The 60,948-nt window shown below is 40.1% G+C and overlaps 2 long non-coding RNA genes and 1 other non-coding gene across 4 annotated transcripts; 1 reads left to right on the forward strand and 2 right to left on the reverse strand.

Annotated features, from left to right (window-relative positions):
• Positions 1 to 13,775: 13,775 nt before the first annotated feature.
• On the reverse strand, positions 13,776 to 53,712 carry LOC128315489 (uncharacterized). 2 transcript variants are annotated; one of them, XR_008298293.1, is made up of 3 exons: positions 53,579 to 53,712; positions 47,446 to 47,505; positions 13,776 to 18,091 (listed from the first exon to the last, which is right to left on the reverse strand). It is a non-coding gene; the product is annotated as an uncharacterized LOC128315489 (long non-coding RNA). The 2 variants fall into 2 exon arrangements; XR_008298294.1 differs by lacking the exon at positions 13,776 to 18,091 and adding an exon at positions 31,202 to 35,124.
• On the reverse strand, positions 53,576 to 53,657 carry TRNAL-UAA (transfer RNA leucine (anticodon UAA)). The gene has a single exon. It is a non-coding gene; the product is annotated as a tRNA-Leu (tRNA).
• Positions 53,713 to 53,833: 121 nt separating the features above from the next.
• LOC128315490 (uncharacterized) lies at positions 53,834 to 56,870 on the forward strand. Its single transcript, XR_008298295.1, has 2 exons — positions 53,834 to 53,955; positions 56,618 to 56,870. It is a non-coding gene; the product is annotated as an uncharacterized LOC128315490 (long non-coding RNA).
• Positions 56,871 to 60,948: the final 4,078 nt, after the last annotated feature.

A 60,948-nucleotide genomic window follows, 5' to 3' on the forward strand; every position in this document is an offset into this window, starting at 1 on the left:
CGTCAATCAGCTCCCGCCCCGCGCTCCCTCCCCGCCCGCAGCGGCCGGCCCGGCGCTCCGCTGGCCTGGGGCTGCGCGCCCCGCGCGGCTCCCGGAGCGTGCGGCGCGCGGGGAGCTAGGAATGGATGCCTCGCGCAGCACCATCCCCTTTATTCAGATTACCCGAACGCGTGAGTCACGCCCCCACCTCGGGCAAACCGGGTAGTTCTGGAGACCTTGTTCTCTTCCAGAGGTAAATCTCCATTTGCCCCCTCCACTCACCCCACCTCCGTTTGCTGACGTTGCTGATTTGTAGATCCTACTTCCAAGGGTGTGTTTATTTTAGCTTTCTTAGTGTCGCTTTTAGTGGGAAGAGAAACTTGAATTTCGTTTTATATTCGTTCATACCTACAAATAGTGCCTATACTGGCCTTATTTTTCTTATTTTCAAATATACACACACACCAACATAGACCTCGAATAGCCTGTCTCAAGGTTGAGGCGTTGGTAAAGAAAATCTGGGGGAAAATCACCGTGTATTTCCTGTGCATTCCTCTTATTTACATGTTTCACTCCTCGTGTGTTCCTGTGATTCTTTTACATCGTCATCGTGCTTGGGGAGGGGGAGGGGGAGGGGGGAGGACAGCAACCTAAGTTCCTAGTTCCAAAAAAAAGGAAAGGATGACTGATAACTGAGCAGCTCTGGCTCATTCCTGGTTTAATATTTGAAAGTCAATTTACGCGTTAGTAAAGATAAATCACTAGGGGATTTATTAAGTGCTTTTTTTTCCCCCCAGAAAGAATTCCCTAGTTTTTTATTAGCTACAAAGTGAGATTCCCCCATCCCTAAACGGTGTAGGAGGTCCTGAAAGACAGTGTTCTTTATAAGGTCTCTACCGTAGCTTCCTTGCTTTGGGGAATTTCTTCATATAATCCCACAACACATCCAGGTGATTAACTTCAAGTGGATATAATTTATTCATTCACTTCTATCGGTTCATTCATTGAACAAATGTCAATTTATGGCCTGCCAGTTCCAAGGCCCTGTGAATGATGCGAAGAAAAATCAGATAGAGATCTTGCCTTAAAGAATGTCAAATCTAACAAGTGAGATAAGGCATGAAAACAAATAAGGATATGCAAGATCAGCGATGATAAGTGCCATAAGAAAAGGACAGATCAAGTGCTACTTGGGTCTGTCTGTATCAAAGTACAATGAGGTTTACTGATAATTCTACAGACTCTTACAGCTGTTCATCATGCACTGTATCCTCTTGGTTGAGTTTGATGGAAACTCAGATTCCTCCTTTAAAATAAAATTACATTGAAGCATTGAAGGAATTCGTTGCTTGAAATGATGTAAGTGAAAAGCACTTTGTAAATTGCAAAATGCTGGACAAATATTACTTTATCTAACTCAAAATTTTGAAAAACACACTTGCTTGGGGACCTAGAACCTCTGAGTTTCTTAACCACTGAGGGGATGTCTGGCTAAGCTTCCCCAAAGGCCATAAGGAAAGAGTCATAAGAGTACAGTCACCATCTGTACGGGAGTGACTCCACCCACACCTCCAGCTTCAGTGGCTGGTTACCTGGAACCTGCGTGGTATTTGTAGCCCTTCTCCCCTCACGGAAAGACTGATATTCTCTGTAGGCCATGGACAGAGACAAAATAAAGAACTTCCTGCTGTTGGGATGACCAAGAGGTCCCAAGCTGGTCCTGCTCCCTGTTTCCTTTGCATGTGGAGAAACCACTTTTAGTGGAAGATTTCGACCACAGAAGGCCACATTTCCATACAGTATGATCTTCCTTTGCAGCCTGAGAATCAAGTTGTAGGGAAAAGTGGAGACAGACTACCAGGAGGTGGGTAGCAGTTAATGCACCTGCATCCAACATTCCAGCTGTGGTCCATGCACTGGGGGCATTGGCTTGTGAGGACAGAACTCAATGGGTTTTGTCTCCCCACCCAAAAGAGCAATGGAGAGCATTCAGAGAAAGTGATAGGAATGTGGCCCAGAGTCTACCATTAACTCGAACTCTGAATTGCCCCATTGTCACCACAGAACAGTGAAAATTTCAGAAAACTGAACTGATATCACTGGGACAAAGCCCTTGACATAGGAGAAAATATGAGTAGTATATATATAGATTCGGATATAGAAATATATCCATCTTTACATATATATAATGTAGAGAGAGATGATTCTACATAGATACTCTTCATATGTAGGGAACTGTATCCTAATATAAGAGCCAAAAAGAAAATCTTCTTACTAAACTTTGTATATAATGAATATAGTATATGTAGCAAGAGTATATAAATGTGGTTTCTCTTTAAACTATAGACACATAGGGAAACACATAATATATAAAAAGCAAGGCACTCCTTCAGCTTTATCCTTGGTGTTGACTATAAATAAAGCCCTGCATGGAAGCATTTAAGAGAGGAACAAAGGTTAGGGAATTTAACTTTTCTTACCTTTTCCAGGTCAGGAAAGTGGTTTATATATATTAGATACCAGAATACTTGCTGAATGTTGTTACTGTATTCTTCAGTCAAATATCCAGTATTTATTGAGCAAGTTGAAAATAGATATAAATAAAATTATTTGTGATACAATTAAGGAAACTAATAATAATGCATGAAACGTTTAGAGACAAATTAGAATGAAGGCAGAGTTTCTCACACTTTCATGAGCTCAAGAATCACCAGGGAGAATATTTTAAATTCAGATTGCCTACTGACTCCCAGAAATTCTGATTTGCTAGGTCTGGTGAGGCCCAGGAAGCTGCAATTTTAATAAACAATCCATGAAGGTAGAACAAGATGGTTGGGGAATCTTACTTTGAGCCACTGTTCCCTAAGGAGCTGGCCTCAAATAGGCCACTTTGGATGATTGGAGGAGTCTAGAAATTGCCCTATAAGAAAAACATTGCCCACTGGATCGATCATAATTTCAAAATGCCCACAATTAGCTTTATCTCTGTGAGTTCAAGTGTTTTGTTCAGTTGTGGATCACCCTTGAGGTTGTCGAGGGTCATTAACACCTCAGGAGCATTCTGGGAAATTCAGCCTGCCCTGTGGTACAGAGCCTGGCAAGTCCTGACCAAATGCTCTGCAGAAAAAGTCTGCTGGCAGGAGGGGAGGGAGGAGAGGACTGATGAAGGTAGGGGAGTTGAAATGCGGGTCCAAAGAAGCTAAGGACAAAATAAAAAGATCAAGCCGTTGAGGAGAAAAGAGTAATTAATTGATAGAACAAAAGGAGAGAATAAAGGAGGCCCCAAAAGAGAAGCAAGAGGCAAAGAGAGAGTAGAGGATAAAACCAGACCCACCTCTTCACATTGTGCTGCCCCTGAGAACCAGACAGCCCTCTGAGTAAAAGGAGTGCCCTATCAGACTTGTCACTTTTACTTGGTTTCATTTGCATTGCATAATTTGGTGATGTTGGTACTGGAAGGGATTTTACAGTTTCTCCTTCAACCCTCTTAGTCACGTGTGGCTCCAGAAACAAATGACAAAGATGTAAAACAGGCTAAGGGAGTGCATTTAGGTAACATAAAAATCTATTGGGGGGAAATGTCCAAATTACTTAGAAGTAAAGAGAGCATCCCTAGGTTATATAAATTCGAAGGAACAGGAGGAACAGAAGACAGAGTTGCTGAAAGCAATCAAAGCTGGATTTAAGTTGCCTGAGTGCTAACTATTAAATTGACAGTGATTTTGGCACAAAAACAGATACATAGACCAATGGAATAGAATAGAAACCCCAGAACTAGACCCACAAACATATGGCCAACTAATCTTTGACAAAGCAGGAAAGAACATCCAATGGAAAAAAAGACAGTCTCTTTAAAAAATGGTGCTGGGAGAACTGGACAGCAACATGCAGAAGATTGAAACTAGACCATTTTCTCACACCATTCACAAAAATAAACTCAAAATGGATAAAGGACCTGAATGTGAGACAGGAAATCATCAAAACCCTAGAGGAGAAAGCAGGAAAAGACCTCTCTGACCTCAGCCATAGCAATCTCTTACTCGACACATCCCCAAAGGCAAGGGAATTAAAAGCAAAAATGAATTACTGGGAACTTATGAAGCTTCTGCACAGCAAAGGAAACAACCAACAAAACTAAAAGGCAACCAACGGAATGGGAAAAGATATTTGCAAATGACATATCAGACAAAGGGCTAGTATCCAAAATCTATAAAGAGCTCACCAAACTCCACACCCGAAAAACAAATAACCCAGTGAAGAAATGGGCAGAAAACATGAATAGACACTTCTCTAAAGAAGACATCCGGATGGCCAACAGGCACATGAAAAGATGCTCAACGTCGCTCCTCATCAGGGAAATACAAATCCAAACCACACTCAGATATCACCTCATGCCAGTCAGAGTGGCCAAAATGAACAAATCAGGAGACTATAGATGCTGGCGAGGATGTGGAGAAACGGGAACCCTCTTCCACTGTTGGTGGGAATGCAAATTGGTGCAGCCACTCTGGAAAACAGTGTGGAGGTTCCTCAGAAAATTAAAAATAGACCTACCCTATGACCCAGCAATAGCACTGCTAGGAATTGACCCAAGGGATACAGGAGTACTGATGCATAGGGGCACTTGTACCCCAATGTTTATAGCAGCACTCTCAACAATAGCCAAATTATGGAAAGAGCCTAAATGTCCATCCACTGATGAATGGATAAAGAAATTGTGGTTTATATACACAATGGAGTACTACATGGCAATGAGAAAGAACGAAATATGGCCCTTTGTAGCAACGTGGATGGAACTGGAGAGTGTGATGCTAAGTGAAATAAGCCATACAGAGAAAGACAGATACCATATGTTTTCACTCTTATGTGGATCCTGAGAAACTTAACAGAAACCCATGAGGGAGGGGAAGGAAAAAAAAAAAAGAGGTTAAAGTGGGAGAGAGCCAAAGCATAAGAGACTCTTAAAAACTGAGAACAAACTGAGGGTTGATGGGGGGTGGGAAGGAGGGGAGGGTGGGTGATGGGTATTGAGGAGGGCACCTTTTGGGATGAGCACTGGGTGTTGTATGGAAACAAATTTGACAATAAATTTCATATATTGAAAAAAATAAACATTAAAAAACTTAAATAAATAAATAAATAAATAAATTGACAGCGATTAGCTGTATGAGCTTATGGAACTTACTTGATCTTTAGCTTTGTGTCTATGAAATAGAAAGAATGCCTCCCTCAAATGTTGGGAGAATCCAATGCTTGATATGAAGCATTCATCACAGTATCTGAGGTTTTTTACTATTATGTTCCTTCCTCTGTCTTAACTCAAGATGATTTGCTGCCATTTTGTGATTATCTTCATTTATCATTTTATTGAGAACTTTTCTGGATGGAACCCCCATTATCTGCTGAGGGGCTGGGTGTGCCAATGACAATAAGCCACAGTGGTTGTCTTCAAAAAGCTACTGTCTAGTGCAGGAGACCAACACATAATAGACAATTATAAATTATTATGAGTACATCAGTACAGCCAAGATGTAACATGACCCAGAAGAGGGACATGTAACCCAATAGGAGGAGGACAGGGATAGAGGGTATCGACAAGTGACACCTGAGTCAAGTCTTAACAGATAAATAGGAATCATAAAGGACACCTGTTGTCTTGCCTCTGCCTAGCATCTTTCCCCTCTTTTTAAAGGAACATTACCCCTTCCTTTGGGTAATTGTTCCAATCAAACTTTGTGGGGCTGCCAATCACATCTCCACCTAGCCTTGGGGGAGGTTCATGACTCCAGAACAGTCAACCATAGGCCTCAACCCCAGGCATAGTGATTAATCCAAGAGGGATAAAGGGAGATCTAGGCTAAACTCACACGTGTCCTTTCAGAGGAATTTTCCAGAATAACACTGGAAAGGAAACTTCTCTTTTCTCTTTGGAATTAATAAACCGGAGTGACATAAAACTGAGACTAACCCCACAATCCCCCCCATGCCCCTCTCCTCCCCCTTCTACTTGAGTTCTATACCTACAAAAGGAGAAAATGAAACCATCACACAAGGAGCTGAAAAATATGGAGAAAATCTTGAGGACACGGGAGTCCTTGGTTTTCATGCATAGAGGCAGTGCCCTCTTCATAACCCCCTTTTTTATGAATGTTGGCTTGCGTTGGAATTCTATGACTTGCAACTGCCCAAGCCAGTCTAATGTAAAAATTAACCAGGAAAAGAGGAGGCCTAAGTGAAAGCTTGAGGGTAAGAAAGAGCATAGGGTTTATGTGTGTGGTGCTAGGTTGCAAGAGGAACATTTCCTTTTGTTGAAGTCCTGCTTGATCTCCCCAATTCCCTAGAGACCATGCTAGACATGCTAACCCACATTCATCCACTGCTTTAGCCTGGTAAGGTAGGGATCACCATAGAGATTTCTAGGCCATTTTTATGTATTTCATCTACCTAGATTATGCCCCACCCATAGTAGAATTGAAACTCCTCCCTCTGGGCAGCAGCCTCTCTGAACTGTGGAGACATGGCCACCATGACTTTAACCTGAGCCTAACTAAGTGATGATATTAACCAATGGGCCCTCCATTTTTTTTTTTTTTTTTTTTTTGCATCTAGAAAAACACCCCTACTGTTTTCAAGTGGATGCCAAACTCTTCTGTGTACTTACCCTGCTTTTAAAAGACATATTGCCACATAGTTTCCCCATCCAATGTTATGCGTGCCTGGAGGGCAGTGGCCTCCTTCCCCCAGAGAACTAGCAGGGGCTGCAGATGCACTGATGGGTGTTTCCTTGGTGATTATTAGGCATTTCTGGCCATGTGACCCTAAGGAAGAGCCCAAGGATCCAATCACTGTAACAGGGTAAAATATTGGGCAGTTTGGGGCACCCGGGTGGCTCAGTCAGTTAAGCAACAGACCGTTGATCTTGGCTCAGGGCACGATCTCACAGTTCATGAGTTCAAGCCCCCAGTCAGGCTCCGTGCTAATGATGTGGAGCCTGCTTGGGATGGTCTCTCCTTGTCTCCGCCCCTTGCCTGCTTGTGCGCTCTCTCTCTCTCTCTCTCTCTCTCTCTCAAAATAAATAAATAAACTTAAAAAAAATATTTGGGCAGTTTATTGGTATTATGCAGAAAATTTTAAGTACCGGTTATTTTAATAAATGCAACTATTTTGTTTTACAAAGTTAGGGCAAACTGCTTTTCGGCATAGTTACAATCACCACAGATCTCAAACTAGTGGCTGCCTGCCACTGGAAGAAAATCATGTCACAACATCAAGTGTACCCTTCTTCCAATAGGCATCTTCAATCATGTATCTGCTCTTTGCAAAGAAAAGCAAAGAAAAAAGGAGGTTTCATTTCTATAATCTACTTAGGTACACACTGTGCCCCTGCGTTGGCACAGCAGTTACCTCTATCCGGGAGGTGTCCCAGAAAATCTGAGGAACCTAAGGGGTCATCACTCAACTCAAGTGTGCAGCCAGAACCTTCCTCAGAGGACCCCTTTTTTCATGTTTGTTTTGTTTTGTTTTTTGAGGTTGGAAACACAGGTTTTATGTATTTATTTATTTTTATGTAATTTATTCTTTAAATTTACATCCAGGTTAGTTAGCATATAGTGCAACAATGATTTCAGGAGATCCTTAATGTAGATCCTTGATGTAATGATTTCAGTAGATTCCTTAATGCCCCTTACCCATTTAGCCCATCCCCCCTCCCACAACCCCCTCCAGGAACCCTCTGTTTGTTCTCCATACTTAAGAGTCTTCAGAGGATACTTCTAAATTAAAATAAGGGCCAAATTCTTGTTTGTATTTGTTATCATCTTGGCATCACGACGAAGGGTTACTTTATTTGTTACAGTAATATGAGAAGAACACATTAAGGTATCTTCACCTTAATAGGTTGAAGATACATTCTTGCTAAATGATGGTCTTAAGATAACAAATCTTGCTATCTAAAAACAAGGCTTCCCTGTACTTATTTCAAACTCTGAGAGATGGGTAAATTTGTTTTTCATGCAACACATGGAAGCACATGGACAGTGGACTTAAAAGAACCCATGACACAGCAATGAGTGCCATATTTAAATTTAGAGTAGCAGTTTAGTTGCATTAAAGTAACATCTGTCACATTGAATTTATGTTGTTAATTTGAATTAAATATGTGATTTTCTTGTATTAAGTTCATTTTTTGCTTTTGCTTACATAAATCCACAAGAGCTATAAGCATAAATAATCTATACTTACATTTGTACACATTTAGGTAATATTATAATTAATGTAAGTCAGTGCCTGAAGTCCATAGATTTTATTTTTCCTTGAATAGAGTTGGAACATTACTAAAGTTTGCAAAACATTAGCCATGTTAAGACTAATCAGGGGGCACCTGGGTGGCTCAGTCGGTTAAGCGTCCGACTTCAGCTCAGGTCATGATCTCACAGTTCGTGGGTTCAAACCCCGCGTCAGGCTCTGTGCTGACAGCTCAGAGCCTGGAGCCTGCTTCGGATTCTGTGTCTCCCTCTCTCTGTGTTCCTCCCCCGCTCATGCTCTGTCTCTCTCTCTCTCCTTCAAAAATAAATAAAAACATTAAAAAAAATTTTTTTTAAAAGACTGATCAGTATGATCATAGATTTTTATAAAATATTATTAGAAACATCAAAACCGTAAGTCACTGTGTTTGTATAAAAGCTAAATACTTCAAATTCTATATAGTCAAAAACTCAATTGCAGTAAATTTCAGATACAGCTGGAGATTGAAAACATCATCTAATCTTGCTTCTTCCAAACCCCACTGAAATTAACCGAAGAGACATATTTTAAGACATAAGACCACAAGTTGAAAATGGCAGTGGCAACAACACTTTTGAAAGATGCGCGTAGTCAAGTGGAAATTTACTTGCAGTCCTAAAAAGGCTTAACTCTAAGTCAGCAATGGGGACCGCTGAGAGTAAATCTAATTTCCTCTTAACTGTTGGCCCGAGGCCCAGGAACTGAAGGCACCAGGTACCCTGGAAGTGGAGGGTGATGGGGAGATGATAAAAAGGATTGGTTGTAAGAAGCAGTTAGATCTCTCGAGTCACTGGCCTTCCTCACACAGCTGGGCAACTGCCTCTCCTCCTCCCCAGCAGAACATCAGAAATGTATTCTGTGGATCAGAGAAATCAGGGAATCTCTGGAAGGGGAAACCAAGTCAAGGGTAGGGAAACTGTCCCCAGAACCACAGGGAATGAATATGCATATTCAGAGCTGACATCCCCGGCCTCCCCTCCACTATAACTTCCCAGAATAACGGCAATAATGGCGGCTGGGGCGCCTGGGTGGCTCAGTTGGTTGAGAGTCCAACTTCAGCTCAGGTCATGATCTCATGCTTTGTGAGTTTGAGCCCTGCATCAGGCTCTGTGCTGACAGCTCAGAGCCTGGAGCCTGCTTCGGATTCTGTCTTCTCTCTCTGCCCCTCCCCACTTGTGCTCTGTCTCTCTGTCTCTCAAAAATAAATAAATGTAAAAAAAAAAACTTTTTTTTAACAAATAAATAAATAAATAAAAATAATGGCTGTTAAGCATTTATCCTCCACACAGGAGACTGGGAGCCCACTCTGTGGGAATCTAAACAGCCTAAGAAGAAACATTTAAAGGTAGACAATAGAGGTTCTAAGACAAACAGCTGACCCACATCACCTGCATCACAGCTTTTTATTTAAACACCCTTAATTATGCATGCACAATTAAGGATCATTAGACATCTGAGGATATATGCCCTAGCACAAATGTTGGAATAAAATACATAAACAGAAATGGCAATTTGAAGGGAACAATGACTAGGCTGGCAGGGAAAAATCTTTTTTAACTAGTGTCCACGGAAGATGATAGAAGGTTTTCAGTGAATAAAAGAAGAATTGGAAGCTCCAAAAAAACAAAAATACAAAGAGAACAAACAACCAAAAATGTAAGCATTGTTGTAGAAATGAAAGTTCAGTAGATGAATCAGAAGACAAAGTAAAATGAATCTTGCAGAGAGAAAACAAAAGGAAAAAAATCATGAAAAATAGGAGGGAAAGCATAAACAAATTAAAAGAGCAGCACAAGAGAAGTCCCTCAAAAACAGACTAAGGAAAACAATTATTTCCTCAATGAAATAGCTTAAGATTTCTGAGACTTGCAGGATACATATTTCCAGTGTGAAAGGGCTTCCCAAGTAGCAAGTAATGAAAACAGACCTACACTGAGACACATTATGGAGATATTTTATCATTTTTTTAAATGTTTATTTATTTATTTTGAGTGAGAGAGAGAGAACATGAGCAGGGGAGGGGAGGAGGGAGAGAGAGAGAGAGAGAAAGAGAGAGACTGAGAGAATCCCAAGCAAGCTCTGCTCTGCCAGTGCAGAGCTGGGTGTGGGGCTTGATCCCACAAACTGTGAGATCGTGACCTGAGCCGAAATCAAGAGTCAGATACTTAACTGATTAAGCCACTGAGGTGCCCCATAGAGATATTTTAGGATGTAGAAGACAATGAGAAGATTCTGTACGTTTCCAGAAAGGTGGAGGGGAAAATATCACATACAAAGTAACAGGAATCTAAATAACTCGGAACTTCTCAACAACTACACAGGAAGTTAGAAGAAAATGGAGCAATGCATTCAAAATTCTGAAGGGAAACTATTTCTAATGAATATTAAATATCTAACTTAGTGTGAGGGTACAACATTGAAGCTTTCCCTCCACTTCACACACACCACACACCTTTTTTGGGACAGTTTCTGAAAAACACGTACAACCAAAACCATGAGGTGAATCACAAAAAGGAAGCCATGCTTTACAGGATAGAAGAGATCCAACACAGGAAAAATGCAAAGGAATCTTCATATTTACCCAGGATGATGCACCAAGCATGGGGGCAACACAGCTGGACTCATACAGGCCCAAATACTTCAGAGGAGATTAAAAAGATAAAATTGATATAATACCCAACACACATAAATGCATCCAGAAGATATTTAAACATCTGGTAGACATGTGTATATAGAAATAAGGGTGTACATAGAAAACTAGGCAAATGAGAAAACAAGGCAGTTCTTAACTGAGGGAAAACTACAAGTTGAGCAGTAATAGAAGTAATCACGGTTTTCTATATGACTCAACACTGAGTAGCCTACAGAGTCATAAAAATGTAACCCTGAAGATTGAGTCAATCAAAATTACAATAAATCTCAATCAGCAGGATGAACAGCTGAGAAGTGTTTATGACTGGGTTTGGTAAAAGTGGAAGAGACAAGATATCTAGATCCTCATCTTCATGATAGGAAGTCAATAGACAATATCTAAACCTGAAAAAACCAAGAAGTAATGTCATAAGCTTGTTTCTTAGAGATATGCAAGTATTAACAGAAGTATGTAGTACTTTCTCCCTCACCAATACTGTGCCTCTTATTCCTGTGACTTACACATTCCATAACTGGAAGCCTCGATCTCCCACTCCCCTTCACCCATTTTGCCCATCTTCCACCCCCTTCCCTCCTCTGGCAACCATCAGTTTGTTGTCTGTATAATCCGACTCTGCTTTGTGTTTGTTTATTCTTTTTTGGGTTTTTGTTGTTTTTTTTTTTTTTAGATTGCACTTAGGAGTGGAATCATATGGTGTTTGTCTTTCTCAGTCTGACTTATTTCACTTAGCACAATACCCTCTAGGTCCATCCATGTTGTCTCAAATGGCATGATCTCATTCTTTTTTGTTACAGTGTAATATCTCAGCATATACACACCACATTTTCCCTATCCATTGACCTAAGTGTCCACCAAGAGAAGTGTCTTTAAAAGATCAAGGTAGATGCTTCTTGAAAAGGGGATATGGAGAAAAAAGGTTGGAAACAATTTGTCTTTGCAAACTTTGTAAAACTAGCCAATTCTTTAAATTTTGTGCACATTTAACTTTAATAAAAGTAACAAGCTCACAGAATTCATAAGGTCATTCAAAATCATACAAAGAGCAGTGGTTTATGGTTAGAACCAGAGATCCAGATCTAAGTACAGGATGCAGAATATATTACAAGAGAAACTTTAATACTGGTTTACATTAAGCTGCTGGGTTGAAGCATTTCAACATGATGTTATTGCTATGAAATAGTTGAGAAAAATCAAGAGAAAACATTGTGTGAAATGTTTTTGCATTAAAGGTATTGGGAGCAGAGCAAATGAAGTTTTATTTTTTATAAAGTCACTTAATTTGCCAGTATATCCAACAAATTTAATACTGCTTTACATTAAGTAACAAAGCTCTCTTTGAAGGTGATCAAACTTTCTAGGTCAAAATAATAGCACTTTGTTACCAAAGATGCAAGTGAGAACTAAGAGAATTGCTTTAAAGAATCTTTTCTTTTTTAAAATTTTTTAAATTTTATATTTTTACTTAAAAATTTTTTAATTTTATTTATTTTTGAGAAAGAGAGAGACAGAGTGTGAACAGGGGAGGGGCAGAGAGAGAGGGAGACACAGAATCTGAAACAGGCTCCAGGCTCTGAGCTGTCAGCACAGAGCCTAACACGAGCCTTGAACTTGTGAACCACCAGATCATGACCTCAGCCAAAGTTAGACGCTCAATGGACACTTAACCAACTGAACCACCCAGGCACCCCTAAAAAATCTTTCCAATAATCACCTCCCAGTTGTGCAGCTTTATACATTTCTCTGAGTATTTTCTCTTTTCTACTTGCATGTCTTTCTATCATTTCCATTTCAGCATATCTACACTGGAACATCCCTTCAGTATCTTCTCCCTCTCTACTCAATCCATTCAATTGGCACAATTCTGGTCACTGTAGCTTGATCCTAGCTTGAACCTAGTGTTCTTTTTCTTTTCTTTTTCTTTTTTTTTTTTTCTTTTGTTGTTGTTGTTGAACCTAGGATTCTTGCTCCTCCTCCCACTCTCAATATCTAAGGGATTAATAAATTCTACTGAGTCTTCCTTGTTTCATACAAGCTGTGTTACCCATTCCCAAACCTATCACCCCTTCTCTGTACCTGAACTTTTGTCACGTCCTTCCAATTGGGCTCGCTCATCCAACTCTTCTTCTTTCAATCCATCCTACACTTTTCCATCACATCAACTCATTAGCATGGTAATCAGACTGTTCCAAGAGTCTTCAACAGCTCACGTTAGCCTGCAGGATAAAATTGGCCTCTTGAATGTAGTAGCAAACTAGTCTTGCTATTTATTCTCAGACTTCTTTATCCACTTTTTGTCAAGAAGTCTTTTGCAGAGCACTCCCATGCCTTTGGTCACTCTGTTCTTTCTTCTGGAATGTCCTCTCATGGCTTCTTCCTTTTTATTAATGTGGCTCAAGTCCGACTTCTCTTGGAAGATCTGCCTTAGCACTCATCCCATTATCATTGTGTCCTTTGGATTCTAAACATTTTGCTGTCAGTACACTCATTTAAAACATATCATATACTGCTTTTGTATGGTTAGTTATAGCCTCTTATTTATGTATCCTGTTGCCTGAACAAATTAAAAGCTCCTTGAGCATCCAGAGTCTGTCTAATCCTGACATAGTGTTGGTCGCCATAGTATATGTCCATTCAATAATTGGTTGATAAGGGGAAAATTTTTTTGGCTGACTTCTTCCATTTCCATTTTGATACAGGGCATTGTAAAAATGTGAATGTACTTGGGGTGCCTGGGTGGCTCAGTCGGTTGAGTGTCCGACTTCGGCTCAGGTCATGATCTCACAGTTCATGAGTTTGAGCCCCGCCTCAGGCTCTGTGCTGACAGTTCAGAGCCTGGAGCCTGCTTCAGATTCTGTGTCTCCCCCTCTCTCTCTCTCTCTGCCCCTACCCCACTCATGCTCTGTCTTAAAAATAAAACATTAAAAAATTTTTTAAAAATGTGAATGTACTTAATACCACTCAACTGCACACTTAAAAATGGTTAAGATGTAAATTTCATGTTATGGGTATTTTACTAAAATTAAAAGTGTATATATGTATATATATACCCACCAAAGTTCGTGTTTTATATATCTTCAAATTATATCTGAAAAATGTAATGTACTATCTACTCAGTTTATCAAATGTGAATGAGTTGGAAGAAAACACTGGGTTCAAGTGCTAGCTCTATCAGAGGCCAACTATGTAATGAGCTTGGGCAAGTTATTAACTTTTTCTGTCTCCACTGCCTGGTGTGTAACATTAGCAGATGGATTCACTAGATGATCTCCAAAGGTCCAGTTCTATGAGTCTGTGACTTTATATCTCTCTGAAGAGCACACATCATCTCCAGAATTATGGGAGAAAACGGTCTGTCTGGCTCTCTTCCCAGATTTGCAAACCAAACCATCCTAAGTGAGCATAACCCATTCCACTCCCAGCCCCTGAGGATTCTAAAAACAGTTTGGGAAACTGATAGCAGCTGTGGATTTGCAGGACTGTGCTTCTGCTCGACCCTGGCCTTGCCTGTTTTCTGAGAATTCCAGCCAGGCTTGTACTCAACCTGTCCTAGTGGGACTCACTGTACCCAGGCTCTCAGGGAAAGGATAAGCCCCTCTCTTAGGTGGCCCCTTACCAAGCCTCCAGTTTCTAGCTCTTCAGGGTGGGGGAGGGGTGGGAAAAGGAGCTTTTTCTTTCCTCAACCACAACATGTCAGGGATGGCTTGGGGAAACAGGTCTCATTAATTAATTAGCTTTGCAAACTTTCTGAACAGTTTGTTAACTTCAAATTTTAAGTGGGGGGAGTTTAAAATTTAAGTGTCTGTTTTACAGCTGCAAAATCCTTTAAAATACATATTTTTAAAATTTTCCTGCTTTTGGGGAAAGACTACTGTTTTGATGGTTGTCCTTTGAAATTAATCATGGAAGTGGAGTTATTTCATTTGTTTGTTTTTTGTTTTTCAAAATAATACTAGTAGGTTTTGTTTGAATTTGCAAAAATTGCTAGTTCATCTTTTGGCTCAGGTTAGTTACAATAATTACAAATCTGTTAACCAAAAAGGCAATAATATTAATAGTCTTTAAGACTGCTAGCACCTTGTAAACCCCAAAGGCTCAATTTATATATGCAAAGCATGGAGCAAAGGAGGAGGGAGGAGGGACTGTCATCTTAATCATAGATCACCAGGCCACCCCTGCTCACCAGGAGTCCCGAACAAAGGGGAAAGCCAAATACTTTAGGCCTGAGATCACCAGATTCTCAACCGATCTTTGCTTAAAAAAAGAGAGCAGAGAGAAAAAAGAGAATTTCTTCCTGTTACTGTCTTAATACGTATTTAATTATTTAGCGACCTACCAATTTCTCTATGGGACTTAAGATTATTTATATAATAATTAAGTAAAATTGAAACTAAGCAGATGATGAAAACTGGATCAAATTAAAATTATAGGTTGGAAAGACAAGGTCAGCAAGATTAAAACACAAAAACATATGAATAAATGTTGGCTTTGCTTGGTGTTGTGCCACAATTCTTCTGAATAATCATCCTTGTTTAATTATCACAAAGTGTTTTATTTTTTACCAGGCCATTACTACTAGAACCTTCTCTGAGAGCTATTCCCCAAAGTGGCCCAATCCAGCTGTGCCAGAACCCTATATATTTTGTTTATCTTTCTTCAGCTAATGGTATGGTTTGTTCCATATTAACTCGAGGAGCCACTGCATCAACAGGGCCAAGATTCCTAGCATCAACTTCTTTAAATTCTAGAAAAAATTTCATTGTTAATTTTTCTGTCTTTGTGATTGATTAACTGTCTTAAGTTGGCTGGATGAATAGTGTGGTTACTCTGGCATTTCCCTGGACTTGACCTCCAGCCTCTCCAGTGGTTACCTTGAGTAGCCAAGTGTTTGGATCCTGCCAAACAGAGATTCAGTGGTTATATTCATTTTTCAGTTATGTTGGAAAAGAGGCTTTTCTGTCAGGGCCTTTGTTTCTAATACCAGTTGTGTGGTTTTGTGATTACACGGCAGTTTCTCAAAAAATTTCAATACTACTATATATTTTTTCCAAGAATTTCATAACCAACACATTTTTTTAATATTAAAACTAATACTGATTTTTTAAAGTTTTTTTTTTAACATATATTTTTGAGAGACAGAGAGAGACAGAGTGCAAGTGGGAGGGGGCAGAGAAAGAGGGAGACAGAATCTGAAGCAGGCTCCAGGATCTGATCTGTCAGCACAGAGCCCGATGAGGGGCTCGAACCTACTGACTGGACCGTGAGATCATGACCCACGCTGGGATGTTTAACCACTTAACCAACTGAGCCATCCAGGCATTACACCCCCAATACACACACCCCTGATTTTTTCTTTTTAAAGGAAACTCAATCCCACTTTGTTTATTGGTTTCTATAAAAATTAAGTTTTTCTGTCTTTAACCAACATGTTCAGCCTGCAGGCTGGGCTGGAGGTGGAAAAGGTCATAGAAGAATTCTTCCAAAGGAGAGAGTATAAATGTTTCTACACCCCTTTGATGAGTCAGAAACAGAAAACTTGAGGCTGGGTGACAGCACACACACTAAAGAATTCTAGAGCTAGAAAAGAACGTTGCCCTCAGGCTAAATGATTTCAGAGCTATATTTCTCCCCTTGAAGTTGGCCTTGGGTAATAGATGTCAAGAGTGGAGGGTGGGAGGAGAGGGGTAAAACAGACACCAGGGCTACTGTGTTCTGTTTCGACCATTTTGTCCCATTAGAAGATCATGTATCTTGATTTTTTTTTTTTTTTGAGGTGTGCTTAACATACCAAAACAGCTATACATATTTGATGTATACATCTTGGTGAGTTTGAAGTATACACCCATGAAACTGTCACCATAAACAATACAAAGCTACAACCATCACCTCTGAAAGTTCCCTCCCTCCCTCTTTTTTTTAAAGAAAATTTAATATAAGATCTACTCTCTTAACCAATTTTTCAGTATACAAGACAGTATTGTTAATTATATGTGCTATGCTGTGCAGTGAATCTCTAGGATACAGTCATCTTGTGTAACTGAAACTACATGCCCTTTGACTAATATCTTGCCAATTCCCCCCTCCCTGTGTATTCTAATTTTTAGGCAGCAAATAAAGTTATCATTAAGATGAAAGAATTGAATTCTCTCTTTATGAGGCTCATAGTAAACATTTCCTGTAACCTCAGAACTCTCAGGTAAAAATATTCATTTATATTTATTTCATGACAGTTTTAAATAATGAATTTCATAGATTCCCGTGTAAACAGAAGAGGCAATATATCCTAGCACTCAGAGCACACGATGTGTTTTCATTCCTGGTTCTGCTGGTCATCAGTTGTGACTTTAGGAAAATAGTTAACCTCTCAGCTTCCCCCTTTATAAAATAGTGATAGTAATACCTAATAATAATACTCTTAGGGCATTATGAAGGATTCAGTGAATAAAATGCATTAATGCATTTAGCATAGTTCAGAAAACATGGTATTCCATAAATCGTAATTCTTCTTTGGATTTTCTTCAACAGTACCTAATACATAGTAAATTTTTAATATTTTACTTTGTTTTCATTATGAGACTGAGCTAAGGCCTTATAAAAATCTCATTTCATTGTTAAACTTTACAAATAGGTGTGATACAGGGGCGCCTGGATGGCTCAATCAGTTTAGCATCTGACTCTTGGTTTTGCCTCAGGTTCATAAGTTCAAGCCCTGCATCTGGCTGTGTGCTGACCGTGTAGAGCCTGCTTTGGATTCTCTCTCTCTCTCTCTCTCTCTCTCTGACCCTCCCCTGCTCACATGCTCTCTCTCAAAATAAATAAATAAAAATTTAAAAAAATAGGTGCGGTATATATGTTGCAGATAAAGAAATTGAAGCTTGGTGCTATGGACTGAATGTTTATGTCCTACCCAAATTTCACACATTGAAGCCCTAACTCCCTATGTGATGGTAGTTGAAAGTGGAACCTCTGAATGTTAATTAGATTTAGAAGAAGCCATGAGGATGAAGCCCCCATGATGGGATTAGGGCCTTTGTAAGAAGAGAGGGAGACCGGAGCCCCGCCCCCTCTGTCTGCCTTGTGAAGGTACAGCAAGATGATGTCTTTCTGAAAACAAGGAAGAAGCCTCACCAGGAACCGAACTTGCTGGCAACTTGATCTTGGATTTCCCAGTCTCCAGATCTGTGAAAAATAAATGTTTGTTGTTGAAGCCACCCAGTGTATGGCATTTTGTTACAGCAGTCTGAGCTAACTAAGACACTTAGCAAGGCTAAATAAGGTCACTCAAGATCACACAGCTAGTATGTAGCTACACCAGAATTTGGCTAAGTGTTTGATGGGCTTTTTCCACAGAACCCCACTGCCTCCCAATGTAAGACGGACACTACTTAGGTTTCTCCACACAGAAAGTTCCCCTGAGCCAGCCTAAATTCGGTCAGTACACTTTGCTATCCGTGTTGCCACACGTGAGTTACTCGACTTTTCTGTGCCTTGGTTTCTTCATCTGCAAAATGTGGGTAATAGTAATAGTCTATCTCACAGCGTTGTTGAGAAAATTTTATGGAGACATACGAAATGTTTAGGACAATGGCTGGCATGTGGTAAATTTTATACATATATTTTTTATTATTACTATTTATAACCCTGGCATCGAGCAGATTAGTCTCGAGAGGAAAAAACAACAAATACTATCCTTTTCAGCGGACTGTGAGACTTTATATGGTACAATGCTAGTGTGTTACTCGTGGAATATTAACTTCGTGGTTTCCGGAAATCGTCCCTGAGAATTTTAGAGCAGAACTGGACTAGTCACCCTCAGAATCGCCAGCAGAGCTTTTAGAAAACCGGTCACAACCCACACTCCCACCCCTCACCGCACCCCTCCTCCCCACCTCCCTCCAAGTCAGACCCCTAATCAGAGTCTGCAGAGGTGGGCCGGAAACGCCCACTTTTAACAAGTATCCCACATGCGCAGCCGTGCAGCCTTCTAACGGAGCCCATTTTAAAATGAGGAGGAAAAAAAAAAAAGAGAGACCCGGAGAGAGCGCATGCTTTTCCCAAGGCTCAGGGCTCTTCCTCCTACAAGGTGCTGCCACCATTCCCACAGATGTGCGGCCTGGTTACCCCAGGTCTATTACCAGGACGATCTGCCATCCTCGCCAGCCACAAGAATTAGAGACTCAGCAGAAATGCTGAACTAGTCTCACACCAGGGCTGTTAGAGAGCTTAGGGCATGGGGCGCCTGGGTGGCGCAGTCGGTTAAGCGTCCGACTTCAGCCAGGTCACGATCTCGCGGTCCGTGAGTTCGAGCCCCGCGTCGGGCTCTGTGCTGACAGCTCAGAGCCTGGAGCCTGTTTCAGATTCTGTGTCTCCCTCTCTCTGACCCTCCCCCGTTCATGCTCTGTCTCTCTCTGTCCCAAAAATAAATAAAAAAACGTTGAAAAAAAATTAAAAAAAAAAAAAAGAAAGCTGAGGGCGGGGGCAAGAGTTGAGTGGCAGGTGTGGAAACTCCCCTGGCCTCTGTGAGCTAGGAAAGGTGGCTCCCTTCAACGGGCTTACGTTCTGGCCTAGCCTAAATACTACAGGATTCTGCATGTAAACATGAAGTTTATCTTCCATTGGCTTAGCCCTGGTTTGAAAAATAATCCTAGGTTAGCCTTTTGAAAGCATCTTATCTCTCTTTTGTATTCTTACCCAGATGTGACCCTCTTTTTCTGTTGTTTTGGCTGCTATTGACACTGGGGTTGAGGCTGAACCCACTGATCCTTCAGAAGACCCAAGCTTCTCCTTTACTCACTCTCCAACAAAGCTTAACTGTACTTGTAGATCCACCAAATGGTTTTCATAGTGAAAACACTATTGACTTGTAAATATAGCCTTAAAGTCAGCAGAGGCTTGTCTCTGAGAGCTCCCAGATATTTCAAGAAATCTAAGACAAAAGGAAAAAAAAATCTCTTCAAGGCTCTCATGAAACCAGTTTGTAGATATTGTCTAGCAACTGTCTTATCCATTGTTTAAAAACATAGGAATGCCGTCTCTTTTTCAGGGTTGTTTCTAAGTACCTCCCGGGCAGGGATAGCCTATAAAATGGGAACAACGATAGCCGCCAAGAGAAAACCAAGAGAAGTGTTATAAATACCTAGTCCTACCCAGTCAGCAGCTAAGCTGGAAATAGGCCAATTGCTAAGAAGGATGCTTCTACTTCCCTAAAAAGGAAGAAAAAAAAATCGTTATGGGGACGTAGTTGTAGTTCTTGATACAGATATTCCCTACATGGAATCTCTCCTTTAGACGGCAGGAGCAGGGAGTTGGAAGGAAAACAATCGTTTTTTAACCTGGTAGTTTTCCTCCTGGAACCCAGAGGAAAAAGAAATGTTCTCATAGCAAACATCCTGTACTTCCTTTATTGTAACACTCATCAATCTTATAATTGCTTGTTCAATATCTGTCTTCCAATTAGACTATAAATTCCCTGAGAGTGACTGCGTTTTTCTTATTTGCTAGTGTGTCCCTGGTACACAGCCCCGGCATATAGTTTGACGTTCGATAAATATCTTTTGAACAAAATGCTGAATGAATTACATAGAAGCCACAGCCTTCAACAGGGGTGATTGGAACTGGTAAGATTTAAATTGCAGATGAAGCCACTATGTGGAGTTGAAGTTGCTGTGTATATCCAAGGTGGCGGAGTATATAACGGAATTAATTAGAGGAACAAGGGTGAATTTCTAGTTTTGAAAACCAACCCAAGGACAAATCTTGTGATTACACTGAACCTGGTGTGATTACATTGGTAATCACCAAGAATTAAAGGGAAAAAATGCCAAATTGCACCTAGGTCTGGCTATCTTAAAACGTATTTTGTCTATTATATAGTACATATTAGTGATTTAGGTTCAGCTTGTTTTAACAAAGAGGAGTTTTAGATTTTCATTTAAGGCAATAGAGTAAAGGTAGTCACATCTGTGGTTTAAACTGTATAAATTCTATAACACAATTAGCATCATAAAGCCATTTGAGGTAGTGTACAATCATTGTTTTGTTGTTGATAAATAAAGCTCTTGAAAAATAAATCTTCTAAGTTAAACATATGAAGTGTCTGCAGTAATGTTGTAAATGCTATATGCTTTAAAAAATGAAGAGAACAATAATATCTCATTGATACAACCTCCTTGATGCAATGAATATCTATCTGAAGATCCCATCATGAAAGTCTAATTGAGAAATGGCTGAGAGCTTATCTCTGTTGAACTTCAATCCTTGGAGGTGCTGCCTGTTCTGAAGAAAACTGAGAGAAATGGACTCAGAACTGTAATAGCAGATCCGGATCAGAATTGGATATATTTATATCTGTGAAACCATCACCACAATCAAATAAATCCATTAGCCTCAAAAGTTTCCTCATGGCCTTTCCTAATCCCTCCCTCATGTGTCTTCCCCCAAACAGAGTGATCTGCTTTCTTTTCTTGTCTTTTCTCTTCTCTTCTCTTCTTTTCTTTTTTCTTTTCTTTTCTCTTTAAGTAAGCTCTGTGTGGGGCTTGAACTCACAACCCTGAGATCGAGAGTTCTCGATCAGCATGTTCTACTGAGTGAGCCAGCCAGGCACCCCACCTTTCTTTCTTTTTATTTTAATTTAAAAATATTTAATTGTGATAAAACACATAACATAAAATTTATCATCTTAAGGATATAACAAAGATTTGAACAGAGATTAATGAAATTGAGAATAGAAAAAATCAACAAAGCTAAGAGTTGCTTTTTTGAAAAGATCAACAAAATTGAGAAAACGTTAGTTAAGAAAACTCAAATAACTAAAATCAGAAATGAAACAGGGGCCATTTCAACTAATGCTACAGAAATTAAAAGGATTATAAGAGACTACTAGAAACAATTATATGCCAAAAAATTGGAAGACTTAGAAGAAATGGAAAAATTCCTAGAAGCAGACAACCCACGGGGACTGAATCATGTAGAAAAATAAAGTCTGAACAGAGCATAACTACTAAGAAGACTGAATCAGTAAACAAAAACCTCTCAAAAGACTGGCCTGGCTCACAGGTGTCTGGACTAGAGCATCAGGAAAAGACTAAAGATTAGATTGTAAGAAAATATAGAAGCCATGTTTCAAAGACCTGAATTACAGGTGCTCATCAGTTTGTAAGACACAGGTCTCAAATAGCTAGCAGTTTGGTTCTCAGAAGATCTCTAAATTGCATGCAGTTACTTGGAAAAGTGGGTCAGGACTCTGTCATGAGACAGGTAGAAAGGAAAAAATCCAGCAACAGTATTTTCTCTAGTAGCAAATGAGATGTGGTGACCAGGGGAAAGTGAGGTATACCAATTGTGGACGTCAGTCAAAAGACAACATGGCACAGAATATCAGTGTTATGGCCAGGCCGCAGAGACTTGGCATACCAGTGGGTGAAAAGGGGTCTTGAACTGATGTGGAAGAGAAAGTAGTTTCAGGTGATGCACAGATAAAAATAATTGCAACTGACAGACAATGATCATCATAGCAGGTAACATTTTTGGGTAACCAGACAAAAGAGAAGGCATGGACTTTATTATTTTTCTTTGGTCATTGTTTGGAGTCTCATTTCCAAATCATGTATACTCTTTACAGTTTCTAAGTACAAGGATTAAAATATATATACCTCCTAACAAAGAACAGCTTAAGACCACATGGTGTCACTGGAAAATTCTACCAAGCATTTAAAGAAAAATTAAGTAATGGGGTGCCTGGGTGGCTCAGTTGGTTAAGCATCTGACTTCAGCTCAGGTCATGATCTCGTGGTTCACGAGTTCGAGCCCCGTGTCAGGCTCTGTGCTGACTGTTCAGAGCCTTGAGCCTGTTTTGGATTCTGTGTCTCCTCTCCTTGCATTGTCTCTCTCTCTCTCTCTCTCAAAAATAAATAAATATTTTAAAAAATAATAATAATAAAGAAAGAAAGAAGAATTAAGTAAGGGTGCCTGGATGGCTCAGCCAATTGGGCGACTGACTTTGGCTTGGGTCATGCTCTCATGGTTCATGGGTTCAAGCCCTGTTTTGGGCTCTGGTGCTGACAGCTCAGAGCCTGGAGCCTGCTTCAGATTCTGTTTCTCCCTCTCTCTATCTGTTCCTCCCCCACTCACACTCTGTCTCTCAAAAATAAATAAACGTTTAAAAAAAATTAAACAAGAACTAACTCCAATCTTCCTCAAACTCTTGCAAAACGTTGAAGAGGGAATACATCCAAATTCATTCTTTGAGGCCAGTATTATTATGCTGATACCAAAGCCAGATAAAGACACTACAAGAAAACTCCAGATCAATATCCCTGATGAATACTGATGCAAAAATCTTCAACAAAATACTAGCAAACTGAATTCAACAGCACATTAAAAGGATTATACACCATGACCAAGTAGAATTTATTCTTGAATAGTTCAACATATGACCAACAAACATATGAAAAAATGCTAAATATCACTGATCATCAGAGAAATGCAAATCTAAACTACAATGAGATATCACCATATACTCATTATGATGGCTACAAAAGAAGAGAGAGAAAGAGAAAGAAAGAAAGAAAGAAAGAAAGAAAGAAAGAAAGAAAGAAAGAGAGAGAGAGAGAGAGAGAAAAGCAACAAGTGTTGACGTGAATGTGAAAAAGTCGTGCATTGTTGGGATTTTTAAATGGTACAACCATCTTGGAAAATAGTATGGCTGTTCTTCATACCATTTGAATTACTATTTTAATTACTCATTTAATTAATTACCTTAAATTAATTACTAATTTAATTACTCATACTATTTTAATTTAAATAGAACTACCATATGATTTAGCAATCCCACTTCTGGATATATATCTCAAGAAAATGAAAGCATGGTCTCAGAGATGTTTGTACATCCATGTTCATAACGGCACTATTCACAATAGCCAGAAGGTGGAAGAAACACAAATGTCCATTGACAGATGAATGGATAAACAAAATGTGGTCAAAACATACAGTGGAATGCTATGCCACCTTCAAAAGGAAGAAAATCGTGTCACATGTTATAACATGGATGAATCTTGAAGACATCATGCTAAGTGAAATTATCCAGTCATAAAAGGACAAATACTGTATTATTTCACTTATGAGGTATGTAAAGGAGTCAGATCCATAGAGACAGAAAGTAGAATGCTGGTTGGCAGGGGCTGAGGGGATGGGGGTTGTGGGAAGCTGTTTAATGGGCATAATGTTTCAGTACTGCAAAATGAAAAGGTTATGAAGATGTTTCACAACAATATTATGTATAATATTTCAAAACAACGCAAATATACTTAACACTACTGAACTGTACACTTGAAAATAGTTAAGATGGTACATTTTATTATTATGTTTTAACCACAATGAAACAAATTCTATAAATACATGAATAAAACTGACCGTATCCATCACTGCGAAGAATATAGAGGGACTGGAATTCTCATACATGGCTAGTGGGAATATCGAATGGTACAACGCCTTTGGAAAATTTCTTAAACTCCTTTGGCAGTTCCTTTTTTTCTTTTTTCTTTTAATTTTTAATGTTTATTTATCTTTGAGAGAAAGAGAGCGTGAGCAGGAGAGGAGCAGAGAGAGAGGGAGACACAGAATCCGAAGCAGGCTCCAGGCTCCGAGCTGTCACCACAGAGCCAGATGCGGGATTCGAACCCATGAGCAGTGAGATCATGACCTGAGTTGAAGTCAGATGTCCAACCATCTGAGCCACCCAGGCGCCCTACCTTTGGCAATTGCTTAAAAACTAAAACATGCTCTTGTTCCACTCTAGGAATCTACCCAAAGGAAATTAAAGCATAAGTTTATACAAAGACTTATATAAGAATGTTCATAGTAGCTTTCTTTGTAATATTTACTTATTTATTTATCAACATTTATTTATTTTTGAGAGACAGAGAGAGGCAGAGCATGAGCAGGGGAAGGGGAGAGAGAGAGAGAGAGAGAGACAGAATCTGAAGCAGGCTCCAGGCTCTGAACTCTTTGTTAGCACAGAGCCTGACGCGGGGCTCGAACTCACTAACTGCGAGACCATGACCCGAGCTGAAGTCGGACGCTCAACCGACTGAGCCACCCAGCCGCCCCTTTCTTTGTAATATTTAAAAACTAGTAATGATCCAAATATGTATCAACAGTGAATATCAACAGTGAATAATCAAGTTGTGTATATCCACACAATGAAATACTACTTACACATAGGTATGCTTTTTAGATATCATGTACTGAGTTTTTATTGTGTATCAAGCACTGTGTCTAATGCTTTAAATATATAACCACAATTCTATGAGGTAGGAATAATCCTCCTTATTTTACAGACGATGAAATAGAGTCTTGGAAAAGTTTGTAACACAGAGTTACACAGCCAAGATCTGCCAAAGCCAGGGTTTGAACTTAGGTCTAGAGAACTGTCAGAAATGGAATGCGTAGTCACTACACTGAATTTGTTAAATTCAACAGGAGTAACATGCTGATTAGCTGATAGTAAACATCTCAGTTGAAGAATTCTTTAGGGAAAAAAAAAAAAAGCTCTCTCTGGCTGCTCACCAGTGGTGTTAACTGACCTATTATTGAACAATGGTTCAGAATGTGGGCTTTAAATGTAAACAGCCTACGTGTGAATTCCCATGGCTACCAGTTCCTAGTTGTGTGAGCTATTTAATCTCTCTGTTCCCTTATCTTTAAGATGGAGATAACAGAGTCTACCTCATTCCCTGATTGTACCTAAAACAGTTGCTGGCATATAGTAAAACACTGCCCATCTTTAGTTAACTTCTTAAATATAACTGTGAATGCTTCCTATCTCTATTAAGAAAGAGAAGATGCTTTAAAACAAACAAACAAACAAAACTTCATTCAACGTAATATATTTAAAGTGGCTCTGTGCAATGCCCTGGGCTAGGCAAAGCTGAGTCAGATGAGAGAATCCCGTTCTCAGGAATTCTGTAGGCCATACGTGCCCTGTTGAATATTTTTAACATTTACATGCCCTGTGCTCTGTGGTTGGCTGGAATTTACATTTAAATTTTTGACTTTCCAACGTTCTAACCTATTTTGCATTATGACATACTGTGTTCAGGCCATTTCCCATTTAGGGAGTCCTAAATTACCAGCCCCACTTCTTCCTTGATGGGAATATTTCTTGATATTAATATTTCATTTCCTTTTAATGCTGAAACTTAGTGAATCTTACTAAGCTACACCCATTTCGAAATAAGATTTAAGTATTTTAAGCACCATCAAAGATAACTTGTAGGTATTGTAATGTTATACACAGAAATTGAGTCCCCCTTTAACGAGAGGCAGAAGGAATCATAGGTTAGAGTAGCTTCAAGTAGACCAAGTTTTTGTTGCTAAGTAGATGACTCCTTTTGCTTATGTGAAAAGCTAACTAGCATTGATATCAGACTGATAGAATCTTTCAAAGATTGAAGGCTCCATGTTAGCACAATAAAACTTGTCTAAATTTATCATTTGACTCTATGTAATGTTGGTTTTAGGAAAGGCCACCTAGAACATATACATCAGGCCCTCTGGCTTAGCAGTCAGCCTTGTGATAGATGCTATGTAGTAGAATTGTGTTGTGGGTTGAATTGTACCTTCTCAAAGTTCATATGGTGAAAACTTAAGCCCCACTACCTCAAAATGTGACCTTATTTGAAACTGGGATTATTGCACACGTAATCAGTTAAGTGAAATCAAGGTCAGTAGGATGGGCCCTTAATCCAATATGACTGGTGTTCTTATAAAAGGCGGAAATTTGGGCACAGAGATTCACACATGGCAAGAACACCACATGCAGATTCGTTGGAGTTATGCTCCCATAAACCAAGCAACTACCATAAGCTAGAAGAAAGACCCAGAGCAAATATTTCCCAGGCAACAACATCAGAGAGACTATGGTCCTAATGACACCTTTTTTTTTTTTTTTTTTTTTTTAGAGAGTAAGCACAAGCAGTGGGGGGGGGGGGGGGGGGGAGGGGGGGAGAGAGAGAGAGAGAGAGAGAGAGAGAGAGAGAGAGAGAGAGAGAATCTCAAGCAGGCTCCATGCCCAGCATGAAGTCCAACGCATTGCTCCATCCTGCAACCCTGAGATCAAGACCTGAGCTGAAGTCAAGAGTCAGATGCTCAACTGACTGAGCCACCCAGGCGCCTCCCTATTGATACTTTGATCTCAGACTTCTGGCCTCCAGAGCTGTGAGACAATAAATTTCTGTTGTTTAAGCCATGGGGTACTTGTTACAGCATCCTCGCAAACTAATATAATTTGGGAGGGGCATTCTTTTCTTTTTTTTTTCTCTTAGTGTTACACAAATGTTAGAGCTCCTCTGCAGCTTGATTTTTTTGTTTATTTAATTTAAGGATGCAAAGACAAAGCAGTCACTTCTCCCATGTTGCTTAAGATTTACTACAGGAGATAAAACAGATCACCTGGGATGGCATATTTGAATCTTAGCTCTGTCACTCATTTGTTGTGTGACTTTGGGCAAGTTACTTAGACTCTACCTCTGTCTGTCTGTCAAAAATAAATTAAAACGTTTAAAAAGTTTGTTTGCTTTTTAAAATTTTCTTTTTCAACGTTTATTTATTTTTGGGACAGAGAGAGACAGAGCATGGACAGGCGAGGGGCAGAGAGAGAGGGAGACACAGAATCGGAAACAGGCTCCAGGCTCTGAGCCATCAGCCCAGAGCCCGACGCGGGGCTCGAACTCACGGACCGCGAGATCATGACCTGGCTGAAGTCGGACGCTTAACCGACTGCGCCACCCAGGCACCCCAATGTTTGCTTTTTTAAAGAACACCCTTCACAACCTTGGCTTACATGCTTTCCATCTCTGCTTTAACCCTTTGCATCATATCACTGTATTTATTTCCTTTTTAGCTGTATCACAAACTGTAATAGGTATTTACCTATTGTCTGTAAAGGCAGAGACTATCTCTCTTATTCAGATCTATATCCCAAGGAGATGCTCAACAAATATTTGTGGGAAGGAAGAAGGGAGGCGAGAGAAAGAGACAGATGGAAGGGTGGGAGGAAAATGAATGAATGGAACAGTAGGGGAGTAGAGCAGGTGAAGGGGTAGTTTGGAACCCGAGCATGGAGGGGCTCTTGAAAGAGTGGCTAAAGACCCTAGAGCAGACCACTGACTCAGTATTCTTTTTCTTTTTTTAATATTTTTAAATAATTTATTTATTTTTGAGGCAGAGAGAGACAGAGCATGAGCAGAGGAGGGGCAGAGAGAGAGAGGGAGACACAGAAGCTGAAGCAGGCTCCAGGCTCTGAGCTGTCAGCACAGAGCCCAAGGTGGGGCTCGAACTCACCGACCGTGAGATCATGACCTGAGCTGAAGTCAGATGCTTAACCGACTGAGCCACCCAGGCGCCCCTCTGACTCAGTATTCTTAAGAGAAAGATTGGGTATTCTGTCTATTTAACAGCCACCTCTGGTGAGTCTTACCATCAGGCAAATTTGAGAAATACTATAACAATCAGTTTTAATCTGTTTGGGCTGCTATAACAAAAATACCATTGCCTGGGTGGCGTAAACAAGATGCGTTTACTTCTTACAGTTTTGGATTCTGGAAAAGCCAAGATCAAGGTGCTGGCAGATTCAGTATCTGGTTCACAGACAGTTGTCTTCTCACTGTGTCTTCACATGGCAGAAGGGGAAAGGGAGCTCTCTGGGGCCTTTTTTTTTTTATATAAACACATTAATCCTGTTCGTGGAGGCTCCACCCTTATGACCTACTTACCTCCTTGAAACCTCACTTCCAAATACCATCACTCTGGGGATTGAGTTTCAACTTTGTCCGTAATTTGTTGTAATTGTCTTTGCTGTACACATTTTTGCTGCAAGCACTTTCACTGCATAACTAATTGGCTGTAAGGCAATTTCGCTATAAATTTAAAAAAATCTCATTGATAGTTTGGTTTCATTTCTTCATTCATGCAGAGATACATTTTTATGTTCCATTGTATATCTATTATATAAATCTTAGCCTTCATATTGTTCTATACTGTGGCACAGAGTTTTAAGCCCACATTTCCCATGAAACTTTGGAACATTTATGAATGAACATGTAACAACATGCCAAAAACAAACAATATAGAAGGCTTTCACAATGCAATACAAAGCTAATCTTCAAACAGGCATTCTAGTATTTAAAAATTGATACCTCTCTTAATGAAGGAAGAAATTTTAGTGAAAAAAGAAAAAGTACGATGCTGAACAAGGAGATAAATCAACAAGCAAAAAAAAAAATGTACAATGCTATGAATGAAAGATTCTGAAGACAAGTACTTAGGTACAATTCACAAAATAAAATCAGTTATCTGGGCATTATTGCCATGAACCTACACTATACATTTCAGATATATTCTAGTATTTTGCATTTTGCAATACAGTCTTTTAAATTTTGTTATTCATTTTTTCTGTTTCATTATATCCCTTTTAATGAATGTCCCTCTTTTATTTTTTGTGATTTTTGTCTTTTATGGCAAAATTGCCTGACAACCAATTCGTTAAGCAGCAAAAATATTTGCTGCAAAGATGCTTGCAGAGCAAAGATGCTAATGGCAAAACTACTTACAACCAGTTTCAATATATGAATTTGGGGGGACAGAAACATTCAGTCTATAGAACATCCTTCGGGGAGCCCAGGGGGGCTCAGTCAGTTAAGCCTCCGACTTCAGCTCAAATCATGATCTCGTGTTTCACAAGTTCAAGCCCCTGTATGGATCTCTGTGCTGACAGCTCAGATCCTGGAGCCTGCTTTGGATTCTGTGTCTCCCTCTCTCTCTCTGCCCCTCCTAGCTCATGCTCTGTCTCTCTCTCAAAAATAAATAAAACATTAAAAAGAAAAAAAGAACATCCTTCGATGTCCACTCACAGCTTTGCTTCTTCCACGTCTGAGTAGAGAATTGGGCTAAATGTATTTGGAAGTAATGGAAGCCTTAGAACAGAAATCAGAAGTATAAATATTCCCACTCTATTTGGTGCCTATAGATAGATCTCAGCCTCAACCATGAGAGTTCCTTAAAATTGCAACATACCAAGTAGCCTGTTAAATAGCAGTTATTCTGGGACATTCCAATCTGAGGCCAAAAATGACCTCCCACCCGGACTCAAAGAACTCAAAAAGGAAAACACCAGTGATAGTAAATCACCCCAATTAGAAAAAAAAAAAAAAAAAAAAAGACAATGCAGGGAAAAAAAAAACAGAAATAAACTCAGACAAATAATCTGTCCATTTAGGAAAATCCTGAGGTCTGTTTGTGAGGAAATACTAAAAGAGTAGGGAACAGACCAAAATCCTTTAATGAATCATGGAATCTGTAAACTGGTATCAGATGTTCCCCAGTCGTAGAGCCACGGGGAGTCCTAGCAACATTTCAAATTCTTCCAAATAAGGTAGCCTCAGCCAAAAGCTATGCTCTTAAAGACAATTTCTTCTTACCTGATTATCTGTTTGGTTTAGAATGAACTGATTGTTTTCAGAACTAAAGTGCATTTATATGTGTAAGATTAGAAGGATTGTGAAGATTCTTTTAAACACACACACACACACACACACACACACACACACACACCACATTTTTACTGAGTCAGACTTTCCAGTGTATCAGTTGGAGAAAAGGGTAGTGTAAATCCAAGTAGAGAATCTGTGGTTTCATTTGGTGGTCAGGCAGCTAGGGGGATATGTTTTCCCATTGTAACATAGCAACTTGATTTCAGTGCTGCTCTCCTGTCATATGCATGAAGGGAGATACCAAATATCCCACGAGAGAATTTTCCAGAAGGTGTAGAGATGGTCTTTACCCAGCCTATGAGCTCTTACATACAAAAAGTAAGTACTTCAAGCCGAATTTTTGGATTCCAGAAACTTTAAGTAAATAGTATAGAATTACAGACTTCTAGAAAGAACTCTTAATAGAATGCTAACTACAAGAGTTACTTGTACGTCAATTTACTCATCTCCTCCACCTCAAGGTTAGGGGTGGCAAGGGACTCTTGCTGCCTGGGCAAGAGTCAGCTGTCTGGGCCAGATGTCTCAGGTGGTGAGCAGCTGCCTTAGTTTACCCCACTGTGCCACAGAATATTGTTCTCTGTGTGTGACAAGCTGTGAAAAGATTGGGAAGCACTGGTGTGAATTACACCCATGCTATAGACTTTCCAAATGTGTGGATAGATTGATGATTTTAGGTGGCACACAGGCATGCCATGAAAAACACTGAATTGCTTAGTGAGAAAAAATTTTACTATTCAATTCTTGTTTAATCCTTCTGACTAGAGAAAGACAAATGATCAGTTTGGTGTTATCATATTTTCAACTATTAATCTTCCTATTAACAAAGAGAGCCCAGATCACAGACACAGAACTTTTGCCATGCAGACTCTAGGTAGAATTTAATAATATCGTTTTGTTTTATTACATTTATTTTTGGTCACTGATTCTTTTTTTTTTTCCTTCATTTTTGGTAGTGATTTCAAGTCTCATTCTAAAACAAGCTCATTTAAACAAGACAAAAGAGTTGATGCAAAGAAAATATTAAACAAAAGATGGTACAAGTTGGATCATTCCCATATGGCAAAAATTGTGAAGATAATATTCAAATGACTAAATAAAAAAAAAAACCACACCATCCATTGGGTCTCTTGAATCCACTCTATAGTATTTCTGATAAATCATTGAAAACACTTCTGGACATGGCAAACGTATCATCAATGTAATTAATTCCATTTCCAGACACATTAAATTGTTAAAATTTTAACACTTTGGGTCAAAATATGTTTCCTAGGACCTTTCTATCATGAATTCTAATTAAATATTTGAAGATATTTCTCTTTCTTTAGTTCCATCCTCCATTCTTTTAACTTCTTTCTTCTCCTGTAACACATACACACCACACCTTCTTTTTTCAAGTCAAACTCTTCCATTTCTTCCCCTTTGATACAATTCTGGTCACACTCACTTCCCTGGCAACTCTTCTCTGGGTTTATTCTAAATTATCAGTGTCTCTCTTAAACTGAATCAGTAAAAGCTATTTTGGTTGCATGGAGCAGAAAAACCCAATTAGCTTAGGCAAAAAGGAGACTTTATTTGCTCACATAATTGAAAACTCCAGAATAAGTGCATTAAAGGCATGGTTTGAAACAGGGGCTCACAGAAGACCCCCAGAATCAGGATTCACTGTCTGTCTCATCTCACGGCTCCATTTTTCTAAGAAATCCAGGGAGGCTTTTCCCTCAGCATAGCAAGATGATTAAAGAATACAGCCTTACCTTTTTGCAGTCTCAAGTCTAGTAGGGCAGAGTGGAAGCCTTTCAGAAATCCAGAAAAAGTCTCATTGTCTATTAGCAGCTCTGAATGTGTCCTATGCTTTCTCCTGAGCCAACCACTGCCACCAAAGGAATATAATATGCTGATCAGTCAGGAGTAAGAAATAAAGACAACTTTACTGGAAGTGCATGGCCTTAGGTGAGGAAAAAGTTGATGTCTCAGAAGGAAACAAACTGTGTTTACTGGAAAAATTCATATTGTGATGTATACATATGAACTCAATTCCCTGGGTAAAGTAAAAGCAGTGAATACAGTAGGATAATTGCCTCCTTTATTATGAACTTCATATGTCAATATAGGAGGGAGTGAGAGAGTGTTCTGCATTCTGAAACTATACCAGGGGCTGTTATTTGTCAGTCCTCTCTGTGTCAATGACCCATGCATGGTTGGAGAAATAGAAAGCGTGACATCAATATAGGATAGTGTTCTTTGGTTTCCAGACCAAAGCATATAATTAAGATGAGCTGATGAGAAAAAAAAAAAAAAAGAAGGAGACAGAGAAGAAGAAGGAAGGGGGCGGTGAGGGGGGAGGAAGAGGAAGGGGAGAGGAGGAGAAGGAGAGAGTGTTCTAGTATCGGATATCCTGATAGCAACCAGGTGTGGGAACTGACAGCAAGAGAGATGAGAGAAAAACCATACCAAGTGGTGACTATAACATAAAAAGCAGAGTAGAATTGCCAAAAAAGAAGAACCAAGCCCCAATTTCAAAACTCAGTATATAACTACAGTAATCAAGACAGTATGGTATTGATATAAAAAACATATAAACTGATGCAACAGAATTTAGAGTAGAAATATTTATGGTCAACTGGTTTTTGGAAAAGGGTCAAGGAAATTCAATGTGAATTGTCTTTTCAAAAAGTGGTGCTGAATAATTGAATATTCACATGCAGAAAGATGAATTTAGATCCTTACCCCACATCATAGACAAAAAAAATAACTCAAAATAGATCATAGAACAAGTTGTAAAAGGATGTTAAATTAGACTGCATTAAAATTAAAACCTTTGTACTCCAAAAGACACCATGAAAAAATGAAAGTCATAAGTTATAGAAAGAGAATGTTTACAAATCATATATCTGAAAAAGGACTAGTATCTAGAATATATAAAGAACTCTTTTAAATCAATAATATGAAAACAAACAACTGGATTTTTAAAAGAGACAAAAGGCTTGATGAACATTTCACCAAAAAAGATATACAAGTGACTAATAAGAACATGAAAAGATATCTAACATCATTAGTTATTAGGCGAAAGCAAATTAACACCACAGTGAGGTGCTGTTTCACACCTACTTAGAACGGCTATCTTCAAAAAGTCAAACAATACCAAATGTTGACAATGATGTGAACAAACTGGAAACTTTATACGTTGCGGGTGGGAATTCAAAATGGTGCAGTCACTTTAGAAACATTTTTGACAGTTTCTTGAAATGTTAAACATAAATCTACCATATAGTGCAGCAATTTCACTTCTAGGTATCTACCCAAAAGAAATGAAAACATATGTCCCTGCAAAGGCTTGCACATAAATGTTCATAGCATCATTAACCATAATAACCAAAAAATGGAAACCATTCAAACTTCCATCAAGCAGTGAATGGATAAATAAAGTGTGGCATACCCACACAATGGTAATCTATTCTGCACTAAAAAGGAGCAAATTGCTAATACATGCTACAACATGGATGAGTTTCAAAACCATTATGCTAAGTAAAAAAAAGGCAGGAACAAAAGATCATATGATGCCATTTCTCTAAAATGTCCAGACAGGCAAATCTGTAGATTCAGAAAGCAGATTAGTGGTTGTTGGAACTGGAGGTAGGGATGGAAACTGCAAATGGGCACGAGAGATCAACTTGAATTGATGGGAATGTTCTAAAATTGGATTGTGATGATAGCTATACAACTCTGTATGTTGACTGACGGTCATTGAATTGTACGCTCAAAATGGGTGAATTTTATATGTAAATTATCTCTCAGTAGGATAAATAAATAAACAGAATACTCACAGCAACCCAGAAACAAACTTTGTAAGTAAAAAGAAGATAATTATGTTCCAGCTAAATGGTGGGACTATGAATGATGTTTATACTTTTACGTATTTTCCTAGTTAAAAGTGTGTTCTCAAATCAGAAGAAAATTTGAAAAATCATTCTCTGAGCGTCAAACACAAAATCACCACACGATGGACCACAGGAGGGCTCTGTAAAGTCACCTGCATAAAGAGACAGAATGGCTCTCAGGCCTGCAAGATTTGGCAGTAACCTGATTACGGTTAAGAACACATCTAAAGAAAGATGAATCCATCAGCAGAGAACACTGATCGATAAAGAAGGAAGGCAAAGAAAAGGGACGGTTGAAGAGGTAAGCATTGCAGGGCCTAACCGATGCCAAGCAGGGAGATGGAAGGCTGGTCACGGAGTGGGTGTGCCCACCCCATGAGGGAGATGAGTGCCATACATCTCCTACAGCTTCAGACCATTAGGCATTCTCAGTGTGGTATCACAGATTTGTCTTCTTGCAGCTGCATGCTCACCACATAATATTTTTACAAAATTTTCTGCAAGTAATTTTGTGTGCAGAGAAAGCCCATTCATACTGATATGTTATGAATTAACACACATTTGGTTATATACTTCCGACTCCTGAGGTTCACTTCAGTGTGAGTCAGCTTGTCCAAGCAGAATCAACTTTAGAGTGGTGGCAAGATGAAAATTATGCACCTGGGAAGCTGAGACAGACTCCGGACTGGGGAAAATTCTTCAGGATAAATGCCACCTCTCGGAAGCCAGCCAGTCAACTGACCTTTCTCAGTGACATCCCAACCTTGACAAGAGCTTCTCATTCAGCCTTCAATAACAAGAAATGCAAGACACAAGATATATTGAAATTAATGTATGTTCAGCATATTTTTTAAGAAGCCATTGGTGGGAAGAATTTAAATTATTTAATTATATTTATTTTATATATTTATATTTATAAATATATATATATTTATAAATATATTTATATTATATTTATTTAAATTATTTAAATCTTACGGACTCCAGATCCATCCAGCCCCAGCAACTATAATTCCAGCACTAGCTGCTTCAATTCCATCTTGCTCATAAAACCAGTCCTGGTTAAACAGAGAGCTTCCTTCCAACGATTTTTGCTGGTGGTGATGTTCCAGCACCAAGAGTCTGTGGCTCTGTGCCAAAACCGCTGGGGAAAACGTACCTGCCTCTGGGAATAATGGAGCTTATTTGTTTGAACGTTGAGCTATAGTGTCCCACAACACACAGGTACTTTTCATGACTGATCTTATGTCCTGGTTCATAATTTCTACTCTCATTCCCTTATTGGACTTTTAGGCCAAGCACCTGTGTCTCCTTCCTGTCTGCCCTCAAACCCTTTCCACACTAACCCATGTTTATTGGACCCTAATAGTGTCCCTGCCTTGACCTGGATGGACAATATGATTTTGGCACTCTTTTAATGCTCTGAAGCATCTTTTCCTAGGATAGTAGCTCTCAACTTTGTTGCTATAATACTACAATTCTGATGTTAACCACCTACAGTTACCATCAGACTCCACAGGTTGAAGAGAAGTCCCCAAAAGACTGCCCTCGTTTCAGCTACCAGCTGCAAGTTCACGGTCCCCAGGTCACCTGCACTTCTGATCAACTAGTCACAAATTTGGGGGTTCTACTACCCTCTCATGTTTGATACTTCTCTAGAATGACTTATAGAACTCAGGAGAGTTCTACATCTATGATTGTCACTTGTAAAGGATACAAATCAGGACCAGCCAAATGAAGAGTCACATAGAGTCAGGTCTGGGAAGCCCCACATACAGAGTTTCCATGCCTTCTCCTCATGGACTCAGGACACATTACCCTCCCAGCATATCTGTGTGTTCACCACCCAGGAAGCTCCCCTAAGGCACAGTGCTCAGAGTTTTTATTGAAGTTTCACTATGTAGGCATAATTGGTTGAATCATTGGCTATATGATTGAACTCAATCTCTAACCTTTCTCCCCTCCCTGGAAGTTGAAAGTTTGTGCTAATATCACTATGGCTCAAAACTCAGCTTTCTAATCACATGGTTGGTCTTTTAGGCCTGACCAACCCCCAGCACAGTCATCTACTTATCATAAATTCAGGTGTGGTCCCAGGGCCCCTGTGAAAAACAAAGACACTCCTATCACTGGGGGAATTCCAAGAATTTGGAGTTTCCCTCCTCCCCAAGAACCAGGGACAAATGCCAGTTGAATTATTTATTATATAACACTTGCATATTGCAATCACCCAGGAAGCTTTTTAAAATGTTCATGCTGGATCCCACCAAGAACTAATTGGTCAGTGTGCAACCTGGATATGGGAATTTTTAAAATCTCCTCAGATAACCCTAACTTACCCTATAAACTGTGCTTCTGGTCTTGCTTTATCCTCTTAGTTTGAACTTCTTTGGATATGCATGTTCCTCCAAATTAGATTGGAATTGCTGGTCTGGTTGATGGAGCTCCCAACATGCTACTTGGCTGGGCCAGACATCTTACGATCTAGCTTAGGTCTAGGGTCCCTGTGCTGCACAACCCTGAGTAAACCCATTCACAACAGAGTCTATGTAAATAATGCCCCAGATCTATGCAATGTACACGCTGCACTATATAGACAGGGTATGCATGTCTTAATATAGTCACCACACATTAAATTAGCATCAAGCAAATTTACCAAACGACAATTTAGCCTATCTATTGATTTTACTGACGTACTTAGCTTTAACAGGAATATTTCCACATCTCTATCAGCTTCAAATTTTAATTTCAAATTTAAAACCATCTGTGACCGGGGCGCCTGGGTGGTTCAGTCCGGTTGGGCGTCTGACTTCGGCTCAGGTCACAATCTCACGGTCTGTGAGTTCAAGCCCCTTGCCGACCTCTGTGCTGACATCTCAGAGCCTGCAGCCTGCTTTGGATTCTGTGTTTTCCCCTCTTTCTACCCCTCCCCCGCTTGCACACTGTCTCTCTGTCTCTCTCTCTCTCTCTCAAAAATAAATCAACATTAAAAAAAAAAAGAGTATGACGGATTCCCAAATAAAATGCTGAAATTTTGAGAAATTAAATATTTTTAAAAATTTACAAAATTCACATAAATGTGATATATCAGATTATTCTATAAATCAGCTTTTGGAAAACTGGCCTTCTACGAATTGGAATTCTGCAAATTATATTCTTGGCTTCTGCTTATGATTAGCTTCCATCATCTAAAAAAATTTGCTTATGTGAGAAATTTTAAACCCTAGTATTTTCCATCAAGATTTCCTTGTATAGCATGTGATTAAGAGACTGCGTTTTGAAAGTGTTTAAAATAAAAAAGGCAGGAATACAGAGAAGGAAACCATGAACCACTTCTGAAAAGCCCAGGTTTTTCCCAGGAACCTGGGAGGAACTCTCTAACAATGAACCAAGAACTCTGTCCAGCAGGGGGGAAAAAAAATTAAGAGAATTTGGCAACTATGTTGGGGTAAGAGGTTGTATTTGACATGAAGGCCCTGATAATACATTTCCTAAATAAAAATAGTGATTGCCTTTATGCATATTATCCTCACCAAGTCAGTTCAAGTTACAATGTGGGCAATATTTTGTCCATCCACCCAAAGAAAGAATTTTTCAGAAAACTCCTCTTTCTACCTCAGAGTGGAGTAGAAAATAATTTTTAGTAAACTTCATTTTCTGCCATCATGAAGGGACGGAGATTCGAACTTGTGATACTGATTGCATTTTAAGTTACCTAAGGAAAGTGCTAGGGAGACAAAAATTGCCTTCTAAAAATAAACTGAAGCCACCAGATACAAACATCTCTAGCCCTCGCTTTGAAATTTTCACTCTGAATTCCAAACTTCTACTTTTCAGGTTCTTTCTGAGGTTGTTGGTGAGCTAACCAACCTTGAGGGCTGACACTGTAGGACTCAATAAGAATCCTAATAAATATGTAGCTATGGTTTGTAGTCTTTGAAAAATAAGTAAAATTTCCCAACTCATCCACAAACCTCAATTATCTCCTACTATTAGAGGATCTGGAAACACAGAGTCAAAGTTAAGGGTTCTGAACAATTGGTTTTCAAAGACTCATTCAAATGGGCTAAAGGTGCATATTAGTTTGGCTCTCACACCTCCTGCTCCTTTTCAAGAGGATAAATAATTACAGTGATTTATCTTTGAAATGTGCAGCTTGGAACTGGATGTGGAGAAGTCACATAATGGTGTCAGCGCTTCAGCCCGAAGTAAATAAAATGGTGAAATATATTTAGCATGCGATAACACAAAGCACTGAGAAACAGAGATAAAAAGAAGAAACTGTCTTTACGTGATTAGAGAACTTTGCAAAATACCAAGCTTTTGCAAAAAGGAAATAATTATAGAAAATAGAAACAGTGGGGAAAAAACAGAAAGTCTTCCAAAGTTCCAAATTTCCATCCTAGTTGTAGCCCCCAAAGGCAGGTCAGTTTCTCAGGCTCTTTGCCTGGGTTTCTTCTTTCCAACTTTTCAGCCTCCCTCCATGTGGTAAGTGCTTAAATCTGGATTCAGCAGAGCAGTGCTTAGATCTCTAATGCCTTTCAAGGCTAATGTGAATATTCAATTAGTGGGCGGAAGCCCGTGTGGCAGATGCCCGCGTGGCAGGACTGTGGTGCCATAAAGGAGATTTTACCCTCCAAGAAAGGCTGCTTTCCAGTTTTCCCTTTCTTTTAACATAGGCTAAGTTTGCAGGCAAATATTAATTTGCTTCAAAGGACTTGAATGGTCCAATCAATCAAACAACTGACTTTTTAACTGACTTTGCCACTGAATGCAAACAAAAAGCAGCCCAATAGTTTGTGTGCTGGAAATAGCCTTGAGATGTTTATGCACAAAATCTTGCCCTGCCCCGCCCCCCCTTGCCTGAACTTCTCCCCAGACCCCATTCCTGCCTCCTGAAACTGCTCATGTGTTGGTCAACACTGAGGACCTCCTAGTTGCTAGATCCAAGTGACTGTCTATCCACTCAAGTTTTATTTTCCAGATCAGAGAAAGTTGATGCTATTTACAAGTTGATCAATAGAAGTCATTGAATAATGTTTTGTTTTTCTTCAGCATCTCTGATCACGCCTTCACAGTCTTCATGAGGAGGATCTCTTTCGCTATGCACTACTTAAATGTGAACTCTCTGCAAAAATCTATTAGGGATTCTCTTCTTACTCATCTCCTTTTTCTTGTGTTATGTTATTCATTCCTTTGCTTTCCTTGTCACCTTTAGGTTGGTGGCTCCCATCTTATATTTCTAGCTTGTCTGTCTCCTGAGTTTTAACCTTATATATCTGCAGGTCCTTGGGGAGGCAGAGAATGGAAGGATCCAAAAAGGGGGAACACATAAATGGGACCAGAGCCTTCAGTTTCAGAAACTCTTTTCCTCCTGGGGTGCCTGGATGGCTCAGTCAATTGAGCATCTGACTCTTGACCTCAGATCAGGTCATGATCCCAGGGTTGTGGGATCTAGCCCCATGTCAGGCTCCATGCTGAGCATGGAACCTGCTTAAGATTCTCTCTCTCAGAGCATGTGGTGGCTCAGTTGGTTAAGTGACTGACTCTTCATTTTGGCTCAGGTCATGATCTCACAGCTGTGGGATATGGGATTGAGCCCTGAGTCAGGCTCTGCTCTGAGCATCGAGCCTGCTTGGGAGTCTCTACCTCTCTCTGCCCCTCCTCTACTCACATTCTCTCTCTCTCTCAAAATAAATAAACATAAAAACAAAAAGATTCTCCCTCTGCCCCCCTCCCCCACTCACACTCCCTCCTTTGTCTAAAAAAAAAGAAAAAAGAAACTCTTTTCATACTTTAGTGTCCTAAAGAAACTTAAAAAGAGAAAAGAAAAGAAAAGAAAGAAAGAAAGTATGTAGAGGATGCTCTCCACTTTGCCTCGCATCTGAATCTGAATGTTGGTATAATTGGGTGTAATTTCACTTAGAATAGAAATAAATAAATAAATAAGCATGTGAGCTTTTTTTTTTTTCCTTGCATTGATATTTGGGTAGACAGGTTGGAAATTTGACAATTCCCTTAAATTATATGTCAGGGTTTCAGGGCAAGACTGAGAGGACATGTGTTAAAAAGAAAAAAAGTTGACTATAGTACAGAGCAATGGTCAGTGACTTCTGTCTTGCACTTCTTATACTAATATTAATATTTATGCTAATTTGTGCTATTATCAGGTAGGACTAGTGGCTGAAGATAAAAGAAACCCTCCCCAAGTAACAGTTTATTTCAGTCTTCATGGATGTCTGAAGTTTGGTAGTCCTGAGTTGGGATGGTAGCTTTGCTTTACTAAGACCTCAGGAAAAAGCTCTTTTTAGTTTTTTTTTCTTCCAATCCCAGGCTATGGCCTCCTTCTCTGTGCTCTAATGTGACTGGTCATCATATCCATATTCTCAGGAGCAGACAAAGGGCGTGCTCACACAGTCCTTTAAGGATATTTCCCGGAAGTTTTCCAGTAGCACTTCTACCTATGTCACTGGCCAAATCTTACATTGCTGCTTGCAGCTAACAGAAAAGCTGTACAATGTGGTCTTTATTCCAGGTAGCTCTGCATCCTGTCAAATATTGTGTTCAATTACTATGGGTGCAGTGGAGAAGAGATGGGGGGAGGTCGGCAACCAGAAGTCTCAACAATATTGTGTTCAAACAATGAACACAAGGAGAAAATATCTAGATTTATTTGATGACAACAGGCGATGGAAATGTTACTCCTTCAGGAAGATTCTGTAGTGAAAAAAAGATATTTGTATGGAAAATCAGTGGGCGTGCAGAGTTCTTTTCAAGGGTCCTCGTGCCTCAGCTTCAGGCACATCACAGGGTGGACGGGCATCTCATCACCACAAGGACTTCAGGGCCCACAGGCCATTTTCCTGAGGGATGGTAGGCAGGGAGCCCTTATCCCAGGAACTTAGAGAGCTGTAGAGCCATAAGTGGCCAAATCCTGGTGGGTGGACTTGTCTGAGTGGCTGCCAGCTTGGTATTGTTCCCCACAGAAGTGTCTTTTGTCATTTTGTGCAGTCCATCTCTAAGTATTGAAATGAGGACTCCCACCACTTCTCTTGAATTTACAGACTCCTCCGTGAGGATTTCTCTCCCTGCTAGTGAACTTAAATCTTCCTTTGTTCAGAATCTTTTCTCTTTCTGGGTTCTTATCCCTTCAACACGACCACAACCGCAAGAATGTGATCTTTGCACACAACATCCACCAAATCCAGCAAAATAGCCTCAGTAGACCATTCCTAGCACTTAAGGAGATTTTTGTTTGTTTCCTCTTCTTTCTTTGTCTAGCAAAGCCACCTTCACTGGGTACGTGGGTATGCTTTTCACCACTTTTGTGGCATTTTTAAGCTATAGTGAGCCTTAGATTAAAGGGGCTAAAAAAAGAAGAAAACAACAGCAAAATTCTTAACTTACCCTGAACCTAAACCCATGATATTTGAAATACTGATGTTCTGAGAGATAAATTATATGGGGTAAATGTTTCACGTGTACAGATAATTGAACTTCATAATTGTGTTTTAGAAATGCTTCGCTCTTAATCAAAGAGATTCATGCCTGCTTTTCTAAGTTAGGTTTCAATCTATACATCAAGTAGGCAGTGTAGTAGGACATCTGGGGAAGGGATTCAAGAAACCATGAAGACAACTGAGGTAGTGGTAACTCCTGGGCCCTACCAGGTTAACCTTTGTCTTGCCTTTCAGCATATCTAAGTGCTCAGACTTGCACTCTGACAATGTCAGAGTCATTAAAGTAACATAAAATGTCAAAACAGAAAGAGGAAGTCCTTCTCTATCCCCATGTAAACTGATGGAGGCATTGCGAAAAAAACAAAGCTTTAGAGATATCCCAGCCTGGGTTCAAATTCCAGGTCTTCACTTAGCTATACTTTGAGCAAGTTACTTAATCCCTCTGATAAGAAGGCAATGAGCAGTAGAAGCCAGCATGGGTTCATTTATTACATCTTAGGTCAAACGAACATAATTTTATTTTTTATAAGGTTACTACACTTTGTGTAGACAGAATGCATTTTCATTTTGGTACACTATTAGAAAAAAAATCTCAATATATGCTTGTGGTCACAGTGAATAAATGCAAAATGGATAGTCATCATACATAAGTTTGGAGCTGGTTGAACAACATGCAAAAAGCATGTATTAATGTATCAATTCTACCTGAAAAAATGTATCTCTGATAGCAGGAAAGTGTTGGTTCCTATTGTATTCAAGATTTTATCAGCACCTTGAATAAAAACATTAAAGGTTTGGGTAGCTTAAAAGTAGGAGGGACAGTGAATGCATGGGTGACAGAATCAAAATTCCAAAACGGTCTCAATAACCTAAAAGAGTAGCTGAAATAAAGGCCATTAATAGCTGTGTCAAGTTCAGCATTTAGATTCATAGCTACTTGGCATTATGAGGATTGGTACAGGGTTGGGGATAGTGTCAGGTCAGCATGACCAGAGGAAGTGGATAAGACCCACTTGGCTGGTACGTACGGAGAGAGTCCGAGAGAAGAAATGACCGGCTTGAAAGGGGTTCCACTGGCCAAATGTGGGACAATTTGAACAGCCAAATTTTAGTGGTTGTATGGGTTATAACCAATTGAATAAAATAGGACTCCATGTGCTTATATTGAGCAATTGAATTAATATGTGAGGAAGAAGAGAAAAGTCTACCTTACAGTAGATGGCTAACCTAAGAAATGAGGAAAGAATGATGGACATAGAAAAAAATCACCATTTGGCAAAAATCATAATAATAATTGTTTCAGACCAAAATCATCAAGGGAGGTTAATACTAGTGGGTGGAAGTACAAAACACTTAGTAATTAACTTTACAGTGGGGAAACCTGTCCAACATCATTTTATCTGAGTTGTGAAAGTCAGTATCAGCAGAAATAGGACAAATAGACATCATGTGCATCCTGATACAATGTACTAAAAACATGGCATCACGTTCATGGTATTCCTGTCAAAAGTTAACCACTGGGATCTAATCAGGAGGAAATAGAAGACAAATATAAATTGGGGAGAATCCTATCAAAATAACTGGTCTGTCCCTTCAAAAGAGTCAAGGTCACAGAGGTCAAAAAAAGACTGAGGAATTATCTAGATTGAAGAGGCTCAACCAGAGACACGAAGCAAAAAGGAAAGGTGTGTATTAAGGATGCTATTGAAGAAATCAACAAAATTTGAATGGGATGTGTTTATTGGGTGGTAATATTATATTAATATCAGCATCCTAATTTTGATAATTATACTGTAGTAATATAGGAGAGGATCCTTTTATTTTGGGAAACATGGAGGAGTCATGGGCATCATATCTACAACTTATTTTCAAATGATTCAGAGAATTAAAGAGAATGAGAATGGGAAGAAGCTGAAACAAATGGGGTAAAATGTTAAGGTTTGGGGGAATCTGAGTGAAGGAGGCACTGTTCCTGCAGTTTTCAGAAAGCTTTAAATAATTTCATTTTTTGTAATATAATCTATTGTGCCTTAAATACTTTCAAATAAAAGTTTTAAAGAATCAATTACATAAGTTCAAATGAGACATATGAACTAGCAAAGTGTTAGAGGAGAAATTGAAACCTTAGAGTAGCTCAAGGCTCACTCTACTTGACTCTTAGGTCTTGAATTGTTGGTGCATCGATAGGGCCAGGTGAAAGGCAGCCTTCTGTGTCAGGAATCATTCAATTACAAAAGAAGCAGAAGAGCTCTCAGCCAGGCTTCCTGAAGTCAAACTTGCATTAGGAAATGCACTGGGGGAGCCAAAGCAGCTGCTCACTGGAGCCTTTTTCACTCTCTGGCCACATGGCCACTCGTCTCTGCTTTTCCCTGCATTTGCTTCATCCTTTTTCTCTCTCCGCACATGGGATTGCCATGCTTCTCTGTGGACATAGCAGAAAATGGCCCTATGTAGGCCTGCAAATTGTTGGGAGAGAACGTAATTGGCCCTGTTGAGTCAGGTACCCAGCCCTGGCTGGGTGAGCTGATGCAGGGAGGCGGGGGTGATGTAATCCTGCCCACTTGGCCTCAGGAGAATGTGGGAAGCAGATGTTTCAAGAAGAGGCACGAGCAGGCAGGCTGTGCCTATCTCAGCAAAAGAACAAATGAGCCAGAGTTGGATGAAAGGCCCAGCTTGATGAGTGAGAAGGTTGAAGACATCTGGTTCTACAGGATAGCTCAATATGTAAGTGCTAGAGCATGACCAGAGAATACGGAGCCCATCGAATCGTCAGGAATACCACAGCAACAAATGTATGCTGATGCAGGTGTGTTGAACTAGTGAGTCAAATACCAAATACTCAAATAGTGCTGCAGCTGTGAGTGACGTGAGTTTTCTAACATGGAAACTAGCTCTTGATGAAATTCTGAATAAAATGAAGTCCAATTTTTCCTTGATCTACATGGGAGTTGTGTACTTGGAAAATTCACTGCATACTGAAAGCTTGCAAAAATATTTTGTGTTTAACACGAGAAAATGCAGTTAGGCTGCGGGTTTAGACAAACAGGCTTTTAACCTGTGGGAATATCCTGCTGGACAATCTAAACTCTTGCAGGATGAAGGATAATTCTTTATTATGTGGGAATCCCATACACGGCAGCATGCCCAGCATCCCAGGTCCCTCTTTAATGGCAATAACCACCCTCCAAATTATTATGGCAAGCCCAAAGTGCCCCACATTCTTCCAGAGTGCTTCCCAAGGGAAGTGCTATCCCTATTAATGACCACTAGCTTAGAGACGAGTTCGCCTCTGCCAGGAGTGGTCAGTGGGTTACTTCTGCTTTATTGGAAGCTTTGTGTAAGTAAATCCCTTCCAACTCTAACATTCAACAAGCCCATGATTAAAGCTCATGAAGCCATCACTTGTTCCCCTTCTGGAATATAACAATTTTTTTTAACTCCTTTGATATTCAAGAAGATACTCAACTTTCTACCAATACTAACCAAGGCTATGTTATTGAGGACAGGACTCCTGTAGCTTCAGATAAGAAGCCACACACAAAAGAGGAATTTACTGTCTTAACTTGGAAATACAAGGGTGGAGCTGATTCCAGAACAACTGGCTCCCGGGATCTGGGTGAGGTCTTGAGTTCTCTCTCTCTCTCTCTCTCTATTCCTCTCTCTCTCTTTCTTCCTTCCTCCCCTCCCCTTCCTTTCCCTCCCTTTCTCCCTCTTTCTCTCCCTTTCTTTTTCTGTGGGCTGAGTCCAGTCTCTCCCCTGGTGATGGGCAGATGGCCGCTGTCCATTCACATTCTATCTGTTCTCTGAAAGGCCTCTGCTTCTCCCCTGCTCCAAACCATGCTCCACACTTCCAGAAGAGAACTACAACTGTAAAGTATTAACATTATGATTAGTTGTTTGTTTTTCTTATTTGTTGCTATATCTGAGCAACCAGCATAGCATTGCTCATTTCAGTCACTTAAAAAATACTGAATGAATAGATGGATGAATGAATGAATGAATTGTTCAGTTGGAACTAGAGATTGCCCACGTTTCAGTGCTGGTGTTTCTCTCTGAGACTTTCCTAGACACTTTGAAAACATGGGTAAAAGGCGGCAGTGGTTGCGTGTTCTCTAAGCAGGCATTAGACTGGCTTATGATGCAGAGATGTAGAAGCAGAACAGGAAAAACCCAGTGGGAAACATCCTCTTTACTCCAGATCTATCCATGGAGCTTTTCCATCTAGAATTACCCAAGTTCATCCCCTTCATACTTTGGTCTGAGGATTCCTCAAAGGAGAATAAAATCAGCATTCAAGAAGTTGACTAATTGATTCAATTAGCATATAACTGAGGTCATTTCAACTCATTAGGCCACTTTAAAATTTCATTTTGGTTCCATGTATCTTTCTACATGTTGTTCTTTGTAGTGCACTAATAGAATTAGGCATTGCACTGAGTCATAGTAAAAGGACCCTTCCACATAAACACAGACTCCAAGGCCCATCTACACGGTATGAAGCACTTTGCCACACTTAAAAGTATGGCATTATGTATTGTTCTAAACATCTTCCAAGTAATAGGAGTCTTTATTTTTTCTTTATGTGAAATTAAAAAAAAAAGTTAAGTCAGGTTGCATTTAAAATTGAAGCAGGACTGGGTGGGCCAGAAGGCTAGCGTTTAAAAAATGCGAACAACATCCTTAATATAGCTGTTTGTGACTAACCCAGTGGGTGTAACACCCAGGAGAAAACAATAAGCTCACTTATCGTGAATTTGAAAAGTTAGAGTTCAGAACTCAGTGCTATTTTTTGAACATAAAAATTATTCAAGGATCTACTCGTTTTGTTTAAGAAAAGATTACTGATGATGGAAAGCTAGGCATTTAAAGACTTATAAAAGGAAAAAAAGTTTAATGAACAAATCTGAAAAATGCAATCTATGCCTCTATGCCCCTCTCCCAAATTTCATGTCTTTTAAAAATTGTATCATTTGCTAATGATCTTACTTGGCTACAATTGCTATGGCAAATACAATGTATATCTAACAGAATCAATTCCATGAACAACTTTTACCGTTGTAGCAAAACTGGTCTTGTAGTCAATCCATAAGCACACTTTGCAAGAATCACTAAAGTATAGCAATAATTTAATCTATCAATCATCCAAATGCCAGGCAATTTCTAAGCACTTTGTCAACGGTACATATAACTCTCACAGGACATCATTTGATAGGTATTTCTATTATCACCCCCATTTTATAGATGAGAAAACAAAAGACTTGGAGAATCTAAATAACCACTCCAAAGTCACATTGCTAATCAGGGTTGGAGCTGGGATTGAAATTTGGACTGGCTGACTTCTATTCACAGTTCTGAGTTGCCTCTGTGTTGCCTCTTAGACCTGTGCTGTGTATTTCACAAATACACATACTTCTGTGTGTATGTACAAAGTAGATTGTAGAACTGAGACAGATATTCAACTTAATGATTCCTCTTTTCAATGCAATTTAAAAAGCTACCTTTTTCAGTAACTATGAGTCTTACTATACTAGAGCCATGAATAAGATGGCTGAAAAGACAACATAAACCCAAAGATAAATTTGAGATATGATTTGCACAAGTATGTTGTATAGCCACACTCAGATGGAAATGACTCAAAAACTACTTACATGTTTGCCTCTTTGGGCTTCTGGATCCTGATTCTTCTAATCAGATAAGATTGACCCTAGCTGCAAAAGGAGAACGAGAAGAAAGGAGATGTGAGAATGCCCAAACCCATACTAAATTAACTGTATTTTCCTATTTTCTGTTATTTCCGACATTTTGGCACCTGGGACCTTGCTGATCATGGAGGAACTGCCTCTCCCAGGGTTAGCTAATTCCTAGAGACCTTGTATAACTCAGAATAGCTCCTACAACTTCAGAACCTGCTCAAATTATTCAAACTAGCCAATCCTAAGCCTGCTTACCCTGCCTCATGAATGCCTTCCTATGAAAACCACAATAAAGGTTTTTGCCCATGCTCTCCCTTGTTTCTTCTGCTTCTTGACCTACCTATACGGCAGGCTGTGACTCTTGTTTCTAGGAATTTGTGAGTATCAAAAATTATTCCTTTATGTCAGTCATTCCTTTATGTCAGTCATTCCTGTGTGTCTAACCATACTTGATTAAAACAAATCCTGGGTACATTTTAAAACACATATCCTATACAGGTGTGCTGTTTCAAAGGGGCACATGCACCCCCATGTTTATAGCAGCACTATCAACAATAGTTAAAGTATGGAAAGAGCCCAAATGTTCATTGACTGATGAATGGATAAAGAAGCTGTCGTGTGTGTGTGTGTGTGTGTGTGTGTATACAGTCATGTATGTATGTGTGTATATGTGTGTATATATATATATATATATATATATATATATATATATATATACACACATCAAAAGAATGGAATCTTGCCATTTGCAACTACATGGATGGAACTAGAGGGTATTATGCTAAGTGAAATTAGTCAGAGAAAGACAAATATATGACTTCACTCATGAGGAATTTAAGATACAAAACAGATGAACATAAGGGAAGGGAAGCAAAAATAATATAAAAACAGGGAGGGGAACAAACATAAAGACTCTTAAATACAGAGAACAAACAAAGGGTTGCTTGGGTGGGGGGGGGTTGTGGGAGGGCAGATGGGCTAAATGGGTAAGGGGCATGAAGGAATCTACTCCTGAAATCATTGTTGTATGGTATGCTAACTAACTTGGATGCAAATTAAAAAATTAATTAATTAATTAATTAGTTTAAAAAAATAAAACACATATCCTGAGAGTTAACATGTGTACAATTAATAGATGAACAGTGAAATATACTCCTGTGGGTTTCAAGGTTGGTTGTTTCTTCCATGGGCATTTATATAGTGCATCCAATGTGCTAGAGCTACACTGTTAGTCACAGTTTGTGCTTCAGTAACGATCCGGTACAATCACTGCCTCTCTGCTCAGCATTCCGATAAGTGGTTCAGAGACATCAAAATCTATTTAGATGAAAATGAAACCAGGTAGTTCACAAATGGACCAAGTGGGTCATAATGGCCTTCTATCCAGCAGTAGCGAAGATACAGAGAACCTGGAATTATGTTCTCTGACTCTTACATGGCATCTTTGTAACGGAACAGACTCATGAAAATTCAAGGCATTGTCATTTATCTCACCCGAACAATTAGCAAATGTGCATTCAACTTGTTCATTAATTAGCTGCAATTGTATCTAAAAGCAAAATGTGACACAAAAGGAATAATCAAGATCTCCAAATTCCAACTTGGTACTAAGGACAAAGAAAGCTTCTTCTTCAGGATCTCTCAAATTGGGCATGACCTCTGTGTTTTAACGTTAGTGGCTAACCCAAATCTTTATTCCTTTTCAACTTCATAGTTTCTGAGTTTGAAAATAAATATTATATTGAACTAAATATGATGGATATGATGAGATAAAGGCCATATTCACACAATGAAAATAATGAATGGCTCATGCAAATTGTGTCAGTGATTCGCGAATCTTTTCAGTGGAAGATTTATTATCAATGATTGAAAGAGAAAAAATAAAGTCAGAATACTGGCTGGATTAGACATAGCCTTAATGTGCTCCTAAACACAGTGACTATGAACAACAATTTATCAGGATTTTATAGTCCCTATAAGGCAGACAGAATTTAACACATAAATGTGCCTCAAATTAACCAGTAGGTGTCACTGTTTAAATATATTGGCAACAGTCTTCCAGAGTTCTGTGTTAAGCCCAAAAGGAAATAATCAGTTTTGAATAAGTTACAACTAGTTCAAACCAATAAAGAGAATGCTTACAAATCCATACCCTTAATTTATAACCCAAATTAAGTAATGACTTAATTTCTTATTATTAAAATAATTATCGGAAAATCAGTCTAGGCTTAGTGGTGGTAAACCTACAAATTGTTCAAATTTAAATTCAAAATCTTTTAAGAATTAAAAAAAAAAGAGTCTAATATAACAAGTCTATGTTTCAAAGGAAAGTAAAGATTCTGCTACATTGTAAGACAGGATTTCAATTTTTAAGAGCTACTGATGTTCTCTGGCTCTATATGTGTAATTCTGAGTGAAAGAAAACATTACTTTTTTACATCTGTTGAAGAAGCTGGTGTATAATTGTATCTACTACCTAGGTACAATGAGTCTTGTATGATCTTGTCTGTCAAAGGAGACTGTGAATGTAGAAGTGTTTTTGAAAAATTGTAAAGTGGTCTTTACATGCAAGGTAAGACTCCTTCCAACTTGCACAATGTAGTTCTTCTGTGCCTCCCACAGTGGATGGCTTCAGAAAAGGGAAGACTACTGAGAGATTTGAAACACCTACTTTTGTGAGAAGGCAATATTATGAGAACAATATTAACTAACATTAGTAATATTATTAATAATACTTATTATGATTATTATAATTAATAAGGCATTATTATAGTTAATTCAGCCTTACAACTACCCAGTGGGGCTACATATTATCTTCCCAATTTTGAATGAGAAAAGGGAGACTAGTACCCTAAGAAAATTGGCAAACCTGTCTTACCCCAAAGCCCCGATTCTTTCTACCGAGTCACCACACGATTTGAACTTTTACAAATTGAATCGCATTCTCAATGTTTGCTGCATTAAATCAAAATTCAGTTAGTGGGGCGCCTGGGTGGCTCAGGGGGTTAGGTGTCTGATGATTTCGGCTCAGTCCCTGATCTCACGTTTCATGAGATTGAGCCCCGAGTGCGGCTCTGTGCTCAGCACGGAGCCTGCTTGGGATTCTCTTTCTCCCTTTCCCACAGCTCCTCCCCACCCCCTCAAAATAAATAAATAAACATTAAAACAAAATTTTAAATTCAGTTAGAGAATCCTGCTAATCAGAGAAAACCAGTGATAAAACATTTTGTAGAGAAGAAAATAGTAAAGCAAAAGATTCCATCTAAATTGGCATGTGAAGATTATGGCTAAGTAGGCCATACAACTAATCAGTAGAAAACTTGTGCAGTGCGCTAGGGTCTATCTGATAGATTCTCTTGTTTCTAGACCAGCAGTCTTTCAGCATCCTTTCATCCATGTTTGTGGCATCTCAGAGTAATCTGGCAGAATCTCAGCAGTCTCATAGAAGAATATTCACGAGTTTTTTTACCATCTCAGCTAATGCACAGTAACTGGTTAATACAAACTAGAAGCCTGATTTACAATATAGTTTTAAAGAAACAAAGTAAACTCCACACTGCTTTTTGCCTATTCTTGCAGTACTGTTCTATATTTGTGCTTGAACATAGTAATACAAGCACTTAAATAAGCACAGGTCCTTATGTTCAGGCTGGAAAAGTTTCAAATCAATATAGTTTATCTCTTGCTTGGCCTTTATGGTGGAAGAAAGAGGTAGACTGAGTTCAGCTGACCTGGCTATTGACTGAATTAAATAATTTTCACCCAAAAATATTTCTTTCCAATTCAATATGCCCCCCTCTCCCAAACCTATATAGATGGACCAAGAGTTTCCATGTTGATAGAGATACTTCCAAAGGCAACACTAATCAGGTTGCTTCTTGTTTCGAATCCTTCAGTGGACTGCAGAGACCATACTTAGCATGGTCTCAAGATGGCTTACCCCACCTGCACCTCTCTCCTTTCCCTCCCAGAGCCCTACTTCTCTTCCTTCAGTTCCCAACTAAAGCTGACTCTTCTGGTAAAGAGTTAGGGCTTCCCACACTGCTCCTTTAGCATCTAGGACATAATTCATGTTTTCTCATTATAAGCGTGATTCATTAAAATCTCTCTCGCACTAACTGAGCTCCTTGAGACAGATGCTGAGTTATTTATCTGCACATCCCAGGTGTCTAACAGTGACTGGTTTATAGCCAGTTCTCAGTTGCTGGCAGGATGCTCATTTCTAAACTACTTAGACACTCTTTCTTTACCTCTTTCCTTCCCTTCTTGAACAATTCAATTCTAAAGCTGTTGATAGGCTCAAGCAAGGTAAATTTTACTTTGGCAGGTCGCAAGTTTAGGGAATTACAAATATGGATAGAAAAACTAAAACAAAATCCGTAATGTTGCATCAGAATTGGAGGTATTAGTATAAACTCCTGGCTGTAAATAGACAAATATAGATGTGTATACACACATACTTCCTAATTCTGTCCACTCAGAGGGCCTGGGAACAGTAACACATCAAAACAATGAGCTTGTCTAGCACTAAGATCTTGGTTTCTAATGACTTTTCTCCTGGGAAAAGGGAATCGGGGATCTTTTGAAAAGGGCTGACTCTGGGGCTGGGTCACAGAAAATAGAAGGTAAGCATGGAATATCTTGGACCAGGAAGGATGGAAGTGCTAAAGAATGATGGAGACATGTTAAAGGTCAGCTCTGATGGATTTCCACTGGCCAAATCTGGGACACTGATCATTGAACAAATATAGAATGGATTGCAACCATTTATTAAAATAGTATGCACCATAAGTGCATACTTACATTACTTATGATTCCAGAAATAACTGAATCAAATGGAAAGTTTGATGAGTAAGAGGATATTTTTATAGCTTCAAAACATTTCCCCCAAATATATATTAATTACAAAGGGGGAAAGAGTGAATTTATAGTGGTGAAAGTTGGCAGAGAGGCTTAATCAAGTGAATTAAGTTCAGTTAACAGGACACCTCAAAATCACTCCCCCCCTGATGGAGTGTGAACACCGCATCACTTCTGCCATACTCTTGCTCCAGAAGCACAACCTGAATCTAATCCGACAAACCCAAGCTGACAAAGGGACATTCTCCACAGTGACTGGCCTGTCATCTTCACAAGTGTCAAGATCATGGCAGTCGGGAGACACTGCGAAATTGTTACAGATTCAAGAAGCCTAAGGAGGTGTGACAAGTAAATTCAGTACATTACTCTGAACAGGAGAATTTACTATACACGCCAACTGGTGACTGAAAGAGGTTCAGGGACTAGCTGTAGTAAATTATCGATATTAATTTCCTTATTTTAATGGTTGTATTGGAGCATCTAGTCGGTATCTTACTAACCAATGATTTTTTTTTAAAGTGTTCTTTGCACTGTAGTTGCAACTTTTTCCTCTTGGTTTTAGATTACTTTAATCTACTTTAATTTACTTTAAATCTAGGTTTGAGATTATTTTAAAAAGTCTTGAGAAAAAAAAAAAAAGGAAGGAAGAAAACAACGAGACCATGCCATTGGTATTTTAAAATTCTAAGCCGGATGCAAGCTAGAGTCCATTTTAGAGCTGGGGTGCCCACTGTCTCCGCCTTCAAGGAGCTAATGGAAGAACTGTGCGCACACAATTCATTTTGGCGAAACGGAAAAAGGTGGTTTAGCCTTGACTTTTCGGCGGAGGAGGCTAACTGTGCTCTCCCATCGGAGGCGCCCGCCCCGCCCGGCCGGCCCCGGCTCCGCAGCGGGGAAGCGGGGCCCGCTCCGCAGCCGAGTCCCGAGTCCCGACCCCGCCTCGGCCCCGCGAGCCTCTGACGCCGCGCAGCCCCGGCCGGGGAGACGCCCACCGGCCCCCGCCCGCGCTCCCGCCCAGCCCCCGCCCACCCCGCGCGCCAAGTCGTCTTCCGCCCGCGGGAAGCGACGCCGAGCGTTATGCGAGTCGGCGGGAGGTGGGAGAAGGGTGCGTCTCTCCCAGCCAGAAGACAGAATTCTTGGGCCCCAGGCGTGGTGTGCTCAGTGAAATGTATACTTTAAAAAGAAATAAAATTTTTAAGTTAAAAAAACCGTAAAAGCAAACATCTACCAGGAGTGGGGTTCGAACCCACGCGGACATTGTCCATTGGATCTTAAGTCCAACGCCTTAACCACTCGGCCATCCTGGTACAGGCGAACGGTCTGCATTTCACTCTTCCTACAAGCCGTATTCCACCGTCCTCGAACCCTCCCGGAAGAGTTTCTGAGGAGACTTTGCCGCTGTTTTCCCGGTTTTCCCACCCCGAGCTGGAGCGACCTCCCCGCCAGGGCCTCGGTTTCCCGCCGCCGCCGCAGCTCACTGTTGCCCCCGGCCCGGCGCGGCAGGGAAGGCAACTGCATCCGAGTTCGGCGCGCTGGCGGCGGGGACGCTCGGCTGGTAGCTCCGAGCAGGACTCGGGCCCAGCCAGTGGTGCTTTCGGTTTCGAGGTGCGCGGGCGCGGGAAACAAACACACTAGTAAACTTCTGGTTTCCCAGGAGCACAGTTTGGAGGCGCGGGGGCCTGGCGCGGCAGGGACGGAGCCCACAGGTTGGGGTTTCGTTCGTTTTATTCCAAAGTGAATAAAGTTCAAGGAATGAGTTGCACGGGCAGCAGCAGAGTTCTCGGACCCCTGTGCTTGTGGGCCGCGTTTCTTCTTAACAAGTCACACAGGAAGGAAGTTTTGTAGAAATTTGTGTCTGTACCACAGGCGGGGAGTGTGGCACAAGTGGCCCTCCCCGCTGGCTGCCGACACCAGGGCCGCTGCACCTCTGAGGGCCCTCCCTCTGTTCCCACGACCCACCCGTGCGCTTGGAAGTTTGCGTTCTCTTCACTGTTCACTGCTCTCCCTTCGTTCTGTGCACGGGAGATTCGGCTTGTCCTCTCACTTCCTTTACCAGGACGGCCATTGCATTCCCCGCGCCACCCCGCGACTTCGAAACTACCACAGAGCCACGGCTCGGGAGCCTGGGAACCAAGGACGGTCTGGCAGCCACGCCCTTGCTCCTGCAGTGCAGGCGGCACTCTTTGCCCGAGAACTTCTATCAGCCTGGAGACTGCGCAGACTCACCTGTGTGGGACTTCACCGACTGGCTCTTCACCGGCTAGGTCACATTGTGAGAAACGCATTGTCCTGCTACCTCCTGGAACTCCTGTGAGCCCCCCGGGGACATTGCCTTGACCTGGGGAGGCTCTCCCCCAGCCTCTGAGTCCCAGTCGAGAACACTGACTGCCCCTGAGAGGCCCTGAGGGTAACGACTGGTGGAACTGCCCCCTCCGCACTTTGCCACATAACCCTTGGCATTGCTCTAAGCTCTTTACATATATTATCTAGTTTGATTTAAAACAAAAACAAGTCTATGTGGCAAGTGTTTATATCACCATTTTCAAGTTGAGAGGCCCAGTTACAAACTCACTCCAGTGTAAGAGGCCTCCTAGACTTACAGCCTGCACCTCAAGGCCATTACAGAGATTTCTTACCACCAATCTAGCCATCAAATCCTCCACGATCTTCTGGAACATGGCAATATACTATCTGAATGATATTTTCATTCAACCCCAGACTTAGCCTCCCAATGGCCTCTAGTATAAAACCGTTCTGAACTGTTTTCATTACAGGGTACCCCTTAGCAGTGCCTCTTCTGCAGCCTCAAGACTGTATTAAATTTCTGTGGCCACTGTTTAAGGATGGGCCTGGAACACAAGTTAGTCTAGTCAGAGTTACAGATCACTCAGAGCTATTGGAGAAGAGAAAATTTCAGTCTGCGGTGGGACACACGGTATTTTTCCAAGGAGGACCACGACAGTACCTCCCATCCCACGTGTTATTTTATCTTCCTCCACTGTGATTTTGACACCCGTACCATCAATACATGGAGTCTGTGTTCTTCCTGGGTAAATCAGGGAAGCCTTGTGTCTGTGGCAGACAGATGCTACGTGACTTCTGAGGTCATTCACCTTGTTCTCTTACGATGCTTGCTCTGGGAACCCAGCCGCCATACTGTGACAAAGCCCAAGTAGCCACATGTAGTTTTTCCAGCCAACAGCCCCAACCAACGGTCAATATTAATTGCTGCAAATAGAAGCGAGCGAGCCTTCACTTGATTCCAGCACCTAACCATCAAGTGACCTCGCCATTGAATCTTCCCAGCTAAGCACTGAGATCATGGAGCAGGAACAAGCTATCCCTACTGTATCCTTTCCCAATTTCTGACTCACAAAATCTATGGGCAGAATAAAAATGTTACTGTTTAAATGTGGGGTTTTTTTTCTTTTAATGAATAGTTAATAGTTAATAAAAATAGTTAATAGTTAATAAAAAGCCTGAGACTAATAAACTGGAATACTGTTATGGAGCACTACACAGAGATAGGCTGCCTGGGAATAAAGCCAACACAAGAAAGCAGAATCCCGAGATGAGGAGCCCAAGGTGTGAGTCCATCATTGAAGTCCTTTCCTACCCCCTTACTGGAAACTAGATTCTGGGCTGTGCTGCCCCTTTGCCAAATTGACATCCTACATGGGGCTCTCTGGGTAGAGGACAAGTTCCATTCCCCAAATCCTAGCCACGAGGGAGGTTAAGAAGGAAAGTTCTAGCTTCTACCTTAGGAAGCAAGCCTTAAAATGGAGGAAATTCCCCAAACATGAGAAGGGTGTTCAAAAAATGCTGGCATCTGCAAGGCATGACAAATACCCACTTGAGCGTTGGAACAAAATGTGAAAAGCACTGTGCAGTGATGTCTGTAATAACTGAATATTAGAGAGCAAGTGACAATATTAAGGCAAATTTTGCAACACTGAAGTGGCTTCATGTTCAGGAAATTGCATTTGACATACTTCTTATGGGCAAATGTTTCACTGTGCGTGTGTTTATTTATGCCATGATATTCTTTACGTGTTTTTTGATGATTCAAAAATAATGTTCACAAATGTTTCGACACTCCTCCCTTCAAGAGATGGAGCTTAAGTCCCTTCACTTTCAGTGTGGGCTGAATCTACCGGCTCATTTCTAACAAATAGAATAAAACAGAAGAGGTTTTATATGCAACCTCAGAGACTAGGTCATCAAAAGTCACTGCTGCCGTTGTCTTGGTTTCTTTCTCTTGGATCAGTCCCTTTGGAGGAAACGAGCTGTCGTGTCATGAGCCGCCCTTTGAAAGGCAGCAGCCAGCAAGGTACTGACGTCCCACACGAGTGAGCTTGGAAATGGACACCCCCACCCCGTTGAACCTTGCGATAACTGCAGTCCTGCCAACATCTTGACTACAACTTTATGAGAGACCCTGAACCAGAACCACCAGCCAAGGCCTCATTTCCTGACCCTCGGAAACTATGTAAGATAATAAATATTTATTGCTTTCAGCAGCTACGTTTTATGTTATTTTTATGCAGGTACAGATGACTAATAGACTACCCAAAGTTAGTTTTTCTGGCTTTGATGACGTATTCATGAGCATATATTTTGTTTTTACATAGATATTGTAAAAGAATAATCTTGCTGACCCCTATGCAAACACTGCAGTTGGAGTTCCTTTTCCCATTTGTTCTTAACCTCTTGCATGGGATCACCCGTACTTGCCAAGGGCACCCATTTTCTTTCCCTTTTCCCCAGAGTCCTGACGGGTGGCTTCTACTCTTACTTCTCTCTTTCTGTTTCTCTTTTCAGAATGAAGATATCATGCCTAAAACAGACTCACATTGTAAAAGTTAAAGTTAAAACCCCTTTCCACAACCTTTGAAATCCCAGTCATACTAAGTTGGGACCCCTTGTCCTTTGACGATGCTAAGCCATTTTCTGTCTCTCTCCTGCCTTTCCCGTGCTGCTTTTATCTGCCTTATTCTCCTCCATGGCTCCACATAACTCCTCCCTTCCCACCGCACATATAATTGTAAAGTGAAATGAGTAAGTATAAGTTAGACTTACCTGCAAACATGAGTGTACAAAATTTGGGAAGTTCCAAATTAGACTTTAAAAGCATCCTTCTCACCCTGTCTGATCTTGTTTATTATAATGAAAACTAAGGTATGTTTTTAGGAATAGATTATTCTTGGTGACAAGATTTTCTGTTTTTTTTTTTTTGTAATGTTTATTTTTGAGAGAGAGAGAGAGAGAGACAGAGTGGGAGCGGAGGAGGGGCAGAGAGAGAGGGAGATACAGAATCTGAAGAAGGTTCCAGGCTCTGAGGTGTCAACACAGGAGCCCGATGCAGGGCTTGAACTCAGGAGCCCTGAGACCATGACCTGAGCTGAAGTCAGACGCTTAACCAACTGAGCCACCCAGGCGTCCCCAGGATTTTCTAAGTACTCATACATTTAAATTTTTGCCTCAAATCTCATGAAATATAGTACACATATATTCTATATAGTAAGCAGAATATAAAATAGCTTTTTGGGGGGAGGGGCGCCTGGGTGGCTCAGTCGGTTGAGCATCCGACTTCGGCTCAGGTCACGATCTCGCGGTCCGTGAGTTCGAGCCCCACGTCAGGCTCTGTGCTGACAGCTCAGAGCCTGGAGCCTGCTTCGGATTCTGTGTCTCCCTCTCTCTCTCTGCCCCTCCCCTGTTCATGCTCTGTCTCTCTCTGTCTCAAAAACAAATAAAACATTTTAAAAAAAAAAGCTTTTTTTTTGTCCATAAGCAAGTGTTGTCATTATGACAGCAACAATTTATCTGAGTCTTAGATAAAACAAGAGTTAGCAGGACATCATAACGTAAAGGTACTGTTTAGACTGTGGAATCAATAGACCCAGTTCAAATTCTAATTTTTTCTTAGCTATGTACAAAATACTTAACCTCATCAAGTCTTAGTTTCCTCACCTGTAAAATGAGAATAATAATGTCTACTTCAAGAAATGTGAGAATTCAGTGAATTAATATATGCAAAATATCTAGCAGTGTGATTGGCCAGAGGTAGGCTCCTGGGGTATGGTAGTCAATATTTGTTACTTTTTGAACAGCCATTCCCATTTTGAATTCAGGCAAGGTAGACATTGCCCCCATCCCAGGGGACAAATTATTATTTGTCAATTATTATTTGTCAAATTATTATTTGTCATCCATTACACCAAGAATGAATCTGGAACAGGGTGAGGGGGAGAGTGGGTAAGTGATCCAGTTCTGGCCAATGAGAGATAAGAAAAGTTGCTTGGGAGTTCTGAAAAAGATGCTCTTTCTGGAGAAAAAAACACGAAGGTTGGGAAGTGAAAACTTGTGCTATTTCTTCCCTTTGCCTCTGTGCCTTCAATGAGATGGTGTGAAGGTGAAATTATTGGAGCTGCGGTAGCCACTCTGTGACCATGAGGAGACAAGCCTAGGGATAAGCAGCTAATGCCCAAAGATGTCAGAGGGACAAATTACAAAGCGACCCTGCCCTTAAAGACCTTATGAGCCGCAGCCAACCAGAAATCTGCTTCTTATACAAGAAAATTAACATGTCTTTTAAATATAAGCCAGTGGTTCTCAGAGAGTCAGAACCACCCGGGAACTTGTTGGAAATGCAAATTCTGGAGCCTCACCCCAACTTCTCCTTGAATGCACACCTGAATCGGGTAATCTGAGGCAGGCTAGGGTTTTAGAGTTTCCTTTATCACAGTAGGGTTTCTGCCAAAGCATGCCTGAAGGCTCACACAGTATGTGTGGGATGGATGAAGGGCTCCACGGTTTTCCTTGGAAGTCGCTTCCTCAATTGATTCCCCACCGTCGGCTTGATTTCTTATCATCTACCTCTTTCTCTTAAGTAAGTCGTTCTCCTGAGGGTGTACTTGCTGTATTCCTGTATTTAAAAAGGTGTATAAATTAATTGTGTGGAAACCTACAGCTGCCTTCTCCTAAGGTGTGTCGTCCTTAATAGAATCTTTACTTTGACTTTACCAGAAATCTCTCACTTCCTAGCATCATGCTAACACCCTTTTATTTCGAAATCAGTTGAATGCTTCAACGTCCAGGTTACTTCTTCTTTTTTTTAAGTTTATTAATTTATTTTGAAAGGCAGTGTGGGGGAGGGGCAGAGAGAGGGAGAGGGAGAATCCCAAGCTGCACACTCAGCACAGAGCCCAACATGGGGCTTGATCTCATGAACCATGAGGTATGACCAGAACCAAAACCGAGTCAAATGCTTAACTGACTGAGCCACTCAGGTGCCCCTCCAGGTTACTTCTAAACACATTCTTTTTTTTTCCCTTTTATTTCTTTTATTTTCTTTTGACTTATTTCATTTTATGTTTTATTGAAGTATAATTAACATGCAGTGATATTAGCTGAATAATGAGTCAACAATTCTATACGTTACTCAGTGCTCATCATGATAGGTGTACTCTTAATCTCTTTCATCTATTCCACCCGTTCCCCCATCCACCACCCCTCTGGCAGCTACCAGTTAGTCCTCCGTATTTAAGAATCTGCTTTTTTGTTTGTCTCTTTTTAAATTTCTTTGTTCATTTGTTTTGTTTCTTAAATGCCACATATAAGTGAAATCATACAGTATTTATCTTTCTCTGACTTACTTCCTTTAGCATTATACCTGTAGATCCATCCATGCTGTTGCAAATGGCAAGATCTCATTCTCTTTTATGGCTGAGCAATATTGCATTGTATATATACTACATCTTTATCCATTCATCTGTGGGTTGCTTCTATATCCTGGCTATTGTAAATCACGCTGCAATAAACATAGGGGTGCATGTATCTTTTCAAATTAGTGTTTTCATATTCTTTGGGTAAATACCCGGTAGTAGAATTACTGGATCCTATGGAAATTCTATTTTTAATTTTTTGAGGAAGCTCTAAACTGTTTTCCACAGTGGCTGTACCAGTTTACATTCCCACCAACAGCACACAAGAGTTCCTTTTTCTTCACATCCTTGCCGACACTTCATTTATTATCTTCTTGATTTTGGCCATTCTGACAGTGTGAAGGGATATGTCATTGTGATTTGGATTTGCATTTCTCTGATGACTAGTGATATTGAGCAACTTTTCATGCGTCTGTTGACCATTTGTATGTTTTCTTTGGAAAAATGTCTATTCAGTTCTTCTGCTCATTCTTCATTAGATTATTTGAGTTATTTGGCATTAAGTTGTAGACGTTCTTTATATATTTTGGATATTAACCCCTTATTGAATATGTCATTTGCAAATATCTTCTCCCATTCAGCAGATTGCCTTGTCATTTTGTTGGTGATTTCCTTCACTATGCAAAGGCTTTTAATTTTGGTATAGTCACAATAGTTGAATTTTGCTTTGGTTTCCCTGCCCGAGAAGACATATCTAGAAAAGTGTCTCCACGGCCAATGTCAGAGAAATGATAGCCTATGTTTTCTTCTAGGAGTTTTATAAATTCAGGTCTCACATTTGGACCTTTAATCCATTTTGAGTTTACTTTTTGTGTGTGGTGTAAGAAAGTGGTCCAGTTTTAGTCTTTTGCATGTAGTTGTCCAGCTTTACCAG

The sequence above is a fragment of the Acinonyx jubatus genome, chromosome B2, assembly GCF_027475565.1.
Source record: "Acinonyx jubatus isolate Ajub_Pintada_27869175 chromosome B2, VMU_Ajub_asm_v1.0, whole genome shotgun sequence".
Classification (NCBI taxonomy): domain Eukaryota; kingdom Metazoa; phylum Chordata; class Mammalia; order Carnivora; family Felidae; genus Acinonyx; species Acinonyx jubatus.